At 42.9% G+C, this 57,352-nt stretch overlaps 2 protein-coding genes across 4 annotated transcripts; one reads left to right on the plus strand and one right to left on the minus strand.

The window, feature by feature from the left end:
• Nucleotides 1–8,928: 8,928 nt before the first annotated feature.
• On the plus strand, nt 8,929–26,059 carry LOC106609348 (podocalyxin). The gene is made up of 8 exons (XM_014208089.2): nt 8,929–9,392; nt 21,545–22,228; nt 22,426–22,631; nt 22,733–22,759; nt 23,753–23,900; nt 24,115–24,158; nt 24,291–24,413; nt 24,558–26,059. The coding sequence occupies exons 1-8, from the start codon at nt 9,350–9,352 to the stop codon at nt 24,750–24,752; spliced, it is 1,470 nt and encodes a 489-aa protein (XP_014063564.1). The 5' UTR covers nt 8,929–9,349; the 3' UTR covers nt 24,753–26,059.
• Nucleotides 26,060–28,007: 1,948 nt separating this feature from the next.
• LOC106609349 (muskelin) lies at nt 28,008–56,990 on the minus strand. 3 transcript variants are annotated; one of them, XM_014208092.2, is made up of 18 exons: nt 56,877–56,990; nt 48,924–48,993; nt 47,101–47,243; nt 46,920–47,008; nt 46,646–46,755; nt 45,751–45,943; nt 45,284–45,361; nt 44,966–45,031; nt 41,729–41,841; nt 41,119–41,331; nt 40,527–40,748; nt 39,969–40,098; nt 33,291–33,438; nt 32,403–32,517; nt 31,929–32,068; nt 31,501–31,603; nt 31,184–31,238; nt 28,008–30,822 (listed from the first exon to the last, which is right to left on the minus strand). In XM_014208092.2, exons 1-18 carry the CDS (start codon nt 56,954–56,956, stop codon nt 30,701–30,703), a joined length of 2,190 nt encoding a protein of 729 aa, XP_014063567.1. In that variant the 5' UTR covers nt 56,957–56,990; the 3' UTR covers nt 28,008–30,700. The 3 variants fall into 3 exon arrangements, with proteins under 3 accessions (XP_014063567.1, XP_014063566.1, XP_014063565.1); XM_014208091.2 differs by having other exon boundaries at nt 45,245–45,361; XM_014208090.2 differs by having other exon boundaries at nt 45,227–45,361.
• Nucleotides 56,991–57,352: the final 362 nt, after the last annotated feature.

Raw genomic sequence — 57,352 nt, forward strand, 5'->3', positions numbered from 1 at the left:
CCATTCAAAAGTACGCAAAAACACGTGTATCTGTCTGCAAAGACAGACAGGTAGATTGTAGTGTACTTGTTTGTACTGAAACTACAAATGTAATGGAGTAAGCAGCTGATATGTCACGGGTGTCTATAGAAATAGGGTGGAGCTGTGTTGAATAATAATAGAACATGTGGGATGATTCAGTTGTCAGCAAGTGAGGGCCTGACTCTCTGTTAAAATCAGTTTCTGAGAAAGCAACGAAGGAGAGCAATTTTGGCAGTTTTGGACATTTCAAATAGATTATAACAGAAGCGAAAAGCTTCCATTCCAAGGGGACCTTTGAGCTGTACGGCATAGCACAGCTTTCATTCAAGATTTTCAAAATGTCAGCGTGTTTAAGGCACTTGAACACTTGCAGCCTACACTTGGGACAAAGCCTAATAAAAGGAGATGTATCAGAGAAATCTCTCATCTTGTGGTTACACATAACAGCCATTAATCAGGGTCAGAAGAAACAGCAGATATGGCTGGCCTGCGGAGTGTGGTAACAGTGACTCCAGACATGCCTATGGGTTTCCATGGGATGGTATCCATGGGATGGTATCTATGGGATGGTATCTATGGGATGGTATCCATAGGGATGGTATCCATAGGGATGGTATCCATAGGGATGGTATCCATGGGATGGTATCCATGGGATGGTATCTATGGGATGGTATTCAGGCAGAGTGGTATTAGCGTGAAGCGTGGTGGCGCTCTGGCCAGATAATAGACTACTGCAGAATTCCAGAGACAACATTCCAGCAGCGGAGAACAGTCAATTAGAGTGAGAATTGGAGCTGGAGCAAGGCACGGAGATACCAGGGAGACGCAGGCAGGGTCCCTGGCCCTTTTAGATACGCGCGCGCACACACACACACACACACACACACACACACACACACACACACACACACACACACACACACACACACACACACACACACACACACACACACACACACACACACACACACACCTTCAGGTCGCAGGAACATCTTGTGTGGGAGTTATAAGACAAAGCCTATTATCCCTCTAAGGGCTCAGACACACCAATAACATTTGCTGGCCGAGAGTACTTAGCACTTCTGAATGTAACTTGAGAACAGAGTGCGCACCAATTTTACATATGGAATCACGTGAAAAAGGAGGATGGTCCCTAAAACACAGCGCACTGAACGATCGGCAGACAAACGCTAGATCCACATTCTGTGCGATGTGTGTGAGCCTTAATTTACAATTAAGAGTCCATAATCTCCAATCCCACACAGGACAGTTTGTTCACTATCAGCTCAGGGCCATAGCTCTGGGTGTTACTAAACACTGGGACCACCACAGCTCCATCCATAGTAGACCCCCCTAACTGAGGTGCTGCCCTACACTAACCATTCCTCTGACCTCTCATCCTCCACGGACTCTACTGTCCCTGTCTGAGCTTCATACTTCCACATGATTTGCAGGCTGATGGGTTAAAACCACAGACAACCGTACGGCCATCTCTGATAAGGTGTGTGGGAGGTGATGGGTGAGGAATGCATGGGGTAGGGCAAGGGGCAGGGGGAGATGGGAGATTAAACCTGAGAAGATCAATGCCAGGGAGAAGAGGGGGAGGAGAGGGAGGAAAATAGGGAGAGTATGTAAGAGAGAGCGGGGGGGGAAGCGGAGTGAGCAATGGTTGAAAGTGGTGTATGTGTGAGAGGGAGAGAGTGAAAGAAAAAGAGAGAGAGTTAAAGGGATTTGGGCTGTGGTTGGATAGTGTACATAGTTGACAGGAGCTGTGCACCTGTCAACTGGAGAGACGGGGAGAGGAGAGAAGAGAAGGGGAGAGGAGAGAAGAGAAGGGGAGAGGAGAGAAGAGAAGGGGAAAGGAGGGGAGAGGAGAGAAAGAGGAGATGACAGACATTCCTTCACCACCGCTGCTATTCCTTAGTGCCTCAGGGCTGGGTGCATGGCTAACACACAGATAGCAAGCCTGGCAAGCTCCATAGCTACTAATAAGGAACCAGAGATGGCTAAAGCTGAAACAGTCAGGTGATATGACATCATGACTATAAGTATGACTATAGTCTTCTATAGTGACCATGACTTCCTTTGAATGACGCTAACATGAACGTGTTCCAAATATTTCTGTGGTCATCTCCCCCCAGAGCCGCAGTGGCTCAGCCAGTCTTACCTTGGGCCCCCAGACTGGAAGTGGTCTCTGTCAAGTACACTCACACATGCTCCATTTCCTTCTATAGAAACGTGGGATCGCTTTTCCCCGGGAAGCTCCCGTTGGCCACTTCCTGTGCCGCTCCCAGTCTGTGAATAAACAGAACATTTCTGTGTCTGCGCGTCTCACAACAATGCTTACACACACACACACACACACACACACACACACACACACACACACACACACACACACACACACACACACACACACACACACACACACACACACATCCTGACCCCCTTGCCATGTCTCCTCTCTGTGTTTGAGGAATTCTATTCTGAATATCCACCTTTCAAACACACACGCACCAACCTCCACCCTTTCCCTTTCCCCGTTTTTCTCCAGCTTCATCCCATCCAAGACATACTAAAAATAACAAAACTATATCCATCCCATCCATCACACAGCAGGAAGCCTAGTCCAGGCCTCTCCCCAAGACACGTCCAGAGACTGCTCGCGAGTAGCCTCTCCTCAAGAATCTCAACCCAGAAAGGGAGCTTCATTGACAAGCTGAGTCAAACAGAGACCTGGTGTAGATCTGGCTGTCCCGTTTACTATCTGTAGTGTCAGTGGTGATGTTCGCATACAGTAGCACCTCCAGATAAGCCCTGGGGCTGTAGGGGTCACTGATACCTCCTCAGCTTTGATAGCTTCCTCTCAGACCTCAAGTCTTGGAAATGTTCCATGGGACCCACAGAGATGTCACCTACCCCCAAACTACTAACCCAACTCCTCACCCCCAGATACCAGCCCTTCAACCCCACTACTCGCCACCCGGGTCATCCTAAGTCACGTCCTTACTTCCATCCCACCGCCTGATAGAGGTGAGGAGAAAGAGAGGAGGGTGAGCAACATAGCGTTCAATAGTTAGAAACCAGCTAAAAACCTCCCTCACACATTCTTTCACACATGATCATGTACACGAACAGGCAGAGATATCAGGAGTGGCTCCGGTTGGAACCAGGCTTCTGATAAGGTGTGGAGTGTTCTGTGTCCTGCCACTGAGCCTGTAGTGTACCTCCTCCACAACTACACTGCGAGCTCTCACACACACACACACACACACACACACACACACACACATTGTTGTCTATCAACAATGACAAGCCACCGGGGTCTGACAATCTGGATGGAAAATTACTGAGGATAATAGCAGATGATATTGCCACTCCTATTTGCCCATTTTTAATTTAAGCCTACTAGAGAGAGTGTGCCCTCAGGCCTGGAGGGAAGCAAAAGTCATTCGACCCAAGAATAGTCAAGCCCTCTTTACTGGCTCAAATAGCCGACCAATCAGCCTGTTACCAACCCTTAGTAAACTTCTGGGAAAATTGTGTTTGACCAGATAGAATGCTATTTCACAGTAAACAAATTGACAACAGAATTTAGGGAAGGACACTCAACAAGCACAGCACTTACACAAATGACTGACGATTGGCTGAGAGAAATTGATGATAAAATGATTGTGGAGGCTGTCTTGTTAGACTTCAGTGCAGCTTTTGACATTATTGATCATAGTCTGCTGCTGGAAAAACGTATGTGTTATGGCTTTATACCCCCTGCTATAATGGGGATCAAGAGTTACTTACAAACTACCTGCCCTCCAGAATACCTACACCACCCGATGTCACAGGAAGACCAAAAAGATAATTAAGGACAACAACCACCCCAGCCACTGCCTGTTCACCCCGCTATCATCCAGAAGTCGAGGTCAGTACAGGTGCATCAAAGCTGGGACCGAGAGACTGAAAAACAGCTTCTATCTCAAGGCCATCAGACTGTTAAACAGCCACCACTAACATTGAGTGGCTGCTGCTAACATACTGACTCAATTCCAGCCACTTTAATAATGGAAAAATTGATGTAATAAATGTATCACTAGCCACTTTATATAATGTTTACATACCCTACATTACTCATCTCATATGTATATACTGTACTCTATACCATCTACTGCATCTTGCCTATGCCGTTCGGCCATCGCTCATTCATATATTTTTATGTACATATTCTTATTCATTCCTTTACACTTATGTGTATAAGGTAGTTGTTGTGAAATTGTTAGGTTATATTACTTGTTAGATATTACTGCATGGTCAGAACTAGAAGCACAAGCATTTCGCTACACTCGCATTAACATCTGCTAACCATGTGTATGTGACAAATACAATTTTATTTGTCTAACAGAACAGAGAGGGTGTTCTTAAATGGAAGCCTCTCAAATATAATCCAGTTAGAATCATGAATTCCCCAGTGTAGCTGTTTAGACCCCTTGTTTTTTTTCAATCTTCACTAACAACATGCCACCGACTTTGAGTAAAGCCAGAGTGTCTATGTATGCGGATGACTCAACACTATACACATCAGCTACTACAGCAACTGAAATGACTGCAACACTTAACAAAGAGCTGCAGTTAGTTTCAGAATGGGTGGCAAGGAATAAGTTAGCCCTAAATATTTCTAAAACTAAAAGCATTGTATTTGGAACAAAACACTCACTAAACCCTAAATCTCAACGAAATCTTGTAATAAATAATGTGGAAATTGAGATGACTAAACTGCTTGGAGTAACCCTAGATTGTAAACTGTCATGGTCAAAACATATTGATGCAGTAGTAGCTAAGATGGGGAGAAGTCTGTCCATAATAAAGCGCTGCTCTGCCTTCTTAACAACACTATCAACAAGGCAGGTCCTACAGGCCCTAGTTTTGTCGCACCTTGACTACTGCCACAAGAGGTCTCTTCACAGTCCAAGTCCAGAACAGACGATGGGAGGCACACAGTACTACATAGATCCATGACTACATGGAACTCTATTCCACATTAAGTAACTGACGCAAGCAGTAAAATTTGATTTAAAAACCAGGTAAAAAAGCATCTTATGGAGCAGCGGGGACTGTGAAGCAACACAAACACTGGCACAGACACATGCACACACACACACGATAACATACGCACTATACATACACGTGGATTTAGTACTGTAAATACAGTATGTGGTTGTGGTGGAGTAGGGGCCTGAGGGCACACAGTGTGTTGTGAAATCTGTGAATGTATTGTAATGTTTTTAAAATTGTATAAAACTGCCTTAATGTTGCTGAACCCGAGGCAGCAGTTAATGGGGATCCATAATAAATACACACACACACACACACACACACACACACACACACACACACACACACACACACACACACACACACACACACACACACACACACTTTATCTGAAACTATCAAGATATCGCCTACAGACACGGCTGCCCTGTTTCTGTTTCATAAACGTTGATTTGGAGAACACAGTGTAAGTAAGTAAAGAAGGTGACTCCCCTTCAATTATATTTGTGAAACGTCCCTTTCTTCAGTTACCTAGTTTAAATTGCATGCAATCCTTCAGCTATATGTAAACTAAATATGTAACCTCCTGGATGAAGCACCAGCAGCTTTTTATACTTAGAAAGGCAGATACACACGGAAGAGTTACTCAAATGGAGCACAAATTTCAAGCCAAAAAGGACGTGTTTTCTGGTTCGAAGGGTGTGTGTTTTATAAAAGGTTGTGTTTGATGTGTTGTAGATATTTTAACAAATCGTTACATTCTTGTGTGTCAGGGTGTCTCCCCCTCCATACCAGCCCAGCTCTCCCCCTGACCTGCTCAGGCAGGGTGTCTCCCCCTCCTAACCAGCCCAGCTCTCCCCCTGACCTGCTCAGGCAGGATGCAGTGGAGGTGGAATACTTTTAGGAGTACGTAGGCCTCAGATGCTGTCTCCCAACAGGGCTCTGGGATTCATCTACCCATGGAAAGGGGGGGAGGGGGCAAAAATCCAAGAGTGAATGATGTACTAAAGCAAAACTTCTTCCTACACATACCTCAGTCTCCCTGATGTTACCGCAGCAGAGGACACAGTGCCCAATTACAGACTAAAATTCCTGTACTTGAAGTCTTCATCAAGTCTGATTGTTTGATCACCTTCTTTGTTTTCTGAAAGTAAATCAGGGGAGAGTTCCATCACTTTAGGATTGGAGACATCCTAATGGAAATTCAACAGGGAAACATGTTGATGGAGAAGCTACCAAATGAATCCGTTGTTGTTAAGCACCTGTTGCACAATCTAATCTCGGTCAGTGTTTTAAAATGATCTCATTTTATGGGCTGATTCATTTCATCTCCATCACCAGTGGATACTCAGTGTTAGTCGGTAACTGAACCAATGTTTTGTTTACTGAGTAAACCTGGGCAACAGTGTCCACCACAACAGCCCATCTTCACATGGTTCTACCAGGATCATTCACCATCAATACACACAGATGTAACTAACCCCTGCCATAAATGTCCTGATAAACCAATCTGTGCTTCCAAACATGGAATTCATCATATAAGGGAGGAGCTGGCCTTCGACTTTCTGTGTTTGGCACCATGTGAGTCCAAGGAGGGGACTCACATGGTATGGGTGTATGAGGGGAGCACTGTAGTTAAGTGGGGAGTTGTGACGTGGGAGATATTCATGTCGGTGAGGTAAGTGAGAGGGAGACCTAGAGGCACCTCCCACAGTGTCTCTCTGAAGAGACTGAGGAGGTCTAGGAAGATGGAGGGATGTGTAAGGGATGAGGAGGAACGTAGGGGGATGTAGGTGTAAGTCTGACTTAGGGAGTTGTAGCGGCGTTTGGGGCGTAAGGAAGGAAGGAACAAAAGGAGGTGTAGGGGTACAGGTGGAGGAAGGGACTGAGGGGGGTGGATTGGTATGTAAGGGGAGAAGAGTACCGAATTGAGAAGGGTTGTTGGAAAGGTGTGAGGGAGAGTTTGAGGAGAGAACGCGTGCACACATTCCAGGCATGCCCGCTCCATTGTAGGAGGCTAATGAGGCGAGTGAGTGCTGCTCCGGGGCGAGAGAGACAAAACCCTCGGAACGCCGTCCGGCACGGTGAAGTGAGCTAACGGGAGAGGAATTCCAAACGCTGGACATGAGAAAGCATGGCTCAGGGCCAGCAGATCGCTCTCTCACACAGACATACAACTCATTGTGGTTAAGTAATCATGTCTTTAGAATGTGTATGAGTTCACAGCAACTGGGTGGACACTATCCCTGGGTCGACTTCCCCTTTGTGACATAGAGATAGATGTTGGTACCAACAATCACATACATCACCTGGGACAGACACACAGTCACATGGCTAATCTGCCAAACTGACATTGATCTTTGAGAAATTTTACAACATAGCTTTTTTCATTTAAATCTAGTTTTAGAATAAGTTATAGTATTTCTATAACACACCATCAATAGGAGTGGCCAAATGAACATGATTAATAGATAATGACAGCTTTAATAAACAAAGATGAAATCAATGTACGACATGTCCATAGGTGCTCACAGTCCTGGAGCAACTTGGCACTGAAGGGAGCTGAGAGACAAAAATGATAGTTCATGGTTACATGACAGCCCTGTCAGCAGCCCCATCCTGGTACCCCTCCCAGCCCTGTGTCTGGCCAGCCTGGTGAGGTGAGGTGCAGCATCAGCCTTCAGTCAGATGATGGTACTGGAGGGTGTAACGTTTGAGGAGTTTAGAGGATCCCTAACACCAACACAGCATTCCTCTGACCAGCTGCTGGTATTAGCGACGATTGGCGGCAGTCACACACCAGCTCGCTCGCTCACTCACACATACATACACACACAAGCTCCATAGGTTCGTACAGGTGTAAAAACACTTGTCGACTCTCTGCCACACGCACACACAGTCAATCACAAACGAACAAGGGCACACACACCGTGTATGTACCACCACTCCACACTCATAAACTACACTAAACTCTTAAGTGTTCTTTCAGTCAAATAAGTTGTATATTGTTGAAGGTAAACTAATAACCCAGGCTGACATGGACCATGGGAGGGAGTACTATTAGTATAGCTTTGAAAGCTCCACATCTAAACAGCTTAATAATGAGCGACTATTTCAGACCATAGAAACGCCCTGGAAAACCTCCACACCCATGATCTTATCTCCACTATTTTCCTCCTAATTTCCCATCACCAGACCAGCCACTGGATCTTATACCAGACATAATGTGCTACAAGTAGGGATTGATGTAGAGGTTATTCAAGATATTCATTAAATATTGTCTAACACCTGAAGCTGCCAGTTGAGGCAAATCAAGCACTTTTGCAAAAAAGTAAAAAAGAAAATAAATTAACTTTTGGATCCAAATGTCTTTGACTGACTGATCTTTGAAGAGGGCATATCAAAAGCGCTTTCGAAGCAATTCCAGGAAAGCCTGTGAATTCCCGTTGTCATGGCTTCTGAGTGGAATTAACTCAGCTTTCTCCTTAGGGTCAACCAGCCTGGCTTGGATCCCCAAATCCAAAAGACAAACATCACACCTGCTGGTTATATGCCACTTTCCCAAGCAAATTAATCTATCATTGTTGGCTAATATGGTGAATGAATGGAGGACTATAGATATGAATGATTTGGGAAACATGTATTACCATGTCATGTGTCTGAAAGAAGTAGCATGCTAAGAATCGTCAGTTATTTCTTTTCATTGACCATTATTGGAATAAGGCAAACTGAAGGAACATAAGTCTTTGGGAGTCGTTTCCTTTGTTATTCAAAGTGTTGGTCAGTTTGAGAGTCCACCCAAAAACGCTTTCTATTGGATCTCCCCTGGCCTCGCATGACAAGCTGGAATGGGCAGTGCCATGGGCCTGTGAGTAACAGCTGAACACTTGTTAAGAAGACTGGGGTCTGGACTGGCCACGGGGCTTGCGCTTTGAAAGCACAATACGTCTTCTAGCCACTCCGGGAGAGGGAGCCAGCAACAACAACACAATCAGCGCAGCCAAGGAGACCGGAGAAAAACTTTCCCCCAAATTCCCGACTCAGAGAGGGGGAGAAAAGAAGGGGAGAAGCGCCAAACAAAAGCATTCTTAGCTTTCAGCAAAACAATAACTTTGGGAAAATAATTTACTTCAAATACAAATTCAATGAGATAGGCGTAACGGAACGCGTCTCCAGCAAGAATCCGCTACTTTTATTCAACATTCTGATTCTGAATACTTAAAACCACGGATTGAGTGCTGCAGCAACACTGAATGAAACAAAGTTGCGTCAAAAAAACAGAATGGAAACGAAAATGCGAATCACGTGGGCACTTATTCCACTTGGTAAGTGTCTATTCTTTGTATTTTATTTATTTTATTTCACTTGATCAAAGTTGGTTTTATTTTTGGGGACCCACAAGAACCCATCACCACCTTTCCTTTATTTGAGCAATTGAAGACATTCAATGAGAGAAGTTAACATAGGAGGAGATCACATTTGGTATCATAATTTATCCATGCATAATAAAAGAAAAACAACTAAATAAAACAATGTTGATTATGAGAGGTGTCTGTGTTTCTCCTCAGCAACAGGTGCGCACATCAATAGCCTACAGTTAATGGTGCACTGAAGTGTGTAGCCTAATCTGTAAAACAAAATGGAATGGAATTTCCATAAAAAATTAAATCGTTTTCGTTATATTCCGTCTATATGATTGCCTTATTGTCGTTTTCTTCCGTCATCGGTGCTAAAAGAACATGTTGCTTGGAAGTAATAAAAATAATAAATAAATATAATTCCTATTAAACCGTTATCTTATTAGCCCTCTATCCCACCAATACTAGTGAGAGTCTATACCAGCTGCGCGCTTTCACAACATGCTGCTCTAATTTCGGTATCGAGGAGTGAGTGAGGGGGAGTTGCACTGTAAGTGCGAGGCAGAGACTGGCACCTGAGGGAGTGGCACCGGGGAGTCAGGGCCAGGGCCGCGCAGCTGAAACATCTGACCCCTCTTCACGCAATGGTCCTCTCCACTCACACTGTGCTCAAGAGCCGGGAGGGAGACAACGGGACCGCATAATGAGTGCCTCCGTGCCTGCTCGAGACGACCCTCATGCCTAATGGTGAGGCTGAGTGTTATTCTTTAATTACGCGCAGGTCGCACCTGCCTCTTTCCACTGTAAATTAATGAAAAGTAGAGGAGGCTTATGTTTTTTTTGTCGCCGAGCAAAAACAGACTGGATGTTCACGGTCAGCCCTTTTCCCAAAACTTTTTTAGACCACATAATGAGTTAGGCCTAAAACTAACTTGACAAGCATTATTGCCAAGCATATAGGCACTAATAAAAATAATGTCCTCCTTGGATACAAATCAACCTCCAATACCATTTGATAGAACACAAACCATTTATAAAACATTTTCAATCTGCAAACTAACCATAGTGCTATTAAAAGAAAAGGTCAAAAATCCCAGACCAGACCATATCCTTCCAGAGCCTACCCCACACACACCACTTCCCAGTCCTTTTCATCCTCTATTTGAGTTTGAGTTTATTTTATTTTTACAGGGACAGTGCACATTAATCAACGTTTCAGTAAAAGTGCCGGTTTTAGCCAGCCGGCTAATTTTCAACCGCAGTCCCTGGGCAGGTTATTAAAAACAATTACAATATAGACAATCATTGAACAGTGAGCACACGCAGAGTAACATAGGACAAGCAAGACATAGCATACAGACAGAACAACATAGGCCAAGCAAGATGTAGCATACAGACAGAGCAACATAGGACAAGCAAGACATAGCATACAGACAGAACAACATAGGCCAAGCAAGATGTAGCATACAGACAGAGCAACATAGAACAAAAAGCAACAAGACAAAATCCATAAAAACAACAAAGTGTTTCCACACCTCACAAGCTACAGACAACAGACAACATGGAAAGCAGCAATACACAGCTAGGGATTATGTTCACAAGTCTGATTGACCTTTAGCCATGTCTTCATGCATTTTGTGAAAGTGTGATATGTGGTGCAGTTATGTGTGTCTGATGGCAGTGTATTCCAGACATGGGAAGCTCTCACAGAGAAAGCAGATTTACTAAAGGTGCTTTTCCTTAAGGGAACTATACAGTCACCTCTCATGGCAGACCTTGTGGATCTGCTGCCATATGTTTGGGTTTTCTGTTTAACAAAAATACTGAGTGGAGGGGGAGCCAGGCCATTTAGGATCTTGAATACAAGACATGCGTCGGTGTATTGCACAAGATTTTCCCAACTCAGGAGCTCATGCTTTCTGAGGATGTAACAGTGATGATGGCTATTGGGCTTCCTATCGAGCACTTTGAGAGCCTGTTTGTAGACAGACTGAATAGGTTTTAATGTTGTATAGCAAGCTTGGGTCCAACTAGTCAAGCAGTATGTTAAGTGGGGGAGTATCATCGATTTGAAATACAGTTTTGCTACCTCTGTGGTCAAACAATTTCGTATAAATCGGAAATTAGCTAGGTTGAATTTAGTTATTTGAATTACCTTTTTCACGTGCTTTTTAAAAGAGAGGTTGGAATCAAGTATGATTCCAAGGTACTTAAAATCAGATACCACCTGGAGCTTCTCCCCTGACTCATAGACATCTGGCTCAGTAGCATCTGTTGCCCTCTTTGTGAAGAACATGCTAACTGTTTTTTTCACATTGAGATGCAAACACGAGTCACTGAGCCACTTTGTAACCTGGACCATTACAGTAGTGAGTTCTTGTGCAGCTTGTTGTTTGCTCTTTGCATGCACATATATCACTGTATCATCTGCATACATTTGAACTTCAGACCCAGTGCAGACGGAAGGCAGATCATTAATGTACAGGCTGAACAGGAGGGGCCCCAGTATTGACCCTTGGGGCACACCCACATCATAGCTAAGAGTGGGCGACAGCTCATTGCTCACTCTGACACACTGAGTTCTGCCTTCAAGGTATGATTTCATCCATCTCAAGGCATCGGGGGAAAAGTTTGGGGTCATGAAGGTCATGGCATGTGTTTTCCTAAAAGGTAAACCCAGCCAGGATCTTTGTTATGATCGGGATGCGGCTTGGCAGCCATGGCTATCCTCCCTAGGCCAAGCTTATGGGAGAGCGCTAGCGGAGAACAATAGATAGGAAAACCCCTTTAACAACATCCCTGTTCCAAAGGAAGGTGTGGCACCAGATTCCCATCATGAGACGAGACGGCCATGAGCTCTCTCCGTCTCCTCACGCGCACACACAGCCTGGTTCACTCAAATGCAAGGACAGGGAGACGGAGTCCTCACTCCTTCACTCCCCTGGAAATTCACCTAATAAAAGTGTGGGGAAACAGGACAATAAACAGGCTGTGTGTCTGAAATGACACGATTACCTCTATAGGGCACTACTTTTTGACCTGAGCCCTACGGGCCGTCCAAAAGTAGTGCATTGTACTGTGGCCAGGGCCCATTACAGCGCTGGTCAAAAGTAGTGCACTATAAAGGGTGGGTGCCATTTCAGAGGCAGCCAGGGGATTTAGATCCACTATCGACATTCAGGGGATTGGAGTTTTAACAGCAGCGTTGGGGAACAGTACAGGAGAGGGAGGCTTCCAGTTCCTCTAGGGAGTAAGTGTAGTAAAGCCTTGTGTTTCATCACTGTTTGATGTGGATGATAAAGCACCACCACACCCTCCACCTCTATCTTCACCCCAGAGCAGCCTACACTCCTACATGTCCAGGCCAGGTGGACATTAATCAGGCCAGTGGCTGGCACCATGCATCACAGACCTTCACTCAGCTCCCCTCCTCATTTCTACCGCCTCCCTGCTTCATCTCTCTCTCTCTCTCTCTCATTTCACACATACAGGAACACACACATGTACAAGGTCTCTCCCTCCCACTTTCACTCTCTCCTCAAACTCCTTTCTCTGCCTTGGCTGGCAACTCCCTTCTACTTTGCCTCTAAGAAAACAGAGAGCGGATGTTTCGTAATAAGTGCCAAGCAAACAAAACATGTGTGTGTGTGTCAAAGAGTTGGCCTTAACTGAAGTGTCGGTGACCACTATATCACTCCAAACTCCTCCATGATGTCAACTGCTCCACACTGTTGTCTACCAACATTCCTTGCCTAATGTATTTACTGGCAATAGATTAATAGCATACAGCATTCCTTGCTGCATTGCTTAGTTTAGCTCAAAGCCAGTCAACACACAGGACTAAAGACAATAGACGGGTCGTTCCACCAAATGAGTTTCTTTGATATTTTAAGTAGTAAAAACCTGTTATATTAAAATAGAACTTCCGGAAGATTTGCATTCCTTTTACCCAGTAGTTCTGAAAGTAGCGCACTAGAGCCAAAATGGGTCCCCGAAAATGGTATACTACATCATATATGTGCCTCATTGGATAACGCTGGGCAGGCCTGGGCCAGCCTTATTTCACTGTGCAACTTGTGGGCTGGCCAAACTTGCAGCACTCAAAATGGTGCCACACAGCTGCCAGAAGCTTTCAATCTAGGGATTTCATGGCTAATTGAGATATAACAGTAATTCTGCTAATAGATTATGCATGCGTGAACTACACATTGGCACATCCCGCCCAAGGCGGGAGGTTTAAAAAAAACACTTAGGTAGTCGACAAAGTTCCGGATGTCTCTTTAAACTGTAGTGCCTATTAATATAGACCACATGGAACATTCAATTAATTTGATTTTTATTATGAATAAAGTACCAAAAATCTGCATTTTGACATGTCCCTCTGTGCACCCTCTGTGCACCCTCTGTGACTTCTAGGAAGATTTTAACCCCAACATTTCTCCAAGCTTGGTAACACTTTATTTGAATAGTCCATCTGTAACATTAACTATCTACTAACCCTTAACCCCTATCCTAACCTACAGGGCCTTCCAGTTGGTAGAGCATGGTGTTTGCAACGCCAGGGTTGTGGGTTCGATTCCCACGGGGGGCCATCACAGAAAAAAAAAATATATATGATAATGAAATGTATGCATTCACTACTGTAAGTCGCTCTGGATAAGAGCGTCTGCTAAATGACTAAAATGTAAAATGTTATTCTAAAGCTAACCCTAACCTTAACAAGCAGTTGCAAACCAACAGATGGTTTGCTGATAGTATGACCATCTGTAGAGAATCTACAGAGGGACTATCCAAATAAAGTATGACCCCAAGTTTTCAACATCATTGTAAACGCTAGCTATGTTGTTGCTTTGATAAAGTCATTCCTGAAGAGTATTATTTATTCATGTGATTAGTGAATCATTTTAAGTGAAAAAAACCTGTCCCTCATTTTAAGGTCAACCCTGTTACGTGAACTAAACTCTCGTTTTAATATGGTGAAACTACTCCTTTGTAAATACTTTCGACATAAACATCAGTAAAATCAGAGTGTATAAGCAGGTGAACAGATTCTACTCTTTTTGGCCATTTTCTAGTGGAAAACTTAGGGTGTTGAGCATAACATGTCTACCCTGTTACCCGTAGATAGACGGGCTAGAATTGTTTTATCAACCCTGTCAAAAGGGGATTTATGACTGATTTATGACTAAATCGTCAACCCTGTTAATTTATTTGGCATTTAGTAGGCACTTATCATAATATATATATATATATATTTTTTTTTTAATTTAATCTCTTGATTAAAACTTTTATTAAGTTGCTGTTCATGATGGAATGTTAGATTAGGTGAAATCAAACTTTTTTTCATTCACTAAGTTACACTACCCAGAAGGGACTAATTTTGTGGAACGACCCAGACCTCTATAGACTAAAGTTCTGTAGAAGTGCTGGACCATGTGTGCACACCACAGCGCAACATAGACACAAACATCACCCTGGCATCACAGCACTAGAAATGTGCCTGTGTTTGGGTGTGTGAACCCACGCCGTGTGGCGACTAATAATCTTCATAATGTGTAGTTATGCTGTGTAGTCACAGACAGTTAAATAAAGGTTAAACAAAATAAAATACGATTTACACCATCAGAGATCAACACCCTTTTTCCACCTCACTCTCCTCTACCCACCTCCCCCATTCCTCATTCCCGCTTTCTCCCTTTTATTCATAGAGTGATTTTACATTCACAGCCCCTCTCCTTAACGGAGGAGCCTATTGGATAAGTACTGTGTAAAGACGGCCTCCTTCCTCCTCCTCATCTCCCTTCCCTCCCCCAGTTCCAATTCTGAATTACCCCTCTCAATGGGACACCCCAGGAAGGCGGGGGACTACTGGGCTCCTAAAAAGCCTGGGCCACAGCAGGGGGCCGGGGGTGAGGGAGTAACCCCCTCCTGGCAGAGCCGAACGCGGGGAAAGCTAGACTTTTGTGTGGGCCGTCACCCACTTAACAGGGTGGCTTTGTGCGTCCGGGGCTGGGGAGGGAAAGCTACATTTATTTACTCTCCTGCCTCTGGCAGCGCATGGTGGATGTTCACGCTCAGACGCACATAAATCTGGCCTTATTATGGGATGGCCTGGCTGGCACACATACAGGGACAGAGATGAATACACACAAAGCTAGACAGGATCACATACCCACGCCAGTACACAAGTGGACCGGCAGACACACACCCTTAGGACTCAGCATAAAGAAAGGCTATTTTTATTTTTAAGATGTCCACTGATGGTGCCCAGGCTGGGCGCCATAAGCCTCTGCTCCCCTCCCTCTACCAGTAGTCTGTGTGGGGCCTGGGGCCCGGAGGTTATTTTTACAATATGGCTGGCAGGAAGGCAGGACAATTCAACAAGTCTCCACCCTCCAGGCCGATTGTCATTCTGCTTTAACTATGTGCGGATGGAGGCTCTCACACGAAACAGGACTGTGCTTGACGCCCGCCGGGACCCAACAACAGGACCCCCTGTGGGGAGACACCCCTCTGACCCTATTACTGACTCGTTAGTCACAGTGGGACAGGCCAAGCCGTAACACTGTCACAGGCATGAGTTAGGAACACAAACACTGGGGAAGTTGGAGAACTCAGCCCTATGGTGAATGGCCTTTAGAGGCCTTATCATCATCTTGCTGCATTTCCATCTTGAAGATCTGGAAGTAACTGACTGTATTTTACTAGGATTCTGTCTGTGTCTCTGTTAGTCTTGAGTCAGAGCAGGGTGTGTGTAGGGTGTTTCATGCTCTCTGGGTTTAAGTCATGCACACACGTGAAGGACGTCACGCTGCTTGCTTAGCGTGTACCACTTCATCCTGATTCGGCTCACACCGAGGCTTGAACCCACGACCTCTGCCTTGCTAGCACACGTGACCAACCTCTTGAAGCGTTTTACCAGTCGGTGCCATGCAAAAACCTAGATATTTGTGGCGCAAGTGGGGAAACTTCAGGCTGAGGAGGGAGTTTCACACATTTACATTTTAGTCATTTAGCAGACACTTAACCAGAGTGAGTGTTTACTTTTATTCGTACTGGTCCCCCATGGGATTCAAACCCACAACCCTGGCATTGCAAGCGTCATGCTCTACCAACTGAGCCACACATCCCCATGTGCTACACACCCACACAGTGAGAGAGCAAAGAAGCCCATATCTCTGCGTAACAGAGTCAACAGGAAGGAGCCTGGGGTCGGTTCTCACACCCTCTGACTACCGTCTGGCCCTGAGAGTGTCCGGGACACCGGGTCGCACCCCGTGGGAGAGAGACAGGCCACTGTAGTAGCAGACCCAACCGGACCCAATGACCTAGCGATCCATCTTAATAATAGACTGGTGGAGGGAGAGGCTAATAAGACCTGGCTGCAGGTCTGTCTGTGTTGGCCCAGTTATGCTGTGTAGTCACAGACAGACATCCAATACTCATGGGGATAGTAATGTAATCCTACTGTGGTATACAGGAACCTCTGGTGTGCTCTATCAGTTACATCAAGGAGGCTTCATTCCCTATTCACACTAAGCATCTTGGCTACTAGCTAGGGAGCCTATGGCAGAGGAAAGGGAAGCTATGGAGATGGAACCTTCCTTCCCATCTCCTGCCCCCCCCCCCTCCTTTCTCTGGGAGGGGGGGTCATCTTAGGGAATTAATGTTTTTGAGAGACTACAGGTGCCATCCTGGTGTGTGTGTGTGTGTGTGTGTGTGTGTGTGTGTGTAAGTGGGGGGGTGGGAGGGGCATCTTAGGGAATTAATGTTTTTGAGAGACTACAGGTGCCATCCTGGTGTGTGTGTGTGAGTGGGGGGGGGGGTAGGAATGTCTCTGGTAAAAACAGCCCCAGCTAAATAGTATCAGGATCAGGGGTGCTGCTGTCACCTGTTAAGAAACAGACACCCGGGTGACAGATGGGGTCAAAGAGGGTCACTCCAAAATATGACACCACAGCTAGAGGTAGAGGAGGGGAGATAGTGGAGCAGACAGATAGAGACACACGTCTCACGTGGAAATCACAGGAGCAGTTCACCAGTCCCAGGCCAAATACATACTGTACACGGAATATCTGCATGATCAGTACAGATGTTTAGAACAGTCCACTCCCAAGACATTGCATAGTGTATGTCAGACATTAACTGTATCACTCCTGATTTACACATTTTCAAAAGCTGTCAAAAAATGTAGCAAAGAAATACTGTCTGTAAAACCTATTTTTTCATTGTCATTCAGTCCTGCTGGGATACTTCCACCTGTTAGACTACAATGTTGAAGCAGCCTCCTTTCTCGAGCTACCCAGCCTGGTCTCATAGACTAGACGTAACATAGTAAATATAAATCAGAGTTTCCCCCTCCTATAGAGCCGTCTGCGTCTCTGGGTTCTCTCCTCATAGTGACTGCTAAGTTGCTTAATGGAGCCTGATACCAATTGGCGTGTCTGCAGTTTAGGATTGCAGCCACAGTTTAGGCTGCCTGTCAAAGGGAAGCGATGGAGACAACAAGGTTTTACCTCTCCCCTCCCCCACCACCCCTCTAAAACAGCCTCTTATCAGACACTGATAAGAGGCTGTTTTAGACAATGTTCTCGTTGCCCCCGACAACCACTATTAATCACCATGACAACCCACCACGTCTGGATTTACATCTTTACATCCTGGGTGAGCATCTTTTTAACGGGCTGGTCAACAGGAGGGGCTCTACTCAATATCACACATACAATACAATGACTATTAGAGTGTGAAAATATGTATTGATATAGAGATTGACAATCTGGTTGGAATGTTGTAAAAGTGATTCAAGTAGTATAGAAACCTTGTTATGAGGTTGGATTGAATAGAGTTGATTAGAGTCCCCACATCTCTTTATTCTACAGTGCACATGTGGAGTGGGAGGTGAGTGTTCGTGTATGGTTTATGTGTGGGTGTGCATGTACAGTTTGTCCACTACATGTATTGTAGGCCTGTGTTTGTGCATGTAACCTTGGGAGGAATTTCAAATGATTGAGCACTGTTTAAAAAACAATGTCGTCCTGTGTGTATGAATTTAGGGCTGCACAATATTTGCAAAAAAATCTAATTGTGATTTTTTTAACCAAATATTGCGATTTGACTTGCAATATACAGGTAACTGCCAAAACAAAGGAAACACCTAAATAAAGTGTCTTAATAGGGCGTTGGGCCACCACCAACCAGAACAGTTTCAATGTGCCTTGGCATAGATTCTACAAGTGTCTGGAACTCTATTGGAGGGATGCAACACCATTCGTCCACAAGAAATGTCATAATTTGGTGTTTTGTTGGTGGTGGAAAACACTCAGACGGCACTCCAGAATCTCCCATAACTGTTTAATTGGGTTGAGAACTGGTGATTGAGAGGGAGACACACACACACACACACACACACACACACACAATAAACCCCCTATGCTCCTTTGAGACCCCTTTTTCAAAGTCACAGATCTCTTCTAACCATGGTAGCCAAAATAATGGGCAAATAGCCATTTTTATACATCACCCCAAATACTGTCTATTATATTGACAAGATATTCAAGTTACCGCTCTAACAATGGAAATACATGTTCCCAAAGATAACAGGCAGGCAGGAGGAGATGAGATCAGATGGGACCATTCTAGCTAATGAGAGGGCAGATAAACAGGCCATAGAGATATATAGAGGACTAATCTAATCTTTGTGTCTGTGCAATTATAGCGTCTGACAGCATGGGCAGCGCTATTGAGGCTATCTCCATTTTAAAGTAGTCAACGTCTTCATTGGCTGATTCCTCCCAACTCATAGGAATCCCCATCCAGTTGACTACTTTAAAATGGTGGAACCTTCAATGGTAATGTCCATGCTAAAACAGGTTATATCCATGATGAGTCCTCCATCTACAGTGCATTTGGAGTGTTCAGATCCCTTGACCTTTTCCACCTTTTGTTACATTACAGCATTCTAAAATTGATTAATTGTTTTTTTCCCCTCCCTGACCAAGGCCCCTCTCTCGATTGCTCAGTTTGGCCGGGGGAGCAGCTCTAGTAAGAGTCTTGGTGGTTCCAAACTTCTTCCATTTAAGAATGATGGAGCCCACTGTGTTCTTAGGGACCTTCAATGCTGCAGAAATGTTTTGGTACCCTTCCCCAGATCTGTGCCTTGACACAATCCTGTCTCTGAGCTCTACTGACATTCACTGTCAAATCTGGGACCTTACATAGAAAGGTGTGTGCCTTTCCAAATCATGTCCAATCAATTGAATTTACCACAGGTGGACTCCAATCAAGTTGTAGAAACATCTCAAGCATGATCAATGGAAAAAGGATGCATCTGAGCTCAATTTCGATTCTTATATCAAAGGGTCTGAATACTTAAGTATCTGTTTTTTTATTTGTAATAAATTTGCAACAATTTCTATAAACCTGTTTTTGCTTTGTCATTATGGGGTATTGTGTGTAGATTGATAGAAAAAAATATTTAATCCATTTTAGAATAAGGCTCTAACATAACAAAATGTGGAAAAAGGGAAGGAGTCTGAATACTTTCTGAATGCACTGTATTTCTATGACAACAGGCACAAATCCGATATAATCGTTTTTGGGTAAGTTGCAGAAATGCCACATATATAAGTGCATTCGTAACAACCTAACCATTATGAAACTTCTATTTCGGTCAAATAAGCCTCATGTATCACATTAGCAATTGCATTTTTGTTGACCAAATTCGACACACTCTCATTGACCTCCATACAAAAATGACTTACGTCGTGGGCTTATTTCCGTGGACAGATTTTGGGTGGAGTAAAACTGCTTCGCCTCTTCCTCTCCGATGACCCTAAGCATGATGGGTTGTTAATTACTTAATTAACTCAGGAACCACACCTGTGTGGAAGCACCTGCTTTACATATACTTTCTGTCAGTCATTTACTCAAGTGTTTCCTTTATTTTGGCAGTTACCTGTAGATGAAAACACTTGGGTGAACTGTTGGAATCCTAGAAACAGAATGATTTATATTAAAAAGCAAAAAAGTGTCATTGTTGTTACTTGGAACAATCTGTTGACTGCATTTGACCTAACAGAACAGCATGCAAACTTCTAGTGAATCTAAAGAGGAGGAACTGGGCTGCTTGATGGGGCGGGGCTTGTGTGAGTGGGAAGCAGCCACAAGTAAACTATATAAAATGGACACTACACATGGCTGAGCGGTGTTTCAAAATATTGCATGCGATATGAATCTTCTTGCGACATGAATATTGCACGACAATATTGTGATTCACAAATACTTATTTCCCTCATTAAAATGCAAATCATTTTATAACATTTTTGACATGCGTTTTTCTGGATTTGTTTGTTGTTATTCTGTCTCTCACTGTTCAAATAAACCTACCATTAAAATTATAGACTGATCATTTCTTTGTCAGTGGGCAAACGTACAAAATCAGCAGGGGATCAAATACTTTTTTCCCCTCACTGTATGCAGCCTTTGAAATGTATGCTATTTAGTGTGCAGTGTGTTGGTAATGTAGGTACACGTCCTTATGTATGAACATGTGAGATAAGAGAGGTATGAGTGTTTTTAGTGTGTGACTGTCCACCCAGGTATGTGTATGACTGAGTATGAGGAAGCAAGTAGTAGTCCTAATGCTATGGCGGTACGTGTGTGTGGGTTGAGGATCCTATAGCAGCCATTGTTCTAAATCCCTAGGGTCCCAGCCTAAGAACGTGGTCCAGGATTGTTTACGGTGCGCTAGGGCAAGCCCATAGGTTGGGTGTGGTACTTCCTCGGTTATTGTGTGGAGCATCCTGTCCTGTTTACTATAAATAGAGAAACAAAGAGAACAACTACTGTACAGCTGTCTGGAGAGAAGGAAATAAACCACAACAGGTTTACACAGAGTTCACCACAGAGGCTCCTCAATATCTCATCGCTGATATTCTCTTGGAAATACAAAATATTTATAAAACTGTATGCAACCCACATTGACGATGGACCAAGTTCTAGAGACTAGAGATGGCTCAATTTAAATTTAAAAAATGCCAAGTAGATTGCATTTAGTTAGGCCTATGTAATATTTGTTTTGGATTAAACCGTTAATCCTGTTTTATGTCTGTTCACTCCAGGTTTTCTACTTCACTGTACTCATGCTGATCCAACACCCTCTAAGTCTTCAGATTCCATGGAGAACACCAGATTCTCTACTGCCACTCTAACTTCCGAGGTCGCCACATCCACTATCCCCCCCACTCTAATCAGTGAGATCGGGACTGCACCTCCCAACCTTACCGTACCAACTGTGGCCGCGCTGAGCACCTCTACCTCTGGGAGGTCCAGTGGTAATGTGATGTCCACCACCATAACTGCTGCTGGAACGGGCTTCACTAGCTCCTCAGGAACCCCCACTGAGACCACCACGCAATTCACTGGGTTCTCAGGAACCCCCAACCAGACCCCCGCACACTCCACTAGCTCCTCAGGAGCCACCACCCAGATCACCCCGCACCCCACTAGCTCCTCAGGAACCCCCACCCAGACCACCGCACACTCCACTAGCTCCTCAGGAACCTCCACCCAGATCACCCCACAACCCACTAGCTCCTCAGGAACCCCCACCCAGATCGCCACACACTCCACTAGCTCCTCAGGAACCCCCACCCAGACCACCCCGCACTCCACTAGCTCCTCAGGAACCCCCACCCAGACCACCCCGCACTCCAATAACTCATCAGGAACCCCCACCCAGACCACCCGGCACTCCACTAGCTCCTCAGGAACCCCCACTCAGACCCCCCCGCACTCCACTACAGGTGAGTCCCACCACCATTTCACCTCAAAACACCTATCACTCATCCAGCATAGAGTTTGGCTGTAGTCTAAAAGCTGAACAGTTCTTATCACATGCACCTCATACATGTTCATATGCGGTCATGTGTGATTACATGATGGAAGTGAAAGAATATTCCACTGACAAAATTGTTTATTCTCTTATTTATGGTTCTTGAAGCATTCACACGGGTTGGTGGGGGATATAGTCCAACCCTTACAATCCCATGGTCAAGGTTGTCCTCTCCATCCCAGCAACCCTCCACCTCCAGCCCTGTGGGTTCAGGAAGCAGTTTTGCTTTCACCACAACCCGTGCAAAGGGAGGGATGGTGTTAACAACCACGGCTGAGACTACAACCACGATGACCACTACCAAGAGCTTTACGGTAGGACAGAAAGAGTTTTACTTCAAGAGACTTGTCAGCCTGGTTAAAAAAAATCACAACACAAATATGATCTTAACTTTGATTGTTTCTGCTTTTTACAGTTTGTCATGCCCAAAGGAAATGAAGAGGTAAGGGTTTCTCCTTTCTACTGTCGTCCTAGATTTGCTTACGAGTTTAGGTCTGCGTTTACATTCGGTGTCAAATGACAAATACTCAGCTGCAGTTAGATCCATCTTACAGAGTGCACCGTTAGCTGACAACGATGTGCATGCATCAATGGGGCAGAAGTCAGTGTGGTGTTGTGATTCCGGATGGCCAGATGGCTAGCAACAATAAGAAACTGCCATGTGGGGAATCGTAGGTGGCGCGTTTCAGCTCGTATCTTATTGATACCATGTCTTGAGGTATTTTGTACGATATCATTTCTATTCTAATATGGCAAATATTCACTTGCTAACAAACCAACAACTGTTCATTGTGCAAATATATTTATGTTTTCAATAAACATTTGGAGACAGAGTTAACATGTTGTCAACAATCTAAGCAAACCGTCTGTTTTGAACCATAGTTGAACACGCGTCGGTTTTGTTGCTAAACAACCAACCCATCTATTCTCAACACAGAACACAGAGCGACACTTCTGTTTCCAAAGCCAGGACAGGAAGTAGTGCATCATGTTATAAAAAACGATTCCGCAGGAATCTGGTGGAAAAAGTCTTAGTGGGAAACCTTCCTGACATTTCGCTAGATTCCATCTTTCCCACACCTCTCTCGCCTTCTCCCTCGCTTTCTGACTATGAACAGCTGCTCTACTTCAGAAAGGCCAAGAATAACTGACACCTCACTGCACGGGAAACGCTGACGTCCCACCTTTGACCTTTCCCTCGACTCACCACAACCAGCATTGTAGTGATGGCTGTAATGATGTCATGGTGAAATTACATCAGCTCAGCAATTGCCAATCTCTTTAGATAGATTGAGATTCACTAAACAAGGCATGTTGATAGTTTATGAACGGGACAAAAAACAATGAAAACATTTGGTGCAATCTACTAGAAAAAGTTGAAAACTAACGAAAAGCTTGATGGAGTCTTACAAACGTGTTGGTTTTCTCTCATCAGAATCATGAGAGGAAGGACCTGGAGAGGAAGGACCTGGAGGCGCTGTGTCGACACCTGATGTCTCAGATGCAAGACGCTAACTGTACTCTGACTGTGAGCGAGAACAACGGACACACTACCTTTGACAGCGTGGTAGTGACCGGCAAAGGTATGTCAACTACCCAGTCCCCACTATTCAGACGCTTCCAAGGCAATTAAATAAATCACACCTAACGCACCCCATTTCCTAATGCTAGTCTTGGTTGTATGAGTTGTGTTTTTAAATATATACTATTTGAGAGGGTTTGAGCCAATTGCTGTCAAGGTCAAGTACCAGAAGTGAACTGTTGTAAATGAAAGTTTCCTCTGATTTTTTTTTTTAGTGAACAACTCTGTCGTCCAGCAATACTATGAGGAAATCACCAGAGTAAGTCTAACATTGTGTACATATCTTCCTGAATGTCATCATAAACGGGCTACTGGAGAACATGTAAAGGTTGTATTTGGAGGGAGGCGTGTCAGAGTGGGTCTTAATTGACTTTTTCATCTATTCTGTCAGAAACCAAGTGACAACATGACCCTGATTGCCATTTTGGCGTCCTGCGGAGCTCTGCTGGCCATGATTGTAGGCTTCGCCCTCTACGCCGCATACCACCGCAAGTCCTATCGGAAGAACCACCAAGTAAACAATTAGAAAACCAAACTACTCGACAATCAATAATGTCTGTCTGTGATATGTCCACATTCTTCCTAAAGTAACTAATAATAGTTGAGCTATGCTTTCGGAGGGTCCTCACCAAAATCTCCCCTTATCTTTTCTCAACAGCAACACCTGACGGAGGAGATGCAGACGGTGGAGAACGGTTACCATGACAACCCCACGTTGGAGGTGATGGAGGTGCAGCCGGAAATGCAGGAGAAGAAGGTGGCTCTGAACGGAGAGTTCAACGACAGCTGGATTGTCCCCATCGACAACCTGCTGAAAGAGGACATGCCAGACGAGGAGGACACTCACCTGTAGAGGGGGACTGGAACAGACAGGGGTGCTACTATAATCCCTTGACCAGCTGACTCGCCCTTCCCTGCACCGCTACAAGGGCCCTGTTTAGTAGAGGGTTCTAGCTCCAAACGTTGCAGGTAGAAATGTATTCTATATAGAATGTATACAACCTTAAATAATGGGATTTGAGAAATCGCACAATTGTGACAGTTCTATGCAATGCATTTCTATCCGCAACACTTTTAATGTTCCTCCCCATTGAACCAGACCCAAGGCAACAACACACGGATGCCACCTGACAAATCTGGAAAAAAAATAACACCCAGAGGAAGACAGGATCTGGAAACCCACCCGGCCTAAAACGGGTGTCTGAGTCCCATCGCTGCGGCCATGGAAAAGTAACAGGGCATTTGGTGGATACTACACCAATCAACATTGTGCCTAGTTTTAGGAGATATTCAATATTTGGGAAATGTAACTCTCAAACATACACAATCCCATTTTAAGAGCCATTGAGTGTTTAAGGTACTTGATGTTCCGCTACATAGTTATTGATTTAATTGGGAAAACCAAACAGTCAAACCACCAATATTTCAGGGTGGAGTATATGAACTAAAATCTGCATGTTCTTTATGCTGTAATCAATGTAATCCCCAAAAGTTTATTGAATTGTACACTTGAGCACCTGTACATAGTATTTTCTTATATTTTAAGAGAAAATGGAAGCTGAAACTTTGTAAAACTGTAACACTACTTGCCTTTATGGTTAAATCTCAATAGTATTGATTTAGAGAAAATGACGTCAGGATAAAGTGAAATAATCATCCTGGTGAATGAATTAAACTACTAGTGAATCTCAGCTCTGAGGACCTGGCAGTGGCTGCTGTATAGAAGCCATATACTGGTGAAATAACAGGGTCCCTGGAGACACTGCTGGGACAGGAGCTTCTACAGATATGAAGGGGAAAACTGTAAATAGTCATTTGAAAGTTCGAAAGAATTTTACCTAGGGCCGGTTTCCTGGACATAGATAAAGCCTTGGACTTATTAAGAGCCCTTTCAACTATGCTTTTTAGTCTAGGACTGGGGTTACTCTACCAGTGAAGCTGGACCCTAAAGATACAGCTGAAGTCGGACGTTTACATACACTTAGGTTGGAGTCATTAAAACTTGTTTTTCAACCACTCCACAAATTTGGCAAGTCGGTAAGGACATCTACTTTGTGCATGAGACAAGTCATTTTTCCAACAATTGTTTAGACAGATTATTTCACTTATAATTCACTGTATCACAATTCCAGTGGGTCAGAAGTTTACATAAATTAAGTTGACTGTGCTTTTAACAGCATGGAAAATTCCAGAAAATTATGTCATGGCTTTAGAAGCTTCTGATAAATTATGTAAATTAGCCTGAGTCAATTGAAGGTTTACCAGTGGATGTATTTCATAGCCTACCTAGAAACTCAGTGCCTCTTCGCTTCACATCATGGGGAAAGCAAAAGAAATCAGCCAAGACCTCAGACAAAAAAAATTGTAGACCTCCACAAGTCTGGTTCATCCTTGGGAGCAATTTCCAAACGCCTGAAGGTACCACGTTCATCTGTCAAACAATAGTACGCAAGTATAAACACCATGGGACCACACAGCCGTCATACCACTCAGGAAGGAGACGTGTTGTCTCCTAGAGATGAACGTACTTTGGTGCGAAAATTATCTATATCCACAGTAAAACGAGTCCTATATCGACATAACCTGAAAGGCCACTCAGCAAGGAAGAAGCCACTGCTCCAAAACCGCCATAAAAAAGCCAGACTATGGTTTGCAACTGCACATGGGGACAAAGATCGTACTTTTTGGAGAAATGTCCTCTGGTCTGATGAAACAAAAATAGAACTGTTTGGCCATAATGACCATCGTTATGTTTGGAGGAAAAAGAGCCTTGCAAGCCGAAGAACACCGTCCCGACCGTGAAGCACGGGGGTGGCAGCATCATGTTGTGGGGGTGCTTTGCTGCAGGAGGGACTGGTGCACTTCACAAGAAAGATGGCATCATAAGGGAAAATGTTGTGGATATATTGAAGCAACATCTCAAGACATCAGTCAGGAAGTTAAAGCTTGGTCGCAAATGGGTCTTCTAAATGGACAATGACCCCAAGCATACTTCCAAAGTTGTGGCAAAATGGCTTAAGGACAAAGTCAAGGTATTGGGAGTGGCCATCACAAAGCCCTGACCTCAATCCCATATTACATTTGTGGGCAGAACTGAAAAACCGTGTGTGAGCAAGGAGGCCGAAATCCTGACTCGCGTTACACCAGCTCAGTCAGAAGGAATGGGCCAAAATTCACCCAACTTATTGTGGGAAGCTTGTGGAAGGCTACACAAAACGTTTGACCCAAGTTAAACAATTTAAAGGCAATGCTACCAAATAATAATTGAGTGTATGTAAACTTCTGACCCACTGGGAATGTGATGAAAGAAATAAAAGCTGAAATAAATCACTCAACTATTATTCTGACATTTCACATTCTTAAAATAAAGTGGTGATCCTAACTGACCTAAAACAGGGAATTTTTACATGGATTAAATGTCAGGAATTGTGAAAAACTGAGTTTAAATGTATTTGGCTAAGGTGTATGTAAACTTCCGACTTCAACTGTAGATATTTTATTGTTTGTTGATGTTGAAGGTTGTTAATTAAACACCAGGGATGACTTGTTACATAGGCCTCTGCACATTTTCCTTTTTGTTTGTTACCCTTTTTTGTCAAATCAACTGAATAGACATTTATTTTAATATCCATGTGATTATCTGGCAAAACGCATTCAAATTCATGTATAATTCACATGGACACAATAATTCCCAATCATATTTAAGCTGTAAAATCAACCAACACCAAAACAATCCACCACTTATTCTACACATTCCTATGTACTGTTTGTCATTAGTTATTGTGTACAGTCACTCACTCGTATTAGATTTCTTTAACTTTTACACCAAAGTATTTAGCAGTTATTGTATGTATTTATGGTTTGTTTGCTGATGAAGCCAAACAACAGGGGGTCTGACACACTGGAAGCTGCGCCTCATCTATCATGACCAGGGCAGCCATGTTTTCTTATACCAATAAAGATTTGCCAATAAAAACACACTTATTTCAAACAGGTGTTGTATTTTTAGTAACTTTTCACCAATGGTAAATTGATGAAACAATCAAAATACAAAATGTATAGTTGCATCCCAACTGGTTACAAACAAATCAAAGACCCGAGTCATTTATTTATGAAAACCTGAACAAAATACAATCTTTATTCGTTATGTACATTACATACAATGCAATTCTACAATAGGCTCTCTACACATTCACGTTATCCACAGAGTAGTGCTCATTCACGCACTATAGAGTACCCCACATACTCCTGAGTCCCAGTTGGGGAGAAGACGAGGCAGATGAAGAAAATAACATTCATCTGAAAATTATCATTTCCTTCCCCTCCCAAAAATAAGAAAAATTATTATTTGGCATTGTGTTTATATATATATTTTTTTGCAAAGGTGCTTCTTTATTTCATGTTTTCTTAAGCTTATTTTTTTTCTGACAAAGAAACTAATGCAAACATCGCAAACGTCTTCTATTGTGTGATAATGACCATAAATAATGAGTCCTTCCTAAATAACGGGTTTTATTACAAAGCTATGATGGTAAGTTTGACACGCCTTTCTCTCTGGATCTCCGTTCATCAGAGAGCTAATATTTACTAAGCTTAATATGATGGCAGCAGAAGACATACATTAACAAACAGACACAAACAAGCACACACAAACTAGTTTTAAGGTCACACACTAAGCATACAGGTGTGTGCACCGTGCACACAAGCAGCAAACGCACAAACGCACATTTGATTGTGATTCAAATTAAGCTAATACTGATTACTGAGGACATCAGTGCAAACGAACAGAGAAATCTGATCTAATCACTCATCTTCTAACAATAAGATCAGATGTCTTCATGTAAATGCCTGTATGAAGAAACCAGATGTAATGAATCTATTGGGACGTAGTGTACAATCTGCCAATTTGATTAGGATTTTGAACAAGGATTTATAAGGATCAAGCAAGAAAAAGTATCTCTAAAGTTTGGCTCTACCACCCTTGACAGGAGTCAAGCACTAAGTGTTTGTCTCCTTGAATATGAAGTAGTCCCTCCCTCCATCTCTGGTTATCTGATAGTGGAGTTGATTCATCTCAAAACAAAGGGGATGGATATTTCAGACTCCATAGGCCTTTGCCTAGAGTGTACTCTGCATACTGTACAGCTGACTCAGAAAAATGCTAAATATATAGACAATACATACACAATGTAATGGAAGACTAGGCTGATACTATTCTTGAGAAGGAGGGGAAAGGGGATCACTTCAATCATCTCTCTTACTGAGATTAATGGAAGAACAATATGAGGCATATGTTTGTATTATGTTACACAGGTGGACTAGACAAAATACCCTGGCGATCCGAGACAAACACACATATTGACGGACAGACTCTCTCTCCTCACACACACACACACACACACACACACACACACACACACACGTCAGCTATATCAAAGGGCATCCTCAGTTCCAGCATAATGATTATGAACCAATCAAAAACAGTTCCTGTACATCAAAACTTTGGATGGAGCCACAAGACAGATACCATTTGATAACTTGTGTTAGAGATCACTTGTGAATGCTCCTGTCGCCTTATTCTGAGTAAGAATGAAATGTAGTGTTCTGTATTTCTTTAGGTTAGAATTGAAGAATGTCTAATCATCACTGTTTGCATAAGAAACAGAGAGAACCCAGTAATCAGGCCATCGCTGAAGGGGGAGACTGGGCTCCCTTTCAATGAAAGCAATCATTCATTCTTCCTCTACCCATAAAATAAACTCCCATCGTCAAAGGAAGATACATCCCAGCCAATGAGATCATGCGAGTATAGATATGTGTTGGTACATAAAAAAACCTCCCTCTGATACAGCAGGACCATCATTTTGTAGTTCATAAAATAATAACATTCATACTTGGAAACTACATTTCCCAACAAGCCTCACTGACATCCATGGTTAAGTCACACTAAAGCTACAGTAGCCATTACCAGAATCACAAGCTTTTGACAACTTCACAATGTTTTCCCCCAAACCCATAATGATTGATTTTTTACATCAATAGAGGATTTAATTGACATATATATTGTCTCAGGATCATTATTCTATTGTTTCTATATAACAAAATTAACATTTTGACACGTAGTGTGTAACAGCATGGCCGTCATAATTATAAATATGGGGTATATAATATGGCACCAATAATACAGGCAGAGCAAGCAAAAAGTATGAACTTGGTTGAAGGTATATTCAGCATACAACGCGCTGACAGGGTGTCATTAAGTAACACAACTACTTTCACAAGCAGGTTTGTGTGAGTGCTTGAGTGTGTGTCAGAGAGAGACGGATGCAAGACAGAGTGGAAAATAAGAGGAAGAGAGACTCCTCCTTGATCTAACAGGCTACTAATGCCAAGCAAACTCAAACGCAACGCGTAAAAGCATCATGTAAACCTCACAAATCAAATGAGTTGACACAGAAGATATGTTTGGCAGAGTTCTGGGTTATTGTAAACTGTTAAATCAGTTTATTCAACAAAGACCATCAGGCCAGGGGGAGTTTGTGTTTTTTCTTTTTCCACACAGTAACATTCAGTATCAACCCCTTTAAATCGCAAGTGGTCTGACCCTCATTTTCCCTTTTAGTTCAGTTCCGCTGTTGAAGAACCAACGTCCTAAAGAGGGGGTCAACAAGTGCAGTCCGCGAGCAGCGCACCCCTGACTTTGGAAGGGTCAAGTGTAGAAAAATATGAAGTTTGGCTTTGGGCCAGCCAGTCAGAGTCTTATTGGCGTATGGTGGTGGTGCGTAGGGTTGTGGGGCGGGGCTAGAGTGTGATGAGGTCAACGAGGTTACCCTTGGGCGGGGTCATGCTGTCCGGGAAGAAGTTGACGAGCGTGTCGAAGAGCTGCGTGCGCTGGGCATACGTCTGGTCCACGTCTGAGAAACCTGAGGGAAGGAGGGAAAGGGGGAGAGATGAGCGTGGGAGGGAGTGTGACAGAAGGGAAGATCGGAGAGGGGAAGAGGGATGGAAAGGAATAAAGAGAGCGGGAAAGAAGGACAAGAGAGAAGGTGAAGGGGGAGAGAGTGGGAGGAAGAAAACTTCAATTGCTCAATCTCCACAGGAAGTCATATGAGCTCAAAGGTCACATACACGCTCAAAAAGGTCATGTGGGAGGATCAAAATGAAAGTATGTCAGAAAGAATGGCTGAAGGGGGAAAAAAAGCAGGCGAGAATAATCCTTCCGTTCATTGGTTTTGATCTACTGTGTGTCCAGTGAAGTATGCAGATAACGCAGCAGGCTCTTACCCAGAGGGATGAAGTCAGAGCTGGACTTGAAGAGAGCCGAGGGCAGGAGCTGGAACTGAATAGTCACATCGGAACACAACACCTCAGTCACTGAACACTAACGCAACACCGCCAACAAATACACTGCCATTTCACTCCTGAGTAACTATGGTAATAATATCAAAACAATGAACATCAACACACAGGCTTTGAATGTTACATTCTCAAACCACTTCATCTGTTTACTTGATCTAAAAGCTGTTTAATAAAATAACACTGCACAACGTGCAAGTACCCCTCTCCCCATCAGTCAACCCTCCCTCCCGTCCGTCCCTCACCTCTTTGGTCTCGTCAGGGTTGGTGTGGTCCACGGTCAGAGAGAGGTCGTTCTGCAGGTACTTTAGAGCATTCAGAGGCTCCGACTGGGCCTTCTCCTCAAACCTAAAAAAAAAAAAATAAAAAAAAAAACACCCACGACAGATCTTCAGGAATACCTACAGAGAGCTTGAGGAAATGGTTTAGCCTAACCTACAGAAACTCTGCACCACACAAGGTGAAAAGATCACTGCAAAGACTGCAAAATGAGCGAGGAGAAAACCCTTCCCTACAATGGCAAGACATGGCCACTAGGTGGAATCAGTGTCAAAGCAGAACCCGAACCTAGAATTGTCATAACTCCTATACATTTGTATCCACCGTTTTGCTATATGGTACAGAGAGGTTACGGTTCAGTTCCAGGTGTATAGTCCATTCTCTGGTTGTGTACCTGTACTTCCTGATTAGATATCTGCAGTGTCGGAGCAGGTACTCCTTGGAGGGGCGACAAAGCTTGAGGGACCAGAAGTCATCCAGACGCATCTTAGGAGAGCACGACTTCCCTGGGTTCCCTCCAAACAGGTAGTGCACCTGGACACAAAGAGGAAAAATAACACTGCATATATTAGATATTATCCATCAATACCCTCAAAACTGCAGCTGGTCTCAGATCATAATGATATCCTGAAACAGTATTTAATTAGACTTTTGTGCCCTTATGCTTGTAGCATTTTGTAGAAGTGTGTGTCCATGTTCTTCACTGACATGCTGCATCTTAGTCTGGTTGATGTCATGTGTCTGTCTGAATCTAATGTGTTGATGCTGCTGTCTTCGTTCAGGTCTCTCTTGAAAAATAAATGTTCTCAACCAGACTAACCTGGTTAAATAAAAGGTCAAATATTTTTTTTAAGCATGCGTATGTGACCTTGTGCATTTCGTCGTAGACCAGCTGGTGTGCGAAGCGTGGACAGGGCTCCTCCTCCTGCAGAGCCTTACTGGGGTTCTCCTTCACCGCCTGGTCATTCTTATACACACACGACCTGCAGCACGCACACACACACACACACACAGTACAAGTTAGTACGCACATAGCCTTAACCCTGAAGAGGAACACCCATTGTGTTTCTATACCGTAAAAAGGAAACACGCCCACACACCCCGAAGCAAATATTGGAACACACTTCTAGACAGCCTCCTACGGAGATACACACACACAGCTTGAGCAGTTACATTGACTTAATTTACTGGACACTCAGTAAAAATAACGACTGGAGAAAGCAGTGTACCGGAACCAGCGGCAGGCAGCACTGACATCCTGTTCTCTCACAAGCACCGTTTCAACTGACCAAATTAGCTAGGCCAGAACAAAGACTTTCTCCGTGAAGGTGCAGAGGTACAACACACACACACACGCTCTGAAACACACCCTCTGAAAGAACATTTAGTTCTCTTTTTTGAAGGGCAGAGAGATTATGAAACTCACTTTCAGGTCAGGAAAGCCTTTGAAATATGATGTTACTGGTTGACGATTGTATCACAGTGTCTTATTGTGTGCGTTTGCCGGTGTGTGGGCGTGTTCAGCTATACTTGTGGAGACCAGAAGTCTCCACAAGAATAGTAAACAAACATTTTCTTAGTCCCCACAAGATCAAATGCTATTTCTAGGGGCTTTTGGGTTAAGGTTAGAATTAAGTTAAGGAGCTAGGGTTAGTTTTAGGGTTAGGAGCTAGGGTTAGGGAAAATATGTGAATGGGACTGAAATGTGTGTCCCCAAATGGTTAGGTATACAAGACTGTGTGTGCGCGCTTCGTACCAGTTGTTGCGTGCGATGTCATAGATCCAGAAGGAGTTACGGACGTTCTCCTCTCGTTTGTCCTTGTCCTTGCTGAGGCCAGACAGGACGTGGATCTCATTCAGCTCGGGGTCTATGGTGGCCCTCTGGGTGAAGCCCGTCATCGGCACTGTGGGACAAACACACAGAGAGAGGTTTAAAACCGAGACTGGTGCTACTGAGAACACCGAGAGATAATAGCAGGTTACATTGAGATAACCCACACAGAGACAGAGAGAGAGATAATAGCAGGTTACATTGAGATAACACAGAGAGAGAATGGCAGGGATTCAGCATTTTTCCTGGTCACAGAATTCTGGGCTCTATGGTTATTTAACACTATCACACATTTTTTCCATCAGAGGCCAAGATTAAAAGACTTAAGAGAAATGGGACAGACTACGAAAGCAAAAGGCTGCTCACATAGCAACGCACATAGCAACGAGATTCGCTGGAAACAAACAGGACACAATGCAAATGTATGTTGGTTTTTCTACGGATTTGCATTACTGACAGAACAGGATGTGTTTGCGGTCAGTGTAAACAGTACGCAACTATCCATACGCATGTTGATTTACCCAGATTTATGTACATTGCTTGTCTAAAGCAATCCCCTGATTGCACATGATGTGTTTGTGGTCATGACATGTCACAGTGTATACAGTATGCTCCTGTTCATACGTATAGCGGAATATGGAACACATATAGGACAAGTACTTCCGCTTTGTGGTCATCGGCTGCTTATTAGTCACGTGTTTCAGTAGTTGTAAGTAAGAAGCAAGTATAAGCTTTCGCAATGACTTCATAGTGTATCAAATGTATGTGGGTTGTTACCATGGCTATGATAGTAAGAACAGTGTCAAAACAAAAGACGAGGTGTTGTGCTGGGAGGACATTTTTTAAATCACTTAGTACTACCAACTTGATCTAATACATTTTTATGGAACCCACCATATGCTTTTAGGGAAAATTAGAACCATTTCTCAAACAATCTCCATAGACAGTTTGCCAAACAGCACACAACATGAATTATGCGTCAAGGTCCTGTTCCAAGACATTAAGCTAGGCATTGTGGATAAATAAAACAACAGGCCCCTAGGTCAACCAGCCTGTGTAACTTGAGTAGAGAGTACAGACTGTTTTAGAGAATCAACAAAACAAAGAAGTTTATTTGAAGAACAAGAAGAAAAAAAAACACCAGAAGGACAGAGACCGTGCTCTGCCCTTCAGACATAGGGTGCTATTTGGGACGTAAGCTAACACATATAGTGCACTACTTTTGACCAGGGCCCATGTGAGTCCCAAATGGCACCCTAACACATATGCAGTGCACTACTTTTGCCCAAACGCTATGGGCCCTGGTCAATAGTACACAATATAGGGAATAGGGTGCCATTTGGGATAGATATAGAGCTCATTAGAGCACAGTTCTAAAATGGAAATGAACAGGAAGATGTTTCTGTGGTACCGGAGCAGAACGCCGAGCAGTTGCGGCAGCGATAAACATTAAAGAATTATTACAAGAGCACTGTTTGGGCTTGCTACTTCCTTCCTGCCAAAATACATTGTTCTTTCTCGCTCCATCTCTCCTGTTCTTTTGCTCTCGCTTGCTCATTCTGCATCTTTCGGTTTCTCCCTTGTCTCTTACGCGCTCTCCCTTTCGGCCTCTTCGCTCCCTCTCTACTTCTGCCTCCCTCCCTCCCCATCTCTCGTTCTTGCAGGATGACACAGATGCGAGAGGCACACAGACAGAGGTCCTATTAATACTCTGCCATCATCACGCCAGTCCAGTCCAGCTCTGCCCATCCAGAGATCTTAGACAATCTGTTTCAAGACAACAAGCATCTCTTTCTCTCTCTGCTGCCCTGTGCCTTTTAATGAGCTGCACTGAAAAGTCTGTCACACGTCACTTTAATAGAGGAGCCATGAGATGGCATCTCCTCCTACAGCCATCTATAGCATCTGAAACCACAGATTCTATTAGATTCTTCAGTGTAAAGGGTAGATGAAGATATATGTGATGGGAGAGTTCTGTAAATGTAGTATCACTGAGTCACAAGCTTGAGGGGAAAAAGACAGATTAGGCTACACACACCAAAGCATCAGCTGATAGCGACTAAACGGAGTGCAACGTTGCGATTTGCTCAGGTTAGCATTCAGACTGTGTACATTACTGGAAACGTTCTAAGTTTACCAGCAAACTACCAGAATTTTGGTATCTTTCAAGGATGTCATTTATCATCTCTGGCCCTCTGTGTGGCCTTATCACATGTAAAATATATGAAATAATGAACAAGATGATTTATACAAAAACTATTGAATGACAAAGCTGTAAAACATAATCCTAAATATAAAATATCAACTTAGTGAATACCATTGGTGTTTAATTTGTATGTGTGAACAAACACACACAAAGCTCTGGAAAAAATTAAGAAACCACTGCAAAATGATCAGTTTCTCTAGTTTTACTATTTATAGGTATGTGTTTGGGTAAAATGAACATTTTGTTTTATTCTATAAACTACTGACAACATTTATCCCAAATTCCAAATAAAAATATTGTCATTTAGAGCATTTATTTGCTCCACCAGATCAAGACCCTGTCTTGGCCCGCCCAATCTCCAGACCTGAACCCCATTGAAAACCTCTGGAATGTGATCAAGATGGATGGTCACAACCATCAAACAAAGCAGAGCTGATTTATTTTTTTGTGCCAGCAGTGGCATAAAGTCACCCAACATCAATGTGAAAGACTGGTGGAGAGCAGGACAAGACACATGAAAGCTGTGATTGAAAAATCAGGGTTATTCCATCAAATATTGATTTCTGAACTCTAAGTTAAAACATTAGTATTGTGTTTAAAAATGAAAATGAACTTATTTTCTTTGAATTATTCGAGGTCTGACAACACTGCATCTTTTTTGTTATTTTGACCAGTTGTCATTTTCTGCAAATAAATGCTCTAAATAACAATATTTTTATTTGGAATTTGGGATAAATGTCAATACTTTATAGAATAAAACAAAATGTTCATTTTACCCAAACACATACCTATAAATAGTAAAATCAGAGAAACTGATCATTTTGCAGTGGTCTCTTAATTTTTTCCAGAGCTTTAGACACTACTGTTCAAAAGTTTAGGGTCACTTAGAAATTTCCTTGTTTTTGAAAGAAAAGCACATTTTTTGTCCATTAAAATAACAAAACTGATCAGATATACAGTGTAGACATTGTTAATGTTGTAAATGACTATTGTAGCTGGAAACGGCAGATTTCTTTATGGAATATGTACATAGGCGTACAGAGGCCCATTATCAGCAACCATCACTCCTGTGTTCCAATGGCAAGTTGTGTTAGCGAATCCAAGTTTATTATTTTAAAAAGGCTAATTGATGATTAAAAAAAAAAACTTTTGCAATTACGTTAGCACAGCTGAAAACTGTTGTTCTCATTAAAGCAGCAATAAAAAATACAAAAAGTATCTGGAGCATTTGTGGGTTCGATTACAGGCTCGAAATGGCCAGAAACAAAGAACTTTCTTCTGAAACTCGTCAGTCTATTCTTGTTCTGAGAAATGAAGGCTATTCCATGCGAGAAATTGCCAAGAAACTGAAGATCTGGTACAACGCTGTTCTACTCTCTTCACAGAACAGCGCAAACTGGCTCTAACCAGAATAGAAAGAGGAGTGGGAGGCCCCAGTGCACAACTGAGCTAGAGGACAAGTACATTAGAATGTCTAGTTTGAGAAACACATGCCTCACAAGTACTCAATTGGCAGCTTCATTAAAGAGTACCTGCAAAACACCAGTCTCAACGTCAACAGTGAAGAGGCGACTCCGGGATGCTGGCCTTCCAGGCAGAGTTGCAAAGAAAAAGCCATATCTCAGACTGGCCAATAAAAAAGATTAAGATGGGCAAAAGAACACAGATACTGGAAGATTGGAAAAAAAGTGTTATGGACAGACAAATCTAAGTTTGAGGTGTCCGGATCACAAAGAAGAACATTCGTGAGATGCAGAAAAAAATGAAGATGCTGGAGGAGTGCTTGACGCCATCTGTCAGACATGGTGGAGGCAATGTGATGGTCTGGGGGTGCTTTGGTGGTGGTAAAGTGGGAGATATGTACAGGGTAAAAGGGATCTTGAAGGAAGGCTATCACTCCATTTTGCAACGCCATGCCATACCCTGTGGATGGCGCTTAATTGGAGCCAATTTCCTCCTACAACAGGACAATGACCAAAGCACAGCTCCAAACTATGCAAGTGGCAGTCACTGAATCTCAACCCTATTGAGCTGTTGTGGGAGCAGCTTGACTGTATGGTACGTAAGAAGTGCCCATCGAGGCAATCCCAACTTGTGGGAGGTGCTTCAGGAAGCATGGGGTGAAATCTCTTCAGATTACCTCAACAAATTGACAACTAGAACACCAAAGGTCTGTAAGGCTGTAATTGCTGCAAATGGAGGATTCTTTGACGAAAGCAAAGTTTGAAGGACGCAATAATTATTCCAATAAAAAAATAAAAATGTTATTTATAACCTTGTCAACGTCTTGACTAAACTCAACAAAAAAAAGAAACGTCCATTTTTCAGGACCCTGTCTTTCAAAGATACTTTGTAAAAATCCAAATAACTTCACAGATCTTCATTGTAAAGGGTTTAAAACACTGTTTCCCATGCTTGTTCAATGAACCATAAACAATTAATGAACATGCACCTGTGGAACGGTTGTTAAGAAAATAACAGCTTACAGACGGTAGGCAATTAAGGTCAATTGGTAGAAGAGTGGGGTAACATCTCACAGCAAGAACAGGCAAATCTGGTGCAGTCCATGAGGAGATGCACTGCAGTACTTAATGCAGCTGGTGGCCACACCAGATACTGACTGTTACTTTTGATTTTGACCCCCCTTTTGTTCAGGGACACATTATTCAATTTCTGTTAGTCACAGGTCTGTGGAACTTGTTCAGTTTATGTCTCAGTTGTTGAATCTTGTTATGTTCATACAAATATTTACACAAGTTTGCTGAAAATAAACGCAGTTAACAGTGAGAGGATGTTTTTTTTTTTTTGCTGAGTTTATATGGTAACTTTGGTAATTTATGCTTAAAAACAAATATATATTAGACAGACAGACAGTACCAGTCAAAAGCTTGGACAAACCTACTCATTCAAAGGTTTTTCTTTATTAAATTTTTTTTTTTACATTGTAGAATAATAGTGAAGACAACAAAACTATGAAATAGCACACATGGAATCATGTAGTAACCAAAAAAGTCCCATCCTGAAAAAGGGACATTTCTTTTTTTGCTAAGTTTATGTTTTCTGTTAATTATCAAAATTACTGAAGATTCCAGTAACTTTGGTGAAATACCAGTAGCTTTGCAACCCTGTGTGTGTGTAATAGAAAGTAGAGGATGAAAGAACGTGGTTCTGTGAGAGTGAGAATAAAAAGTAAAGAAAAAAGTGAATTGTGAGAGATTGAAACAGTGTGTGGTGAGAGATTGAAACAGTGTGTGTGTGTGTGTGTGTGTGGCGTGAGAGCGCAATCTAATTGAATGTTCCTGTGAGGTTTTGCTAAATACCACAATAATACGGGGGTGGGAATTTCTAAGAACCCCACTTGCACATGACAAAAATGCTATTCTCAGAAGCTGATGACATCAACTGCTCACTTTCTAATCACAGCAAGCAATTATGAATTCCAACTTTGTAAAGAAACGCACTACGGCCACACTACTGGACTCTCTGTTGCCCTGCAGAATGGGTGGAACCCAGGGTGCAAGTGCATCGTTCTGAAAGCAGTGAGGGTACTTTCAGATGAAAACCTAAACGAGTTTAGCCTTGCAACACCCTTGGCATTAGACCTGCCAATCTGAGACCTGACCAGATCCATTTGGAACAAAATGTTGGCACTAAACAATTAAGGTGTGTCGGTTGTACTATACTCCACCCACGGCATAAACAGTTACTGTCCCTGGTTGTACTATACTCCACCCACGGTATAAACAGTTACTGTCCCTGGTTGTACTATACTCCACCCACGGCATAAACAGTTACTGTCCCTGGTTGTACTATACTCCACCCACGGCATAAACAGTTACTGTCCCTGGTTGTACTATACTCCACCCATGGCATAAACAGTTAGTGTCCCTGGTTGTACTATACTCCACCCATGGCATAAACAGTTAGTGTCCCTGGTTGTACTACACTCCACCCACGGCATAAACAGTTACTGTCCCTGGTTGTACTATACTCCACCCATGGCATAAACAGTTAGTGTCCCTGGTTGTACTATACTCCACCCATGGCATAAACAGTTAGTGTCCCTGGTTGTACTACACTCCACCCACGGCATAAACAGTTAGTGTCCCTGGTTGTACTATACTCCACCCATGGTATAAACAGTTAGTGTCCCTGGTTGTACTATACTCCACCCATGGCATAAACAGTTAGTGTCCCTGGTTGTACTATACTCCACCCACGGCATAAACAGTTACTGTCCCTGGTTATACTATACTCCACCCACGGCATAAACAGTTACTGTCCCTGGTTGTACTATACTCCACCCACGGCATAAACAGTTACTGTCCCTGGTTGTACTATACTCCACCCATGGCATAAACAGTTAGTGTCCCTGGTGGCTAAGCAGATAGTCTTACCCATGCCGGAGTCCTTCTTGGTTCCGTCTGAGATGATCTCCACATGGTCCCCGTCCACGTCGTAGCTGAAGAAGTCATTCAGGTACGTCTTTGACCTCTGACCTCCGAACACATACAGACAACGATTCCTCTGGAGAAAGGGAGGGGGGGGATGAGCGAGAGAAAGAGAAGAGCAAAATCTATTTCATATTCATGCCAACACTCTGAATGGTTTACATTCTTCTGTGAAAGAAGATAATAGTCTGAACAATTTTCCTTGGCTTCATAAAAGTCCTGAGAGTAAAATTGGTGCATATTTGTTCTGTTATCGCTTTGGCTTTCTCTAAAAACAAAAAGCAGAAAGCGGTGAATTCTGAATGCTTCAGTCATGATTGTGTGGGTATTGATTTGTTTCTGTCAATAAATCATTCTGGTGTTTGTGCTGAATTCTATAAAGAATGTCACCGCAATGTTGCCACATTGTGTGTTAATATGTGAGTGTATGAGCACAGTTCAGTAACATCCAGGCAACATTACCCTAACATCAACACCAGTCATGGTACTACTCCCATAACTCACAGTGTGGAAGAGCATGCAGTGTCCGATGCGTGACTGGACATCCTCAGGCCCAGCGTTGCAGGAGTCTTCTCTGAGCAGGCTCCAGGTTCCGGCCTGGCAGTGGAAGGCATACAGCCCACTGAACTGGGGCTCGGACGTCCTGCTGTCCTCCACACTGCCGTTACACATCAGAATCCGACCACCAAACGTATAGATCATGTGCTTCTCTGAGTCCATACACATCTATAAGGAGAGGGAGGAAGGATGAGAGAGGAGAGAAAGGTTGGGTACGAAGAGAGAGTCATGAGATTCAACATTTGGATTTCAGTGTTGGGCTTAGAGCAGTGGAAAAAATATGCAAAAATCCTTGGCATTTACAGATCCATTTTTAGCTTAAAAAGTGGGACAGGAGGAAAATATGTCAAGACTATAGCCGGCTAAGCCTTCATCATCAGTGATCTGGTCTCACCTCCAGATGGCTGAGTGGACCAATTATTTAACCAACAAAAACTCTAACCCATTTTTAATGAGGCCCACAGTGTTTCAATTCACTCCTAGCCAGTTTAGACATGTCTGTGATACAGCTGTGTGAGGGGCGTGATAATGGGGTAACCTGGTGGTCAAAGACGAGCTTGGGCCCGCCGTCGGCTGACGTGTCCTCGCTGAGCAGTGTCCAGGTGTTGGCGTCGACGTCGTAGCGGTAGAAGTCACTCTTCAGAGACTTGCTGTTCCTGACGCTGGAGTCTAGGTATCGGCCGAGTGTGTAGATCTGCCGCCGCTGGCTGTCGATGCACATCTTGTGGCAGGACCGCGCACTGGGACCACTCTGGGAGAGGACAAGGGGGGGAAGCCATCACACAAACTATCTACAAAACAGGAGAATGAGACGACTCGGCCCCCTGCTCCCATGTGGTGACAGAGTTGCTACCATTTACTGAACTTTGTTGATATCCAGGTCCTGCTCAAAAACATTACTCCTTTGTTATATTTTCCTATAGTGAAACTTTCAACTATTATCTTCATTATAATCATCCGTTAGATAGACATTACCTTCACCTTGACCAAAGAAAACTCCAGTCATTAACATTTCTATAAATAATTTAGTGTTCTGCTCATTAAGCAGCTGTAACAATCAGTATGGACCATTTAACAGTGTTGTTCTGTGTCACCACAACTCCTCTTTTCCACCACCCTTCTCTCTTTCATACATCTTGCTCTCTCACCTCCTTCTCTGTGTCTCTGGAGATGCAGAGCCACTGGTTCTCCTGAACACTGTAGGCCCAGAAGTCAGCCAGGTCCTGTGTGCCATCCCAGCCCCCAAAAAGATACACCGTCTCTGTAGGAAACAGGAAGCCAACGCTGATCAACACCTGGGATGCATTCAACATCACTGAACTACTCTGGTGCCTATACTGAAACACCAAGAAGACTACAGTAAAGCAAAATTGTCCTGAAACTATCCCTTCACACTCAAACCTGTATAATGGTTAAAAATGGCAGATTTGGTCACTGATAAGCACCATTGGAATGCAGTGGCTATACAGTAACATGCTATACAAGATGTCAGAACTCAGGGTCTCCACTACAGAGCTGCATGGGATTCAACTGACAGGCGTGGTAAACAGCAGTACTAAGCGCAACAAGAAGATACCCCCGTCCCTCCCGCTAATTGGGCTACTTTTGCACATGTTTAATCAGAGGGGAATATCGTAGATATTTTCTCTGAAAAGTGCCTTATGAAAGCCTAACATGAAGATAGTATTTTAGAACTTAGCTAGTCATGTTGGCAAGAGAATAAGCTTTCAAAATTGTGCCCACCTGACCCAGAATGCAATTTGTAAATGGACCAATTTTGGATTGCGAAAACAATAATTGTGTGATGGGGATGGAGGGCCGTGCTTCCTTCAATTCTTCAACGGTACAGCTAGGAGAGCATATAAAAGCCATAAAAGTGAATTGAAATGATTTAGTAACTGTGCACACTTCGGAGAGCTGTGTGGCCACTTCCATACACCAGTTAGACCTCTTAATCTATCGCTTGACTGCTGTGTTCTCACCTTTGGTCTGATAATTTCCCCATATTATGAAAAGTGGTCCCTTTCAATTGCTACCATGGTTATGCATATGTTTCTTCAAAATTTGACCATGGCCTCTATGGATAGGGCTAAGTCCCCACGAGTGTAAAGGGTTAAGGAGTAGAAAAAGGCTATTCAAGAAACACTTAGACTACATGCTGCCATACGGAGTGCAATCATGAGAATTTGGGGAGGAAATCATCACTTCAACTGTAGTAAACACAGAGTTCCATTCCTTTCCAGAAGTCCTGAAGAACCCCTGAATTGAGTAGCATGAGTGCATAATTAACACAGCGGTGCACAGGTTCAATGGGCCGTAACCATGGCAAATCAGCAGAGCAGCACACAGGGGTAATGTTTGCATGGCTTGCAGACTGTGTGGAGGTTTTTGTAGGTTGGGAGGGTTACTCTAGGTCATCTGGATTGGCCAAAAACACAGTACTCAGTGTCTGGGGGCCTGAGAGACAGACCAGCGAGATGCAAGGCTTCTCACAGCCTGTATACACACGTGCATAATACAAGCCTTTGTCTTTACAAACGCCTGCAGGCGAGTAAGCCACCAAAACATTACAGAGCACTAAAATAACCACTGTGTCTTCTACAAAACAGCTTTAAAAAGGCAATAATATGTCTTAGTAGAAATCCACTTTTCGAGCTGAAAGACGATTGCCAGAGCTTACCCACGATGTTGCACAACACTAAGTCAATAAGTCATTGTTTAAGTCAAAGTAGAATATATTTGAGTTTGAAGTGACAACCCCGAACTGCCCACTTCGTGCCAATGCCGTGTCTTTTCCTATGAAATGACATGCAAATTATTTTTAGCATACGTTTCATTTCAGGGCTGGGTTTACATCAAATGGTACCACCCACCAGCATGGCATTGTTTATTAATCCGAAACACCTGCAAAGTTTGCAAGTCGCAACTAAGCTGAGCAATATAATAGAGAATATTTGGCTACAGCAAAGATGGCGGATAAATAAAGATAGTTCATTCAGGCTGTTAACCATTGAAAAACATTGTCAGTTCCGGTCTAGTTAATGGGTTGGGTCTCCCAATGACACCAATGCAACAGCAGCTGGGTCTGGTCTACTTAGTTCATTGACTTTTATTGAACCAGAAAAAAAAATAAAAAAATGGGTGTCTGGCTTCCTCTTCCTTCTTTGGCTATAGCTTTTAACCATAGGCAGCCAAGTGTAGGCTGAGCCATTGCACAAATTAAAATAGGGGTACAAATTTATGTTTTTGCACCTCCACTTTTTTACCAGCAAATTATCAAAGTTCATTGCACTTATTTAAAATTGCGTGTGATATGATTGCATTTTGGAATCATGCTCCCCGCAAGATGAATGGTTTTGAACACAATCCACTGCTTTGATTGGTGCTGCTAGAAATCAACTGTCCACGAACTTGTTTATCTAGCTTGTGCTGTTGTTACATCAAGTATTAGTGTTTCGTGTCCGATGCGCTCAGGGTGTTGTTACATATCATTTGCGGCATGCAGTCATTGTAGCCAATCATTTCACTTCCCCTAGCTGTGAGAACTATAGCATGAGCCTACCAAAGGTTTCACCGTGTCCATTACAATGTAGAAAAATGTGTCTAGTCCAAACCGTTCAATAGTTAGCAGGGGCGCAACTTTGGTCTTATCCAGTTGGATAAACACTCCAAACAGCCTACTCGACCGCTCGGAGGCGTCCGCATGGTCCTAAAGCACACTGTTGCCTCGTTTTGTATAACATTCCATGATAAAACTGGAGGGGACAAAAATGCAATTGCAGAATGGGGGGGGCGTCCCCAGTGAAAGTTGCGCCCCTGATAGTTAGGCTATTCATATTACCGGAGCTTCATCTTATTCTTTCCCGGCCACAATTTATGAACGATGCCAAAACTTTGGAGATACAATAGATGGCAAAGACACTGCGTTCCCCTATCCACCTGTGGAAAAGTTTTCCCTACATTCTTATGACAAATCCAACTCCAGAACCAGCCATAGCCTAGCTGGCTAATCTTTTGAATGCAGTGTAGCAACAAATAACATTAGTTAGCCGGATAAGGTTAGCATGCTAGCCAGCTACACTGACAGCTGTTGGTGCCCTACTTATTACTATTTGTCCACGCCATGTGGAAAGCACCCACGGCATTTCCCCCCCCAATTCTTGAATATGTATTAGCAGCCTGCGTCATTCTGCAGAGGTGGAACCTAAACGTCAATTTCCGCTAAAGGACAAGAATTACACCTTAATAGGGGTGGCATTGCCCTCTGGTGGGGGCCTTTAAGGCCAGTTTGTAAAACACATTTGGAAGAGGAAGAATTCCAATTCCAATAGGCGACATTATAGGGGGGGTGTTGTCTAGGTGTGGTTTTAGCCAGCATGCCTCACCTGTCTGAACATCGATGACCATCTGATGACCTCCCCTCATCCCTGGTCTGTTGTCATCCTCATTACCTGGAGAGAGCGATGGAGCCGGAGAAAGGGGTTGAGGGAAAGGAGGGAATAAAATGTAGGAGAGGGATGGAGTGTTGAAGGAAAATGGAGGAGCAGAAGAGAAAGGGGGGGGCAGGGATTTTTTTTTATTCATCGCTATAGACCGGTAGTGTACAGCATACCATAGTATTTTGTTAATGAGAACACATTTCCTACTTGAATAGTTTGTCTCACTGTTCATGTCATCTGGGCTTGGCTCTTGGGCGGTTGTACCTTTGTTACACTTGGGGATGATCTGACTCCATCTTGGCTTGTACTCTTGCTGACTGATGTACTGGTTAAATAAACCGTCTACAGAGGAAAAGGTCAAACACAGGAAGATTGTCCAGATGATTTTAGCCAGGAGATAGAAGTGAATAGTTTTGTTACCTTTCCAACCTCAAAAAGAAAGTATGATGTCAGGATGACATTGCCACGCCCTGTGGTTTCAAATCAATCTGATAAATGAAAAGGTCATGCAGATACATGGGTCTATAATGTAAATAATGAATCACTATGGTATCCACTGAATTCATGAGCTAAATATAAGCCGAGCCAGGTTTCAAGATCTCAGTCATGGGATGGTAGCGGTCTGTAGTTAGTATGATGATTGAGGTCATGTATTTGTATTGCAGTTGATGTGTACAGGGCAGTAGGTCCAGCCCCCATTGGTCTTTCTGAGGAGGTGTGGGTGACAGGACCTTTGACAGCTTTGTCGATGAGCTCCTCACAGGCATCAAAGTCTCCACGGAGTACCAGGCGGTCGTGGAGATGTGTCAGCATTTGGTGTTCCAACGCGATGCGTGTCTTCTTCTGCAGCGACTCAAAGGCCTCTGTGTAGTTATGCTGCCGGAAGTGCTTCAGGCACAGGCGGATCGCTTCCTGTTCCCGGTACTAGAGGAATACAGGGCAGGAGGCAAGGGGATGGGACACACTCACTGTAATATCGGCTCCATCTTTGTTCAATGTTTTTCATCACAAATGTTATACTTCATATTATAAACTGGGTAGTTCGAGCCCTGAATGCTGATTGGCTGAAAGCTGTGGTATATCAGACCGTTTACCACAGGTATGACAAAAAAAAAAAAAAAAGTTTTACTGTTCTAATTACGTTGGTAACCAGTTTATAACAGCATTAAGACACCTCAGGGATTTGTGGTATATGGCCAATATACCACGGCTAAGGGCTGTGTCCAGGCAATCCGTGTTGCATCGTACGTAACAGCAGCCTTTAGCCGTGGTATATTGGCCATATACCGCACTTCATCGGGCCTTATTGCTTAATTATAAACTGGGTGGTTCGAGTCCTGAATGCTGATTGGCTGACAGCCGTGGTATATCAGACCGTATACCATAGGTATGACAAAATATTATTGTTACTGCTCTAATTACATTGGTAACCAGTTTATAATATCAATAAGGCACCTCTGGAGTTTGTAGTATATGGCCAATATACCATGGCTAAGGGCTGTATCCAGGCACTCCGCAAATACCACACCCTCTCTGGCCTTATTGCTTAAGTAACCCACTCAGACGGATTCTCTCCCTTAACCCCAACTGTGTATGTGAGTGTGTGCGTCTCAGAGGGAGGCTCACCTTGCTGTACCAGTTAAGGCAGGGCTGCACTACGTCAGGTTCCTCTATGCCATGCAGCTCAATGTACCAGATACTGAAGTTAAAACTGGGCCCCCAAGACATCAGAGGCACTGAGAGAGACAGAGAGAACGGTCTATAATTTAAATCATCAACTATTTCGCCATTTTGACTTATTTCCATCTCCAGCCGTGTAGCATCCCTTCACTACAATCATTTTCAAGCTGGACAGAGTCTGTAAGCCCAAGCCTTGGGCCCATTCCATTTCCAAACTCACCTATTTTAACAAATCTGCAGGGAAACATCTGTTCGTCGATCTTGTGTTTCAAGGTGAAGGTCTCCTTGTTGTAGTCATTCTTCAGGCCACTGCAGAGGAATAAATATGGTACAGACAGTGAGGTAGGTTATTTATACAGTAAAGAATAACACTTCACTGTCCCTCTGCCCTCGCCCATCACCTGGACAGGAGTTCTGTCATGTTCTCTTCACTCATCCCACCAAACACTTTCAACTTCTTCAGGTTGCACACGTGAGTCTTCTCATACTTCCCAAAGGTGATGCTTTGAACGATCGCTGGCCTTTCCATTTTCAACATTAAGTACTGGAGGGAAAATAGAGTGGGAGAATCTGATCAGCGGTCTCTCACAATAATTCATAATGCAGTGTCCGATCTATATTATCAACAGATGACACTGCAGTTTTCATTCTACTGCTCTCCGAACATGTTTCACAACACTGCAGATGGCACAGACCGCAGAGGAGAAATGCTGTCTATACGAGCTGCTGCACAATCAAACTATGGGACATGTTCACAGGTCATTGGAGTGGTAACTAGCCTGGGCATATCTGCTAGCGACAGGACAGGGCACTGCCCTGAGCCCTCTGGGAGAGAGAGGGGATAGAGCAGCACAGATGGAACATCGATTAAATCTGTTTCCCGGAAACCAGGCAACCCACAATCCCTGGAGACCCATGTTTCTACAAATCCTGTAGGTTTAAATGGCTGTGTGAGTGAGCAATAACCATCCACTACCAGAGTGCATCTGCTAGGCTTACTAATGGGTCCTCTGATACGGCTCCATCTTCAACAGTTTTCATCAATAATAAGGCAGACATATTGCATCTCATTAGGTTATCGCCTAGGGTACATTTAACACAGAGGGATTACTCCTAGGCTTGGGTGTATCGATCTTTCTTTTTCAAAACAGTCCTGTCCACTCACCTAAAAACATGGATACTTGATAATGAAAAGACCCGTATCTCAATGATTTGTTGATTCTTGTTGCCACAGAAACCATTATAAAACATTTATATGAAAAGACTCCTTCATTTATTGAATAAAGAAAATAAGCTTTATTTATTTATTTATGGGGTATGGCTTTATCATTTGTTCAGTATAATTATTTTCAAGGCTTTACCTCTCCACAACCTCCTTCGCTTTGAAAAGATAAAAGGGGTTGATGAGAGTTCAACATCTTTACAGTGTGAAACGTTTTTGACGTAAACAGACACAGTGGAGTTTTGCCTCTGCCACACTTGAATGTCTAGCTTGGGTGGTTAAGACGGACATGCTTAGTTTCCTCTTGCTGCAAAAACAAACTTTCAATTTCCTCTGCCCGTAACCACAAGACAGTCAAACACGCTACGCTGGGCAACATCCTATTCCCAAAAGAGCAAATGCAAGTCATTGGATGCATATTGAAGATGCGTGCGTTGTCAGCTAACACTTCTATGGGGCAGAAGTCCGTGGATCTTATGAGTCTGGATGGCCAGATAGCTACCAACAATGACAAGAAACTGCTATGTGGGGAATCGTAAGTGACTCGTTTCAACTAGTTTAGTCTTTTTCTTGGACTATAGTCTTGTTTTGAGGTGTTTTGCCTGATTTCATGTCAATGCTAAAAAGGCTCAAATTCACTAGCTAGCTATCCAACAAGTGTAACGATGTACTTGAGACAACATGTGCTCATTGTGCAAATGTATTTATGCTTTCAATAAATGCTGGAGACTAAATATAGTTTACATGTTGTTAACCAACGCAGTCTGTTTTGCCCCATAGTTGAACGCTTTTGTTGCTAAACAACCAACCCGTCTATTAGGCGCTACTATTTTGCAGCCACCAGTGAATTGAGAACACAGATGTATGCAACTGGGCACAAACCCTCTACTGAAGAGCCCCATCCCAAGACAGGTAAGGCAGAAGGCATGGAAGGTGTGTGAGTGACAGGTAGGCCTGAGTATGAGACAGGTGTCTATGAAGGCGGGGCACAGCAGACGTTACCTGTGGAGGGTAGTTGCTCTCAGACGACCACCTGGAGGACTGGTCATTGGGTTTGTCCACCAAGATGTTTCTACACACAGAAAAGGGAAAGATGGGAGAAAGGACATGTTTCAGCCAACATGCAACCATTTGTTGTGAGCAAAGGGATAGGGTAATATCCATGTAAAAAGGACCCATGAGCACCACATGTGCAGGGAGTTCATAGCAGCATATCAAATTGGGAGTCAAAAAAGCTAAGAGTGTATATTTTGGGGAAATGAAGGCATAGTTATATTTTCAACCATTTTCCATCTTAAAAATTAGGCATAAGTACTGGCTTTGATTTCTGGTCAAACAGAAGAAAAATGGGTCTTAGATGGATTCTCTGGTACTTTCGTATACTTTTTAGCCAGTAGTTCTGAAAATAGCACTCACGAGGCAAAAGTGGTCCCTGAAAATTGCATACTACATCACATGTGATGATACGGTATGTGCAACACGTCACTGCTCTCTCACTCGCTCTACTATGCGGGTATCTTGTGTATCTTGCTAGCTGTCTCATATGGCGAGGGGCTGAAGCTCATTGGTTGAACACGAATTGCTAGGGGGCAGACCCACGTGGAGGAAAATGGCGCAGCACAGCTTCCAGAAAAACAGTTCCTTTCGAACTAGGAATTTCGTGGCTAATTGAAGTGAGACAGTGATTCTGCATGTATGAACTAAACATCGACACATCTAGCCTAAAGCAGGAAGTTTAAGTAGTTGCCAAAGTACCGGAGCATGTCTTTAAACAGGTATTAGAAATACATCAAAACACAATAATATTATTGAAGTTAAGAACTTTTATCAACACACATTTAGTTTAGGAGAAATTACTTTCTGTAAGTTTAAAAAACATTGCCTTGTGATTCTGTTACCAAAACCCCAGATATCTTTAAGATAGCTTCTAATTTCTCTCCTGGGCTGACATTAACATTTTTTGACAGATTATTATTATTATTTTTTTTTTTTTAAACTTGTCCGAAAGCTCAAGACCCCCCCCGGAAAATTGTGTTGTATGATGCAAGGACCCACTTCGCAAAATAACATTTCATTATCACTGGTATTGACAATGGAATGCTACTGCTCTCTGATCCCATGTATTATACAGTACACTGGCGACCCGTCATTCAGGGCAGGTGGGGCAGAGCCTGTTTTGAGACCCACATTTTTTGCATGTTATTGTGTTACATATCAGTTTGCAAACAATGTAAAACAAAAAAAGTGAATAAAACCTCATACATAAGGCAGCTCTAAAATGCAGGTGTTCAGCCTAGCTCAGTGCTTTCTGTGGTGGTGGGGCAAGCCAGCAGAAAATATGGAATGTTGCACCGTGATTGGCTCAGTGTTCTGTCACTCATGCGGACACTACGTCACCGCCAAGTCTAAGAGTAGAGCTAGAAAATTCAAGCCCCCTGGGTGCTGCCATAGAGTTACATTTGAAGTGCCCATCCAAGAAGGCTCAAGGCCATTGGCCACAGATAAAAGTACATCAAACCACATCTTATCTACAGTAGCTTTGATTGGACTTATTATGTCAACATCATACCTTCAAAATCTTAGCTGGCAATCATCATCATGAATCAAGTCGACAATCTACTGGCAAATCCTTTTTAATCCTTGTCATATGAAGAGAAATAATGAGAAATTATAGATAAAACGTATCGATGCTCATCGGCTATTGGACATAAACATTACACAACAAGTTGGATATCGCAAATTCAACAATGAATGGTATAGAAGGAATCAGTGGCTAACTGCAAGCCTTGCAAAGCAATCATTATCCTGCTATTCAGTGGAGTGGCAGAGGGTCCCAAGTCCAAGATTATGGGTCTCTTTACCTAGTTTAAAATTATAACCATTCAACATTGGCCATGCTGTTAATGAACCATGATTTATGCTGCGCCCAAAACAACTTAACCCAGAACTGCAAAATCTGACTTTAGTGACAACTGGAAACTCTGGAAAAACGAGCTACGACTGAGAAAGAACGTTTTGAACTTTCATCCAACTCGGAATTGTGAAATTCGGAATTCGGGCCTCTTTCTAGAGCGACGACTTGAAAATCACTGACATCATCATGATTCACAACTTTTTCCCCCCCCCAGAGTTCCCAGTTGTCTTGAAAGCACCATAAATACAGAGAATAACAGACTTTGATGACAAAATTTGCCCAAAAGGACCGACGTGCCACCTTCCTGTTCAAGTGAGCACAGCACAACAAGGTGAGTCCAAAAATGTATTGTACGCTGCTGCATAAATGATGTAATATGTCAGGGAGATATGTATACTGTAGATAAGAAAGTAATACTAAGTGTATGTTGTGTAGTAATCTGTTAGCAGCCCATGTGCCTCACCCTAATAATTTGGTCCATTTCCTCCTCATAACTTAGCCTACTATTCTGACTTGGTGGTGCACATGTAGCCTATAGCCTGTTTTACAGAAATGTCGTCATCATCATCATATCTTGTAAGAGCTTCCATTGTCTGCTTATATGCCCCCATTATTTATCCTACGGTTGACTTGGTGTACAGGGAGAATACTGAATTCTGTCACTGCACATTTCAAAAGTGCTGAGCAAATAGTTATACTGGCTACATCTGTCCTAGCTCGCTCATTAATGTCTTAACGGAAATTACGGATTGCCTCTTATCCGCTTGTCGTCCCCTTATGCCATAGTTTGCACATCTCAGTTGTCAGTAGAAAACACATTTATTTAAGCAAGTCAACCATATCAGCTGTTTTTTTTTTTTTAAAGGCGAGATTGAATGAACTGTTTCGCTGCCAGACAAGGCTCCACTGATAGCCAGATGTAACAGTGGTAAGGTGTTGGAACTGCTGTTGGGACAGCTTTATGTGGGTCCTAACAGTTTGTGGACACTGTCACCGTTATAATTAATGTATTGTTTAGTGTTGTGTCTTTGCTGGCATGTATCCCTTGTTTGTTTTTTTGCCCCACCAAGATTTACATGCGAAAATCGCCACTGATACAGCATCTCTTGCCGTTGTGGCCTTAACCAAGGCACTTGCATCTTGAGCTGGCCTTAATGGCCACGTACTCTTATAATATCCAACTGGCACAGACAGAAGAGGACTGGCCGCCCCTCAGAGCCCGGATCCTCCCTAGGTTTCTTCCTAGGTTCCTGCCTTCTAGGAGTTTTTCCAAGCCATCTGCATAGCTGGCTGTTTGGGGTTTTAGGCTGGGTTTCTGTAAAAGCACTTTGTGACATCTGCTGATGTAAAAAGGGCTTTATAAATACATTTGATTTAATTTGATTCACTTACCCCCCAAAGTAAAATACTGCACCGATAGGCTAATGTATAAAACATGTGGTCTGTCAACCCTCCATCTGGAGAGCTACTGGGGTGTCCAGGCTTTTGACACAACCCTGCTCTAACAAACCAGAGTCAGCATATCATGGTCTTGTTGAACAGCTGATATTTTACAATGTGATGTGCTCGAGCAGGGCTGGAGCAAAAGCCTGCACACCCAGTAGCTCTCCTGGAATTTCATGGAGGATGGTTGGCCACACGGCAACAGAATTACAACCAAATACTTTACGTTTTTATAAAATAATTCCCTCATTCAATGAACCAGGGATCAAATGGCTAAGGCAGGCGCAAGGTAGTGAACTTGTTTATCTATTTGTAAGGTTAAAATATTCAGTGTTCAGTGTGATGGTGTAGACCTAAATCAGCATGTTGTTTGTGCAACAGTATCTTCTAAATTAAAGAGGAATACGCAAAGCATGAATTCGTTAGCTACATGAAGTAGCTAAGAGAAAATATTCAATGTAGCCAAAGATTATAGGGTCCCCTAGGAAACACCTATCAACACTAGTTCCTACCCGGTCAACTCCTCCCTGACATTTTCATTTGTTGTCATGTCAAACACTTTATTAAAAGTGCCCACTATTATATTCTAACTGTATAATTAGAATATACATTCTATTTCCATGATTCCAACAGTTAACCTAAGTGTTTTGCTCTAAATTGCATGTAAAATTGCAACATTTGGTTAAAAGTAAGGCCCAGATTGCTTGCCCATATCGTGCAGCCCTACGCGGCAGTGTGGAAATTATCTCAAATGCAGAAACTGATGAAAATGATTACTTTTTGGGGGTTGAAGCTAGAGGTCGACCGATTATGCGGAATGGCCGATTAATTAGGGCCGATTTCAAGTTTTCATAACAATCGGTAATCAGTATTTTTGGCCACCGATTTGCCGATTAAAAAAAATATATATATATTTTTATATAAATATTTTTTAACTAGGCAAGTCAGTTAAGAACACATTCTTATTTTCAATGACGGCCTAGGAACAGTGGGTTAACTGCCTTGTTCAGGGGCAGAACGACAGATTTTTACCTTGTCAGCTTGGGGATGCAACCTTACGGTTAACTAGTCCAACGCTCTAACCACCTGCTTTACATTGCACTCCACGAGGAGCCTGCCTGTTACACGAATGCAGTAAGAAGCCAAGGTAAGTTGCTAGCTAGCATTAAACTTATCTTATAAAAACAATCAATCAATCATAATCACTAGTTAACTACACATGGTTGATGATATTACTAGTTTGTCTAGCCTGTCCTGCGTTGCATATAATCGATGCGGTGCGCATTCGCGAAAAAGGTCTGTCGTTGCTCCAACTTGTACCTAACCATAAACATCAATGTCTTTCTTAAAATCAATACACAAGTATATATTTTTAAACCTGCATCTTTAGTTAATATTGCCTGCTAACATGAATTTCTTTTAACAAGGGAAAAATGTGTCACCTCTGCAACAGAGTCAGGGTATATGCAGCAGTTTGGGCCGCCTGGCTCGTTGCGAACTGTGAAGACTATTTCTTCCTAACAAAGACAGCCAACTTCGCCAAACGGGGGATGATTTAACAAAAGCACATTTGCGAAAAAAGCACAATCGTTGCACGACTGTACCTAACCATAAACATCAATGCCTTTCTTAAAATCAATACACAGAAGTATATATTTTTAAACCTGCATATTTAGCTAAAAGAAATCCAGGTTAGCAGGCAATATTAACCAGGTGAAATTGTCACTTCTCTTCCGTTCATTGCACGCAGAGTCAGGGTATATGCAACAGTTTGGGCCGCCTGCCTCGTTGCGAACTAATTTGCCAGAATTTTACATAATTATGACATAACATTGAAGGTTGTGCAATGTAACAGGAACATTTAGACTTATGGATGCCACCCGTTACATAAAATACGGAACGGTTCCGTATTTCACTGAAAGAATAAACGTGATAGTTTCCGGATTCGACCATATTAATGACATAAGGCTCGTGTTTCTGTGTGTTATTATGTTATAATTAAGTCTATGATTTGATAGAGCAGTCTGACTGAGCGATGGTAGGCAGCAGCAGGCTCGTAAGCATTCATTCAAAATAGCACTTTCGTGCGTTTTGCCAGAAGCCCTTCGCAATGCATTGCGCTGTTTATGACTTCAAGCCTATCAACTCCCAAGATTAGGCTGGTGTAACCGATATGAAATGGCTAGCTAGTTAGCCGGGTGCGCGCTAATAGCGTTTCAAACGTCACTCGCTCTGAGACTTGGAGTAGTTGTTTCCCTTGCTCTACATGGGTAACGCTGCTTCGAGGGTGGCTGTTGTCGATGTGTTCCTGGTTTGAGCCCAGGTAGGAGCGAGGAGAGGGACGGAAGCTCTACTGTTACACTGGCAATACTAAAGTTCCTATAAGAACATCCAATAGTCAAAGGTATATGAATTACAAAATCGTATAGAGAGAAATAGTCCTATAATAACTACAACCTAAAACTTATTACCTGGGAATATTGAAGACTCATGTTAAAAGGAACCACCAGCTTTCGTATGTTCTCATGTTCTGAGCAAGGAACTTAAACTTTAGCTTTCTTACATGGCACATAATGCACTTTTACTTTCTTCTCCAACACTTTGTTTTTGCATTATTTAAACCAAACATGTTTCATTATTTATTTGAGGCTAAATTGATTTTATTGATGTATTATATTAAGTTAAAATAAGTGTTCATTCAGTATTGTTGTAATTGTCATTATTACAAATAAATAAATAAAATCGCCCGATTAAATCGGTATCGGCTTTTTTGATCCTCCAATAATCGGTATCGAAAAATCATAATCGGTCGACCTCTAGTTGAAGCTGAATTTAACTGTATAAAACAATCAGAATGGAGAAAGACCCATTGAAATCACTTAGAATGTATGTGTTGCTACCCTAGGGTCACACACTACCCATAAAGCAAATTTAGAACTTTTATTATTAAAAAACATACAACACCATCATACCGTCATTTAAAAAAATTATAATAATAAAATTAATACTGTGATATATTTTGTCCATATCACCCAGCCCTACCTAGTGCACAAGTTGACCGGAGGTATTTATATAGCCCTAATATTCAAAGCCCCAAAAACGTCACTTACCAGAATGCTAACAAATACTAAGGAATCATCATAGAGAATGCTAACTATACTGTACAAAAACATAAAAGCAACATGTAAAGTGATCACAGAATTTTTCCATACACACAAAAAGCTTACTTCTCTCAAATTGTGCACAAATTTGTTTACATCCCTGTTAATGAACATTTCTCCTTTGCCAAGATAATTAATCCCCCTGACAGGTGTGGCATATCAAGAAGCTGATTAAACAGCATGATCATTACACAGGTGGCATGCTGACTGCAGGAATGCCCACCAGAGCTGTTGCCAGATAATTGAATGTTAATTTCTCTACCATAAGTCACCTCCAACGTCGTTTTAGAGAATTTGGCAATACATCCAACCAGCCTCAAAACTGCAGACCAGGTGTAACCAAGCCAGCCCAGTACCTCCACATCTAGCTTCTTAACCTGCGGAATTGTCTGAGACCAGCCACCCGGATACCTGATGAAACTGAGGAGTATTCCTGTCTGTAATAAAGCCCTTTAGTGGGGGGAAAACTTCCTGTATATAGCCATGTTAACAGCATCACTGTGACATATGAAATACAAGTGATAGTGTAATCACTACCTATAAAATGTACATGCTAAATTATCATCAAACATGGAATGGTATTGTGACAGAGGCAGTGATACTACTGTCTTCAAGGCTGCAATTACAAAAGGCAGACCAAATCTGGTATTTTTTTCACTAATGGGTCCTTTGACCAATCAGATCAGCTTTGGAAAATATTTATCGATAAGGACAAAATACCCATTAGTGGAAAAAAATATTAGAATTGAGCTGCCTGTTTGAACGCAGCCCAAGAAACATATTTTCCAGCCAGTTCCAAGCTAATTAGTGCTGAAAATTGCAATTCCACGCGTTAAAAGAGCGGGATAATAGGGTCCATAAATAGCCGACTGTACAGGCATTTTCCTATGGTGTAAGGTTACCCAGCAATGCCATAGAGACAAACTAGCTCGCTACCTAACGTTAGCTAGTTCTCCCTTTGGCTTTGCACGAACGGGTACAGAACAGTCAGACTAAACATGCCTACAAAAAATCTAGTATGATTAGTTAACTATTTAGCTAATATAAAAAGTCATGAGTGGTTTTGGTTACCAACTAACTTAGTGGTGGTGGTGGCATGCTCGTCTAGTTTGCGAGCTCGCTAACTTAACTAGCTAGCTTTTTTTAAACAACTCGACTGTACAGCTGTTAGATAGTTACCAGTATCGGCTTTACAGTGCATGGCAAAACGTCACACAGTACACAAAAATAATAAGTTTAGCTGGCTATGCGTACATTTTTTTTTACTACAGTAAATCTAACTAGCTAACGTTATCCCCGTTGCCTAACTGTGGAGTAGTTAGCTCGTAGTCAAGCTAGGCCGTGGAGAGACGATTCGATGCACTGTGGCAGTTAATGAGACCTGCAGCCACGAAAACAAATACATACACGTGGTCAACGTATGCGTGCATTACTTACTCTGGTAAATATGTGGAGGAATAAGAGCTCCATTTAAAAACACTGAAGGAGAGGACTCTGTTCTCTGGAACGACCGCCATCTTGTTGCAGAAAATAACATGCAGCAAACGCTCGAGTGACAGCTCTTAAAGAGACAATACACTTTAATTCGATTAATGCGTTTGGTTACATCGGTCAAGTTCAATAATTTTCGAAAACTGTTCCAAATACTTATGAGGACATGATATTGATTAGTGACCCTGAAAATGTGCATGGAACACTTGCACCAAGTTATTTCAACTTTCAGACTGCTTCCATTAGTTATGCATTTGGCTTAGTGTTTGTGTGTGTGTGTGTGTGTGTGTGTGTGTGTGTGTGTGTGTGTGTGTGTGTGTGTGTGTGTTATCGTCGCAACAGGTTTCTCCTGACACCTATTTTACCTGCAGAAATAATATAGTTTATAAACTTTTAGAAGCTATTCAGTATAGGCTTGAGTA

The sequence above is a fragment of the Salmo salar genome, chromosome ssa07, assembly GCF_905237065.1.
Source record: "Salmo salar chromosome ssa07, Ssal_v3.1, whole genome shotgun sequence".
Taxonomy (NCBI): Eukaryota; Metazoa; Chordata; class Actinopteri; order Salmoniformes; family Salmonidae; genus Salmo; species Salmo salar.

Bases quoted from the DNA above. Each gene is read 5' to 3' on its own strand.
- LOC106609349 (XM_014208090.2), bottom strand. From the start codon at position 56,956: ATGGCGGTCGTTCCAGAGAACAGAGTCCTCTCCTTCAGTGTTTTTAAA. The intron at 47,009-47,100 runs GTGATGGGCGAG...ATTCCTCTGCAG, and splicing joins ATGACAGAACTCCTGTCCAG to TGGCCTGAAGAATGACTACA. The intron at 32,518-33,290 runs GTACGAAGCGCG...TGCGTGCTGCAG, and splicing joins GACATCGCACGCAACAACTG to GTCGTGTGTGTATAAGAATG.
- LOC106609348 (XM_014208089.2), top strand. From the start codon at position 9,350: ATGGAAACGAAAATGCGAATCACGTGGGCACTTATTCCACTTG. The intron at 9,393-21,544 runs GTAAGTGTCTAT...TGTTCACTCCAG, and splicing joins GTGGGCACTTATTCCACTTG to GTTTTCTACTTCACTGTACT. The intron at 23,901-24,114 runs GTATGTCAACTA...TTTTTTTTTTAG, and splicing joins CGTGGTAGTGACCGGCAAAG to TGAACAACTCTGTCGTCCAG.